At 40.5% G+C, this 72,089-nt stretch overlaps 1 protein-coding gene across 1 annotated transcript; it reads left to right on the plus strand.

Annotated features, from left to right (window-relative positions):
- Positions 1 to 12,546: 12,546 nt before the first annotated feature.
- On the plus strand, positions 12,547 to 52,852 carry LOC120539755 (aspartate aminotransferase, cytoplasmic-like). Its single transcript, XM_039770135.1, has 9 exons — positions 12,547 to 12,732; positions 17,620 to 17,801; positions 23,171 to 23,294; positions 31,364 to 31,476; positions 31,565 to 31,669; positions 33,847 to 33,997; positions 34,671 to 34,836; positions 48,903 to 49,045; positions 52,637 to 52,852. Exons 1-9 carry the CDS (start codon positions 12,615 to 12,617, stop codon positions 52,804 to 52,806), a joined length of 1,272 nt encoding a protein of 423 aa, XP_039626069.1. The 5' UTR covers positions 12,547 to 12,614; the 3' UTR covers positions 52,807 to 52,852.
- Positions 52,853 to 72,089: the final 19,237 nt, after the last annotated feature.

Here is a 72,089-nt window from a genome sequence, read left to right on the forward strand (position 1 = left end):
ATTTATGCAGCACAATAATGAAACCAAAGGAGAGAAGTAGAAATCAAAAAAGAAAAGTGAGCACTGTTAAATAATAAAAAGAAGTTGTATATGAAGGGATCATATTTCATAAACAGGTTATTTATATGAGTGCGAGATTTATTAAATGTACAGGCCACAGTGTTGCGCTGAATATTATTAATCTTCACTGCTGCCAACATTTAGTTATGAGGACACCAGACTAGGGGCCTCATGTATAAGTGGTGCATATACACAAAAATGTTGTATACGCCCATATCCATGCACACTTTCACTAAGCTAGGGGTAAAGCCATGCACATTTTCACGACGGCCTCAGACCATGCATAAACAAGTTTCTGCTTGGTTTTACAAATGGGTGGCACCTAACATCAAAGCAGTGATATTGTTTCTGTGTTTTGTCCCCTTCTTTTTTAGATTTGCATCCATGATGCAGGACTTATCAAATAAACCAAAATAAATTAATTGTGTATCGTTTTACAAATTTCATTCTTTTGATTGTAATCATTCTGCAACTATATAATGGTGCACAGAATTGCCAAACTATCCCAACTACCGTAGCTGTTTTAGCATTGTTAGAAGACATCGCAAATGGAAGAATTATGCATAGATGAGAGCACGTATTTGTAGACAATGATGACTGGCTTCTAAGTCTGTTTCGATTTCAGTGAGCTATCCTCTTGGAGCTGTATGCTGAACTTGTGCCGGCTTTACAAAGGCAGACTTTTCAGAAATTGTGCTCTACCTAAACCTATACATAAGTTCTGTACAGCCTTATTTTTTTTTAGTAGAGAATATAAAGGGAATATAAAGAAATACTGCATTATTTTAATTCTCTTGCAGACCAGGCTTGTAGATATTCATCAATTTGTGTCAATGTCCAGGGGCCACGTGTATAAACAGTGCGTACACACAAAAATGTTGCATACGCCCATTTCCATGCTCACATCACAATGTATAAAAACAACTTGGCGTAAAACCACACACATTCTCACCCCCAGCTCAAATCATTGCGTACGCAAATTTTCAGCTCGGTATTGCAAACTTGTGGCACCCAGCTTCAAAGTAGTGCTACTGTTCCTGTGTGGTTTCTCTTTATTTTTTAGATTCACGTCCCTGACACGGCTTTGTCAAATACACTGAAATTAACCGCATATCATTTATTAGTTTAAGGCATCTGATTATAATCAACCTGTAGCCATATAATGGTGCATGAAATAGCCAAATTGTTCTAAATACCATAGCTGCTTTAGCATTGTTACCTGCAGTGCACCTCTCAGAGTATTTTAACCCACCGTATCTGAGTGTAGAATCACAGCTATACAGCAGCTGATCGGAAAGCTCTACAGCAGATTGTGTCAAGAGTGGAGAGAATTATTGGGATACAGCTTCTACCTCAAGCTGCACAGCCATGGGCACAGTCTATTTGAACTTCCCTCATTTGGCAAACGTTTCAGAGCCTTTCCTGTACGGACCTCATGGTTCAGAAATAGTTTCATCCCATGCGCTATAAATGCACTCAATCAGTCCATCAAGTGCTCCCAGTAGAACTGTTTGTACTTATAAGTACAATTACCTCACTGTAAACTTGCACAACAGTTGTAATATTGAGCCACTTATGCTTTCATATTGTACATTTTTCATTGTTTTTATTTTCTTCTTATTATTGTTATTTTATCATTTTATAGGAAAATAGGTTTATGGAGGATTTGCATGTTGAATCTCATTGTACCGTGCAATAACAATAAAGAAATTTAATTCAATAGACAAGAGTGCATATTTATAGATGATGACAACTGGCTTCCAAGTTGATTTAGATTTTCAAGCGCTATCTTCTTGGAGCTCTTGATATAATTTTTAAGATGAAATGCAGTAATGTATGTTTATTACATTATATAAATAATTGTTTTTAAACTTCATTTAAATAACATATACTGTTAATAATTAAACTTGTGGGCACGGTAGCACAGCGGTAGCGATGAGCTAACGCCCCATTCAGGAATTGTTCCTGCCTCGTGCGTGCTGCACCATGCACAACCCTCAATTAAATAATTTATTACAGCAATATTTTCTCTTTCAAATATACTAACCACCAATTTCTGTCCTTTTTCCAAGTAAGTAGTCGCTACCACTGCGTCACCATGCCCCCATGTTTTATGCATGCTTTAATTCCTGTCATCATGAAAATGATATCAACATCGTAGTATTTAAATTGTTCAGAGAGCTGTAATATCATGAATAATGTATTCTGTGTCCTGTTGGCGTAAGAGAAAGTCCGTTTAAGAAGCACTTAGTGATTCACACACATAGAGTACATAGAAGAACACATAAAATATGAAGCATTTAATGTGCTACTTTAGTTACGATGGGATTTGAGAAACTAGAAAATTAAACAATTTAAGATTAAGTTTATGACAAAATAAACTGTGATTAAAGTGGAAATTTCGAAATTAAAGTTGACATTTCAACCTTTTTTTCCCCACTGTGTCCCTATTTTTTTTTTTTTTTTCTGTACCCTAATATGCTTCCATATGACACTCAGATGGTGGGCTACGACTAGCCTTTTCACTGCGACTTTGATATCTGGCCACATCTTTTTTTATTTTGGTCATTGTGTGACTTTCTGAACTTGAACTTTCGAGTTTCTCCACCACTCTATGTCGCTCGATCAACTTCCTTTTGTTGCTTATACCCCTGCTTAAACCAACAAATAGTACGTTTTTCCTTGCCTCTTCTTGGTACTTGCTGAAAGTTTTCTTTTTTCCCTGTGCTTTTGCCATTGTCTTTTCACAGAACGCTGAACTTAAAGGGACATTTATATTGATTTGCTTATTCAAAGAGGCTAATTCTGGGAGGAGTCAAGGTGGGGGCGACAGGCTTCTGCGTTATATTTCACTTTGACCGGGATTTATATAGGGGAAGAATGTAGAAGTTGCCGTACACACAGATTTATGCATCTGGATTTTTTTGTGCGTACATCATGTTTTTACTGTAAATTCTACGCACACCATTATACATGAGGCCCCAGGTCTTTGTAGCTTGCATATTTGCCACCCAGTATTAAAATTGAAAGTTGGGTAGTGCCATGCCCCCTTCTGCTTTAGGTCATTGTGGAGTCGCCCATTGGATTTGTGGATGTTTTGAATTTGAACATACAGCTGCTTTTGCAATCGCTTTTTAGACATATTGTGGCAAGGTGTCCTGGAAAATTAATGGATGTTCTTCTGGATGAGCTTTCTTTATTCTTTATTTTAGCAGTACTGTCTCTGTCAGGCGTACCAGCACCCAATTCCTGTCCTTCCCTTTTCTTTCTCCACATAACCAATAACCACACAATAAACTTCTTAATATTTGCTACCGCTGTGCCACAGTACCCCCAGATGTTTAATACATGTATTTAATGCATTTCATCATGAAAATTATATCAAGTGTACATCATGGTATTCTAAAATGTTCAGAGAGATGTAATATCATGAATGCAATGTATAGTGTGTGGCAATCACTGCCTGCGCTCTCCTGTCAGCTTGTTGTGGTATGCATTCACCATATCCCCTCATGTTTAATTAACAGTATACATTATTAAAATGAAGTTAACAATTCACCTGTAAAATGTAATATACATACTTTAATGCATTTCATCATAAAAATGATATCAAGTATACAAGTATTCTAACCACACATAGTTCCAAGAGGATAGCTCTTGGAAATCTAAATCAACTTAGAAGCCAGGAATCATCATCTGTAAATATGCGTTCTATTCTGTTGAATTGAATTCCTTTATTGTCATTGTATGATACAATGAGATTCAATATGCAACTCCACCATAAACTAATTTCCTATAAAACGATAAAGATTAATAATAATAGGATAAAAACAATGAAAAATAATACAATATGAAAGCACAAGTACAATATACATGTACATATAGTGCAGATAGTGCAAATGGTTCATAAAGTGGCTCATGTGTACAATATTACAGTTGTAGTGCAAGTTTACAGTGCGGTAATTATAATTAGAAGTACAAATAGTTCTACCAGGAGCACTTGGTGGACTGATTGAGTGTGTTTATAGCTCTTGGGATGAAACTGTTTCTGAGCCATGAGGCCATGCAGGAAAGTCTTTGAAGTGTTTGCAGGATGGGAGAAAGTTCAGATAGACAGTCACATGGAAATCCACATAGATGCTGGTTGCTTTCCTGAGGCAGTGAATGCTATAAATGTCTTCCAGGACTGGAAGCTGTACCCCGCTAATCCTCAGTGTTCTCAGTACAACCCGCTGTAGAATTTTCCAAATAGATACTGATACCAGTACTACACTCAGATACAGTGGGTAAAAATACTACAGTTTTAAAGCAGCTCTGGTAGTTGGAATAGTCTGGCCATTCTGTGCATCATTATATTGTTACTGAATAATTAAAATAAAGTGTCTTAAATTTGTAAACGATATGCAATTCATTTTTGTGTACTTGATATGGCCCACGTCATGGATGTAAATCTAAAAAAGACAAGAAATATTAGCACTGCTTCTGGTGTGGCACCTGCTGAGCCCAGGGGCCTCAAACCATGGTAAAGTTGGCACAGAATACTAGACTTGCATCTGGGACATATGTAACATTTATTTCCTGAGAAAGGCAAACAGTATTCTTAAATATCTTGGCCTATAACATCAGAAGGTTTACCAGATTATCAGCGTCAAGCTGGCCCACCGCCACTTGCATAGATGCACAAATATTAAAAGCTAAAAAAATAACAAAATGTAGAGTATAGTGTTTAACTATCTCTTGTGCATTATAAAGGACTGCGAATCCCAAGAATTCTTCACAAATGTTAATGGAACTTGCCTAACTTTATGCTAAGTAAACCTTATTTGCAAGATGAATTGCTCTAAAGCTGCTGAAAATATTTCCAAAATATCAATAAATCAACTCATGCCTAAGGCTTTTTTGTTGTTGTTCTAAAAGCAAAGTGTTAAAAAACAACCTAATGTTGAGGAGGACCTGCACACCTTTTAAAATGTCTGCTGTGTGCACTTGGAGTTGGTGACCCTAGGCCAATGAAATTTGTTTGCTCTGTTTAAATGTCGATTTTAGTTAATGTGACATTCAACAACATTATGTCAGTTGTATTGGAAATGAGTATGTAAAGCCAACAAAAATATTAAGTCAACCCACGTTTGCTGTGTCAAGGCAACATAAGCCAAGAATAATTTAAAAGCTTTATAGCACATTCATTTTGAGTGAAGTCAAACTAACATTTACCCCCAAATCTCTTCTTAGAACAGTGTTGATATAGAAAGCAGTGATATCAGTCTGTATTGTTTCCACATAAAATAAACGTCTTAATGTGAAGCCTAAGAATTGCAGGGCCTTCAGACTCACCTTGTTCACATTTTACTATGTTGCAGCCTTATGCTAAAATCATTTAAATTATTTTTTCCCTCATTAAGCACCACACTCAATACTGGCAGGCTGACAAACTGAAAACAGGATTTGGGATTTTTTGCAAATATATTAAAAATAAAAAACATAAATATCTTGATGACACAAATATTCAGATTCTTTGCTATGACATTTGAAATCTGGCTCGGATGCCCCCCGTCGTACTGATCACTGTTGAGATGTTTCTACAGCTTGTTTGGAGTCAACCTGTGGTCAGTGCAATTGATTGGACGTGATTAGAAAGACACAGAGCTGTCTATAGAAGGTCCTACAGTTGACACTATCAGAGAAAGAACTAAACCATGATGTAGAAGAAACTGCTTACAGCTTAGAGTCAGGATTATTTTGAGGCAAATATCTGGAGAAGGCTCCAGAACATTGTAGGGTACCTCAGGGGTCTGTTTTAGGTCCAGTCCTTTTCTCTTTATATATGTTACCATTCTGCTCTATACAAAACAAGTATAACATCCTGTATCATTGTTATGCTGATGATACCCAAATTTACTTCCCGTTGCAATCGAGTGAAACAGAGCCTGTGACAAAGCTTTTTAACTGCTTAGATCAAGGGTGTCAAACTCTGTTACTGATGGGCTGCAGTGGCTGCAGGTTTTAATTCTAACCATCTTCATTAGTGACCAGTTTTTGCTGCTAATTAACTTCTTTTGCCTTACTTTTAATTAACTTGACTCAGGCCCCTTAGTTGTCTCTTTTTCCTTCATTAGTAGCAAAATAATAATGAGACACAAAACAAGCCACCACGTGACCAGGGGCCTCATGTATAATGCTGTGCGTAGAACTCACACTATAACATGGTGTAAGCACAAATGCCAAAATGTGCTTACGCACAGAAAAATCCAGATGCAGGAATCTGTGTGTACCCCAACTTCCACGTTCTTCCGCTACATAAATCCCGATCAGTGTGAAAAGTAACGCTCGTGCATGCGCTTTATGTTACGCCCCAATTCCTACCAGAATTACGCCTCTTTGAATATGCAAATCAACATAAATCGCCCTTAAGCTCAGCCTTCTGTGAAAAGACAATGGGAAAAGCATGGGGAAAAATATAAGAATTTCAGTGAATACCAATTGGAGGCAAAGGAAAAACATACTATTTGTTTAATTAAACCATGGTATAATCAACAAAAGGAAGTTGATCGAGTGACATAGCGTGTTGGAGAAACTTGTAAGCTCACGTTCACAAAATTGCACAGTGCCGGAAATAAAAAAGAAGTCACATATCAAAGTCGCCGTGAAAAGGCGAGTTGTAGCCCACTGTCTGAGTGTCATATGAAAGCTTATTAGGGTACAGAGAAAAAAAAAGGCACACAGTGAGGAAAAAGCACGAAACTTCAATCTCGAAATTTTCACTTTAATCATGTAGTGTATTTTGTCATTAAAGTTGAACATCATAAACTTCATCTTAAAATCGTTTAATTAACCTGTTTCTCAAATTACATCGTAATTAAAGTAGCACGTTAAATGCTTTGTTTTGTACGTAATCTTCTATGTGCTCTATGTATGTGAATCACTACTTGCTTCTTAAACCGGCTCTCTTCCTCCAACTGGACACAGAATCCATTACATTCGTGATATTACTGCTTTCTGAATAACTAAAATACTGAGATGCATACGTGATATTTTCATGATGACAGGATTAAAAGCACGTCATTAAACATGGGTTTCACGGCGCAGTGATCGATGAAATTATTTATTGCAGCAGTACTCATTGGCGACTCTAAACTTGTAGCGGCCCTGCGCAGAGAAAGAATCAGTGGCTCCTTCGCCCGCCAATGTCAATATGATATCTCATGCACGGTGGATGGCCACGTCCGTTGCGGACACTGCATAGCCGCCTCGTGCTCATGACACAAGCATTTAACTTTTGCCGAAATTTGTCGCTGCGTTTTTAGCTGTGTTATTATTTTCTCTTTCTGTTTTATATTCAATATATATTGGCGTGGCCGCCCCAGCAGTCCTTGCTTTTCTTTCTCCAAGTAACCGATCGCCACACAATCAGCTCTGTAATAGACGTTAAGCCATCTGTAAGCTTAGAGCGCCAATTCTTCAAAACGTTTAAGGAACATTGAAATATCTTCGTAGTACATGTTCAATTATTGTATCCTTCACGACAGTCCCAGTGAAGAATATAGATTATTTAAATGAAGTTAAAGTTTTATCTGTATAATATAATAAACATATTTTGCTGCATTTCATCTTAAAAATGATATCATCATCATATGTAAATACGCGCTTTATAAAGTGTCTCAGGTTGTGCGATATTATTACTGTAGTGCAAGTTTACAGTGAGGTGATTGTACTTATAAGTACAAACAGTTCTACAAGGAGCACTTGTTTGACTGTTTAAAGTTCTTGGGATGAAACTGTTTCTGAACCGTGAGGTTCGTACAGGAAAGGCTTTGAAACGTTTTGCCGTGGGTGAGGTAGTGTGTGCCTGATGCTGTATACCGATGATTCCCTTTCCGATCAGCTGCTGCTGTGATTCACACTCAGATACAGTGATATAAATACTCCAAGTGGTGCAGTGAGTAATATGGAAAAAGATGATCCGCTGTGGCAACTCCTAACGGGAGCAGCTGAAAGAAGAAGAAGGTGCAGTGAGAGTAACAACGCTAAAGCAGTTATGGTATTTGGAATACTATGGCTATTCCCTGGACCATTATATTGTTACAAGTTAATTACAATCAGATGCATTACACTAATAAACAATATGCGGTTAGTTTCAGTGTATTTATAAAGCCGCATCAGGAAAATAAAAGAGTAACCACACAGGAACAGTAGCAGTGCTTTGACTCTTGGTGCCGCCAGTCTGCAAAACCGAGCGGAGAACTTGCATATGACAAAGTATGAGGTACCGTGGAAAAATGTGTGGCTTTTCGCCAAGTGTAGGTTTTATACATCGCGATTTGAACGTGGAAAAGTTCTTATGCAACATTTCTGTGCGTACGCACAGTTTATACATCAGGCCCAAGCTCACCTGTGCCCATCACACAATAACTGAAAATAAAGATAGGTGAAGGTCTCATTAAGGTTGATCTCAGGTCACCAAAACATTTTGTCGGTGTTCTTAGAAAAAACAGAAAATCAACAGTTTTGGAAATGCCTGCTGTGAAAGAATGAGAGCAGCAACACGTCATGGGATTAAATAATGGGTTTAATTAACAGCAGGAATCAGCTTCTCATTAAGAGATTGGTTGGAGTTTGAAGCCCCAGTTTAGCTGGTCATCTTTTGGCTCATTTCATGTCTCATTTTTGTTTGGCTGCCATTTAGTGAAGAAAGGAATCAATTCAGAGGGCTGAATCCTTAAAAACAGGGCTATGAAAATGAAGGGAAAAATAAGTGAATTAGCAGTGAAAACTGGGCACTGATTAGGAAAAGGGTTAGAATGAAAACATGCGGCTCACCTGGACCGGAGTTGGACACCCCTGGCTTAGATGATATAAAACACAGGATAGCACTTAACTTCCTGAAGTTAAATGAATCAAAAACTGAAGTCATTCTATTTCATCAACCTACTGTTACCCGAAACGTTAGCACATTGGGTCCACTTCTCCAGCACCTCAAGCCATGTGCTAAAAATCGTGGGGTGATCTTGGATTCAAATTTGACAAACAGATAAATGCTGTGGTAAAGAGCTGTTTTTTTTTCTACCTCAGGGCGATCTATAAAGCCAAGCCGTTTTTGTCACTCAACGACCTACAAAAGCTCATTCATGCTTTTGTTATGCCTCGTTTGGATTACTGTAATGCCCTGTATGTTGGCTTATCCCGTATGCCACTGTCTCGCCTGTAAATGGTGCAGAATGCAGCTGCTAGAGTTTTAACCAGCAGAAAAAAAAAAACAGAGCACATCTGTCCGGTGTTGGCCTCTCTTAGTTGGCTCCCTGTTAGTTACAGGGTTAATTGTAAGATTTTACCGTTTGTTTTTAAAGCCCTTCATGGGTTGGCTCTGAGGTCTTCAGATGAGCTGTTGCTAACTGTCCCACGCATGCGGTTGAAGCTGAGGGGCAATTGTGGTGGCCGGTCTTAAATTGTGGAACAGTCTGCCCCTCGTAATAAGATCGGCTCCCACACTTCCATAGTTTTAAGGGTTTTCTAAAAATAGCATGTTTATTCACTTGCGTTTTAGCTTCAGTGGTTAAATCTTTCTTTTTATGTTCATCTTATGTATGTATTTTAATTTTGCATAACTTTATATTGCTATTTATGTTTGTATGTTGGTATATGTGTGTTCATGTATGTATAATGTTTCCTTTTGTTTTTCTTGTTAATAATTCCTTATCTGGTTTTTATTTTGTACTGTTACCTTTTTATTCTATGTAAAGCACTTTTGTCAACTTCTGGTGGTTTTAAATGTGCTATATAAATAAATAAAACCTATAAAATCTTGTAGCATAGGTTCCCAAGACCACAGTGTCCTCCGTAATCATTAAATGGATTACGTTGGGACACTTCCTCGAGCTGGCTACTTGGTCAAACTGAGCAATTGGGGTAGAAGGGCCTTGGTAAGTGAGTTGAATAAGAACCCATTCTTCATTGGCTGAACGCCAGAGAACCTGTGTGGAAATGGGAGAAACTTCCAAAAAGGACAACCACCACTACAATACTCCACTGAGTGGCTAGAAGACACACAAAATACTCCCATGTGTTTGCAAAAAGACACCTAAAGGACTCTCAGACTGATTCTCTGGTCTGACAAAACTGAGATGGATCTGTTTGGCCTCAGTCTTAAGCATCATCCAGTACCTGTGAAGCATGGTGGGTGGCAGCATTATACCTTGGGGTTGTTCTTCAGCAGCAAAGACTGGGAGACTAGTCAAAGTTGTGGGAAAGATGAATGGAGCAAAGTACAAAGATATCCTTAATGAAGACCTTCAGAGGGCTCTGGACCTCAGAATGGGCTGAAGGTTCTCCTTCCACCAGGACAATGGCCCTAAACGCAAAGCAAAGACAACACATGAGTAGTTAAGGGTAAACTATGGGAATGTCTTTGAAGTTGTCCAGCCAGAGCCAAGACTTGAACCCAAAGGAACATCTCTAGAGAGACATGAAAATTGCTGTCCACCAACAGTCTCCATCCCACCTGATAGAGCTTAGGATCTGCAGATAGAAATAGCAGAAGATCTCCAAGTGCAGGTGTGTGACGCTTGAGATGTATTAACCAAGGAGACTCCAGTCTGTACTCGCTGCCAAAGGACTTCAGCTAAGTGCTATTTAAAGGGTTTTAGTTCAGTTTTTATTTTTGTTTATTCTTTTATTTACAACATTTTCTACAATCCTAATTTTACTTTATCATCCTGGAATATTATGTATTGCTTTGATGAGAGGCTACAACATAGCAAAAAAGTGAAGGGGGTCTGAATACTTTCTAAAGGCACTACTATGTTTCCCTGAAAATAAGACAGAGTCTTATATTAATTTTTGCTCCAAAAATGCACTAGGGCTTATTTTGGGGGGATATCTTATATTTGTTCATGTACAACAATATACATTCATCCAAATACAGTCATGCCATCTTCTTCTGGAATATCACCATAACTCTCCACATTCAAACCCTGAATTTCTTGCTACTACAGCCGTGCTTCTGGTGCTTCCTCCTGACCTGACAGCAGCATCGCCACACAGAACACATTAAATTTATGATATTCTTGCTCTCTGCACATTTAGAATTCTTAGATTTATACTTGATATCACTTTCATGATGAAACAGTATGTATGTTACATTTAACAGATAAAATGTTAACTTTGTTTAAATAATGAATACTGTTAATAGTTACACATATTGGGTGGCACGTTGGCAGAGCGGTAGCACTGCTGTCTCGCAGGGAGTCATGTCCCTTGTGATCCCTGCCTGGAGTTTGCATGTTTTCCTGATGGGTTTCCACAGTGTGCTCAGTTTTCCATCCAATGACATGAAGGTTTAGGGATTTTGTGAAACTACAATGACGCCAGTGTATGTGTGTGTGCTTGTATTCAACTTGTGACCCCGTCCAGAGATTTTGTTTCTGTCTTGCGCCGATGCTGCTGGAATGGGCGCATCCCCGAATTGATGGATGTAATCATTGAACATTCTATTCAGAGTAATTTTGGCAAGGTATCCTCGGAATTTAATGGATGTTTCCGTCGCATCGCGTGAAGTATAAACCTGGCCTTAGGCACCGTACTTTTCAGGTGACGATCTTGACTAGGGCTTATTTTCGGGAAACATATGCTGCACAGAAGATATGGAATTTACTTCCCTTACAGATCAGCTTTATAGACTCAATGGTATTACTGAAAAAACAACTTAATTTTGTCGTTTCTCAATGTGAAAAGCTTTTTTTAGTTATTTTAATAGTTCTATTCTATTTTAGCTTAATTAACAGTGTTTTAACATTCGGTGCCTTAATATGTGACCATCAGTGTTTTAACGTGTAATTAAATAAAACTTATTATTTAAAAAAAAACTTAAAATGGCAAGGTCCAATTTGTACAGAAATGAACTAAAAACAACGATCATTTTACGGGCTGCACGCTTGAACTGGATTATGTGGGCTGGAAAATGGAAAATGAAAGGAGAGATGGATGGCTGGGAATCAGTGGATCTGCTGTAGCTGAATTCAAAACAGTTCATCCTGATTGCCGTAGAGGTGCCACCCTCTTGGGATTCTTACCCTTGTTTTAAAGTGTTAATCAATCGATTGTGTTTTTTTGTTTTCCGTTGTAGTTTTTTAAGCAGTTTTAGATGCTACACGTTTGCAGCAATTTGTTCACTCCCAGTATTAAGCATTTCAACTCACGCTGAATGATGCGAACACGAGATCACGTGAACAATGCTCCCGTGGTTAGAAGTTTATATAAATCAACTGGTTACTCTGTCGTGATGTGCCCTACGTTTACACCAGACCTGTAACACTCGAAGTGGTCCAGTTATCGGGTCATTTTGTGTGCTGTTCGTCGGCCTTTTCCGACAGCCTCTGCCTGCTTCCCGATCAGCTTACTCGCGCGCTGCCTACCTGGTAGCTGTTGCCAAGCAACTACGGTTGTAAACAGAGAGCGCGGGGAGGCTTCTTCTGGTGTCAGACTTAATACTGATACAGAACGGCTAAGTCATAAGGTCATAGATTATGCGGATATAAACATCAAGCATCCAGCAGAAGACAATGTCGGCTCTTTCGGTGTTTCTGGACACCCCCACTGCAATTCCCGGCGAAAATGGCAAACTTCGTGCTGCTTTTGGGATGGACAGACAGCCCGGAAAGGTGTTCCTCTGGGGCGACGGTAAAACGAATCTCCATCGAACTTTGTTGCGTTATTTCTTTCTTTGTACGAGTTTTCAAAAATAAATAAAAGCGGGAACCCGAAATGCTGCCATAAACAGTAGTAATTACGGTTATTTGCAAAACAGCTCAAATTTTTAACAAAAACGCGAAAGCATTACTCAACAAATGGATGGGCAGTCCATCCGCCTCCACAAAACTCAACCAAACAATTGAAATTAGCCCGGTTAGAGTAAGTCTCGGTAGTCGCCCATTAGTAAACTACAGTCCTACGCCGAATCCTGCCTTGCGCCCGATGCTGCCAGTATGTGCTCAGCTTTCTTCGAGTCAGGGCTGGTAAAGGTGGTAAGGTAAATGGATGTACCGCACGGCACAAGTGACGTGGCTCAGTGCTTGAATGTGCTTGGCTATAAACGGGTGTTCTGAGTATGGGAAAGGCGCTATATAAACAAAATGCATTATTATTATTCTTGACTTTAACAACTACTATTTGGATAGCTTTTGGCCCCAAGACCATATCCTGGGTTAAGCAACTCCTCAAAATATATGGGCGGATGAAGTAAAACGATCAAAGTAGTGCAAATATTTTTTGAACGCTTGCCCTCCACCTTAAAAACATATTGTATACATTATCTTTGCTACTATTAAGTCAATTAAGAAATGCAAGTAAGAAATTCTTGTGCAGTAATTAACAAAGATATTTGCATGGAAATAGTCTAATTAGAAGAAAATGATTGTAACTTTGTGCAGTGGGCTGGCGCCCAGCCTGGGGTTTGTTTCCTGCCTTGTGCCCTGTGTTGGCTGGTATTGGCTCCAGCAAACCCCCGTAACCCTGTGGTTAGGATATAGCGGGTTGGATAATGGATGGATGATAACTTTATTTATTTAATTTTCATGTTTAATGATCATGTATATTTTTTAACATTTTCATCCATGCATTTCCTTACCCATTTGAACTGAGGAACTGGAGCCAATCCCATTAGGCGCAGGGAAGGAACAAGTTTTGCATGGGGTGCCAGTTATACTCACATTCAAACCTGATGGGCCACTTTAGAGTCACCAATTAATCAAATGGGAAAATGAAATCCCAGGAGAAAACTCCATTTAAACACCACAAGAACATGCAGACTACACACAGACAGCATATGGTTACTGGTTTTGACTTGACTTTATTAAGTGAATAATGTATTATTTAACATCTTGGGTTGAATTTATTGTCATACTTTGCCTTTACTCTGCTTTTCATGTACATATATGGTGCTCAGTAAGAAAGACGCTTGTTCTTATTATTTGCAGACCATATTTCAAAGAGTCATTATGAAATATCTATACCAATTAAGTATAATGACCCTGTCTTACGCTGTATTTATAATAGTATTTCACCTTCATTACTTTCCAAAGACAGTAATATATTCAACAGACAAAGAAAGGAATGCATTAAACTAACAAAGAGTACGATAACATCAATAACAGTTACATAAAAAATATTAAAAAAAATATTTAAAAAATTAATCAGCTACATTTTGGTTAAGACGCTTGTAATATCCTAACATTCATTTACAGAAGCTTGCTAGTACTCAGATTGTGAGACATTTTATGTAATCTATCTACAGTGCCTCAGTGTTTGTCCTGTTTTGTCGCATTACAACCTGGAACTAAAGTCAATACTTTGTTCAGCCACCATTTGCTGCAATTCCAGCTGCGAGTCTCTGGGGGACTATTAGCTTAATACATCCAGCTATTGGGATTTTTCACCCATTCCTCAAGGTAAAACCGCTCCAGATCCTTCAAGTTAGATGGGTTGTGTTGATATACAGCAATCTTCAAGTCAAGCCACAGATGACCAGTTGGATTGAGGTCTGCCCTTTGACTACGCCGTTTCAAGACGTTTAAATGTTTTCCTTTATAAACCATTCCAGTGTGGCTTTAGCAGTATGTTTAGGGTCATTGACCTGCTGGAAGGTGATCCTTCATCCCAGTTATAAATCTCTGGCAGACTGAATGAAACAGGTTTTCCTCAAGAATTTCTCTGTATTTAGTGCCATCCAGCTTTCCTTCAGTCCTGAACAGATTTCATGTCCCTGCTGATGGAAAACATCCTCACAGCATGATGCTGCCGCCTCCATGCTTCAATGTGGAAATGGTGTTCTCTGGGTAATGAGTGTGCATCACACATGGCATTTCTGATGATGGCCAAAAAGCACAGTTTTAATCTCATCTGACCAGAGAACCTCCTTCCATGCTTTTGGGGAGTCCGACACATGCTTCTTGGCAAACATTTTTTTCTTATTTTTCTTTTTTTCTTTAAGAATTGGCTTTTTTCTGATCACTCTTCCATAAAGCCCCACACTGTGGAGTGTACGGCTTAAAGTGGTTCTACAGTATGGACAGATACTCCTGTCTCCGCTGTGGATCTTTGCAGGTCCTTCAATGTTATCCTTGGTATCTTTCTTTCATCTCTTATTAATGCCCTACTTGGCCGGTTTATAAGTTTTGATGGGTGTTCTACTCTTGTAAGGTTTGTAGTGGTGCAGTAATCTTTCCATTTTGTTATAATAGATGTATTGGTGCTCTAAGAGACATTCAAAGGTTGAATAGTTTTTCATAACATTTCCCTGATGTATACTTCTCCAAAATGTTGTCCGACCTGTCTTCATGTTGCTTGCTTAGTGGTGTTGCAGAATCTGGAGCCTTTCAGAACAGGTCTATTTATACAGACGTCATGTGACACTTTGATTGCACACAGGTGAACCCTCATCAATTAATTATGCAAATTCTGAAGCAAATTTGTTGGGCCAGATCTTATTTAGGGGTTTCATAGCAAAGGTGATGAATGTATATGCACTACTGGTAACATGAGGCATTGCCTGCAGCCAATTCAGGTTGACCAGGTAGTCCAGCTTATCCAAATGTGCCATCACATTAAGGTCTGCTGTGTTTCCCAGCACAGTGTCAAGAGCATGGAAGAGGTACCAGGAGACAGGGCCATAGAAGGGCATCTACCCAGTGGCAGGACCAATTGTCTGCTCCACTGTGTGAAGAGGAACAGGGGGAGCACTGCCAGAGCCCTACAAAAAGACCTCCAACTGGCTATTGGTATGCATGTTTCTGACCAAACTGTCAAAAATAGACACCATGAGGGTGACATAAGGGCCTTATGTCATCTAGTGAGACCTTTGCTCACTGCCCATTACTGAACAGCTTGATTGGAAGTCGCCAGAGAATATCACAATTGGCAGCTCCGCTATTGTCACTCAGCTCTCTTCACAGATGAGATCACAAGTGACAGACATGACAGAGTCTGGGGACATTGCGGTGAACGTCATGTAGCCTGTAACATCATCCAGCTTGACTGGTTTGGTGGTGGGTCAGTGATGGTCTGGGGAGGTATATCCTTGGAGGGTCACACAGACCTCCACATGCTAGGCACTGGTACCCTGATTGTTGTTTGGTGCTGTTAGATGAAATCCTCAGAGCCACAGTCAGACCTCACACTGGTGCAGTAGGCCCTGGGTTTCTACTGGTGCAAGACAATGCGTCCAGAGTGTGTAGGCAGCTCCTGGATGACAAAGGCATTGATGCCATTGACTGGCCCACATGTTCACGGACCTGAATCCTATTTTCAACCTCAGGTGTGTTATGCATCGGTGCATCCGACTCCACCAAGTAGTGCCGCAGACTGTCCAGGAGCTCACTGATGCACTCATCCAAGTCTGGGAGGAGATTCCCCAGGACACCATCTGCCGTCACAGGAGCGTCCCCAGATGTTTTCGGGAGTGTATACAGGCACATGGGGGCAATATTCACTACTGAGTCACGTTAATTGTTAGCTTGTGAGATCAGCCTGTGATTTTAATTTTTGACTTTGATTTTCAGTATGATGTTGAATTCAGCCCACAGTGGGTGAGTGATTTTGGTTTCCATTGACCGTTGATACATCATTTTGTTTTCAGCAAATTGCACAGTATTACTCAGTAAAGATTTTCCACTTGAATATTTAATTCATTGAGATCTGATGTGTGATTTTAGTGTTCCCTTAATTTTTTTGAGCAGTATGTATAACAGTATACAATTATGTACAGTATGCAGTGGACAAATATACCTTATGTTACTATAATTTGCTCTTTGTCCGGCACATGTTTCCACTTGGCATGGTCAAGAGCATCCTCTGGGACAATTCCGATGTGCTTCATATTGTCCTTAATTCAGTCCATCCACTGGCTCTCCAGTCAGCCATGTGGTCATGTGGGTTGGGATAAAGTGTGGTTTCCACTAATGAGTCATTGGCACTATGGATGGCATGACCATACCGCCGGAGCCAAGCCCCAGACATCTTCCCAGGAATGGGTGCAACGCCCATCATCTGTCAGACTCCCTCATTCATGACACAGTCAAGTCATGTGAGCCCTACTGACCATTGGAGCATCTTCATTTTCAGGTGTGGAGGAGCTTCTTGTGTTTCACGTTCGCTGGCCAGCATTCACATCCGTAAAGGGCGACTGGGCGAATGACTGCTTTATAGGTTTTTACGTTAAAGTAAATGGGCGTCTTGCAGTCTCCTCCCTTTCAGCGAGGCCATATTGGCACGTATTGTCATCCAAGGAAAGTATCAAGCAAAGGTATCGAAATTGCATAGTCTTCTAAATGTTGTGGCCATCTGTCCGTTTGAAACATAAAATGACACCAGAAATGACATCATCTGCAAAACAGGAAACGGTTACAGAAAATGATATATGTAAAAAATCACAACTCTGATATCTATGGTCACAGAGTCACCACTTTCTGTAAATGTCCCATAAAAGAAGGAATTCCAACCTGTGACTCATCAAAATAATTCTGTTTTTTAGTACATTATTTTAAATATTTTCTCTTAATCTCTTATTTTCAGAGTACCTGGGAGAAGATGGGGAGTGTTTTGTGCACCCTGTGATTAGAAAAGTCATTCTGCAGGTGGTGAACGATCCTACCATGACAACAAGATATTTGCCCCCTTTGGGGCTTTCAGAATTCACAAGGAGTGCAACAGAGTTGGCGCTGGGCAAGGGTAGTCCGGCTATTGTGCAAAATCGGGTAATGTCTCTTATAGGACCTGCTTCCCTACTGTCACTTTAATATTTTTTTGTTTTGTTTGTGTTATTTCAATGGAACATTTAAATACTCCTTTTATTGCAATCAGTATGGTTACTGTTTGTGTTGAAAGGGGCAGAAAGTGAAGCCACGTTTGGTTCCTTTAGAATGTGAAAATGAGACAACTGAATATCTTTGTAATGTCATTCAACTGGTAAATGCAGAATGAATGTAGCAAAACCGAATTATTTTGTTGCTGTATATCACAACAAATTATTTAGTCACACTTGCCTTCAGTAAAGCAGATAAATATATAGCACTGTTTAAAGTCCCTAAGGACACTTGAAAATGACTTTTAATGCTAATTATCTGGTCAGGTATTGTTTATTTGCTTATGACCAAAACTATATATAGCATTAGGACAAACACAAACAGGTAACAAGAAGGTTTTTTTAAAAAACAAAAAAAACAAATTGTATTTTATTTATCACTTACAATTATACACAGCACAATATGTAGTGTAAATGCTTAGCTGCTGAATTACAACACAGTACTTTAGAGGAATATAAAAAGATAATAAATAGTAAATGAACTGTATAAATCAATAAATATTAGTATGTACAATGACAGCATTATATTAATGCTATAAAACATATAAATAAATAAATAATATAACAGTATTAACAATAGAGCATGATGTAACCCAGGGTTCTCAAATTCCGGTCCTGGAGGGCCACAGTGGCTGCAGGGTTTTCATTCTAACCCTTTTCTTAATTAGTGATCTGTTTTTGCTGCTAATTTGAATGAATTTTGAATTCATTTTAATTGACTTGTTCTTGTAAAGTCAGGCCCCTTAATTGTTTCCTTTTTTCTTAATTAGCTGCCAAACAATATTGAGATACAAAATGAGCCAAAACATCACCAGCATACCGTGTCCATCATAGAATATCTGAAAATAAAGAAAGATGAAGGTTTCAGGAATGTTGATCTGCTCTGGTCCTCAAAACATTTTAGCAGTGCTCTTAGAAAAGAGAAAATCCACAATTTCAGAAATGTATGCTGTTGCACAATGAGAGAAACAACAAGTCATAGAATTGAAGAACGGGTTTAATTAATAACAAGAATCGACATCTAATTAAGCAACTGGTTGGACTGAAATTGCTTGGAGTTTGAGGCCCTGACTTAGTTGGTCTTCTGTTGGCTCACTCACTTCACCTTTCATTTCTGTTTGGGTGCCATTGAATTAAAGAAATGAAGCAATTCAGAGGAACAATGAAGAAATTCAGCGGGACAAACCTTAAAACCAAGTCAATTAAAATTAATCCAAAAGAAGTCACTAATTAAGAAAAGGGTTAGAATGAAAACATGCAGCCACTGCAGTCCTCCAGGACTGGAGTTTGAGAATGCTGATGTAGCCCTAGGCACTGTCCTCGTTTAGGGATGCGGATTGACTGGACAGAAGCTCCTCATCAGTCTCTCTGAACTGGTCTTCCGGCAGTGGACTGTGTTTCCCTGAATGCAGCATGGAGATGAGGCCATTGTTGGGTATGGCTGATATCTCAGATCAGTTTCTTTGCCCTGGTCACTTTGCATAGATGTCCTGGAAGTTAGAGAGTGCACACCCACAGATGTGTTCTGCTGACCACACCACTCTCTGCAGAACCTGGCAGTCCTGCAGTGTGCAGTTTCCAAACCAGACAATAAAACATCACGTCTGGATGTATAGAGATTCTGTAGTATGAGGGTGGGCAGCCTAAAATCTCATACACGTTTGAAGTGGGAAAGATGTTATCATGCCTCCTTCACCAAGGTGTCAGTGTGCTTGCACCAGGTTGGATCCTCTGTGATATGGACACTGAGGTATTAGCATTTGCATCAGAATGCAAAACTGAAGCAATTCATCTACAGCTGGTACACTGGTGTATAATGTTCGAAAAGTTGTTCTGTGGTAGATTCTTCCAGGCATCTTGCATGATTTCTTATACATAAGTCAGTTTTTCACTTCGGCTGCTTTTTTGTTCTTTTCCCTACCCAAGTGATCCGGAAAGGCTTCAGTTATGTTGAGGTCAGGGCTCTGAGCCCTGTTCGTGTTCCATTTGCAGAATACCTCTCCAAGTAGATCTTCATTTTGTTTACAGTGCATGTGGGTTGTTATTGTGTTAAAAATTATATTGCTCCAGTAAGTGTCTGCATGATGAATCAAAATCTGTTTATTTTTCACAGTAATCAGTTTTTAATTGATTTTGACCAAATCCCCTACACTGTTGGATGAACTGCATCCCCAGACCATGAAACAGTCTCCACCGTAGTGCACAGGAGACTGCAAACAGTTATTAATATCCATCCATTATCTAACCTGCTATATCCTAACTACAGGGTCACGGGGGTCTGCTGGAGCCAATACCAGACAACACAGGGTGCAAGGCAGGAAACAAACCCTGGGCAGGGCACCAGTCCACCGCAGAGCGCGCACACACACATACCAAGCACACACTAGGAACAATTTAGAATCGCCAATCCACCTAACCTGCATGTCTTTGGATTGTGGGAGGAAACCAGAGCATCCAGAGGAAACCCAGGCAGACACGGGGAGAACATGCAAACTCCACACAGGGAGGACCCAGGAAGCGAACCCCACTGTGCCACCGTGCCATTCTCGCCAACTCTACTTTTGATGTGTTGGACTTCTTTGTGAACCAAAAATTCAAAAACTGAACTCCCTGCTCCCTATGATTTTCTACCACTCATTGTTTCTCATTGTTTTATGATCTTTCACATACTCCAATCTCTTCTGCTTGTTGCCTCTTAGCTGCAGCTTGTCCTTTAAGACTTTCTCATATGGCTGGAGCTTGTGCCGGATTTTTAGCACCTTAAGGAAGTGACTTTTAAATTACCATTCAGCAGATTTAGACCCCTTCTGGGTCTTTGGCTGCAGTGTCCATTACTAAACTTGCTCAGTTCCTTTAAATTTCTTTATGACTGCAGGGGATGCATCAATTATTTGCCTCTATTTGTGTCATGTTGTTTTTTTTCCTTCATCCTTTATGCTTGTCCTTTTAACTTTTTTTTTTTTTTGTATTTTTAGTTTTTCCACCATTTTATATGGTCAATATCATTCTGATTGTGTAGGAGCAGGGGACACCATTTCATTTAGTCCTGTCAGGTGCTGCAGTCATGTGAGAGGACTACGAACGTCTTTAGCTAGCCACAGCTTTTTGCAGTGGCATTAGTAAGTTATTAGCTGCCTCTCTAATGCCATTTTCTAGAAAATTTTAAATGTATTTGGCCCATTTGGGAATTTTTGTTGAGTACATTTTATGTCTCTTTTTGTGCACTTTTACTTTAGAATCTTTGATTTTTAAAATTATTATTTGGGATATGATTTTGTATTTTGGATAGTATTTTTGACTTGATAAATATAATCATACTTTCCTATCTCAGAGTCTCAAACCACCTTTTCTGGTGAGGGTCACGGTTTCAGTTCATTATTCTTTGTTCATTTCTTGTTCCAGAAGTTTAGACAGAGATGCTGAAGACAAAGGATGCACTCCAAGGAAAACTTTGATATCTCAGTCAAACATATTTATAATTAAACTAATTTAAAAAATGCAACCTCAAAATTCATGATAAACCAAGTTATTAGCTGTGCCTTTAGAAAGCTTACTGGCTTCTCTTTTAGGGGGCAATGCACTGGCTTTAACATTTCTAGAAGTGGCCCATGCCCACGGTCCTCTCACCTCTCATTAGAACACTCTAGACGAGAACAGGCCATTCAGCCCAACAAAGCTTGCCAGTCATATCCACTTATTTCTTCCAAAAAAACATCAAGTCAAGCCATTTTAGACGATCTCTTGGTCTCTTGAACGTAGTCTTTTCCAGACCTCTCCTCAAAGCACCCCAATATTTATGATTACTATCGAATATACCCATTCATTTGTTAAATGACACCAGTAACACGCCTTGTTCAAAACATGGAATGGCTGCAGTGCCTCCAGGAGAGGTTTGGAAAGCTACCCTGAGATGCTCTAGTCATCTTTGCTCACAAAATATTAATAGATTATTGGGCAACAAAAGAAATTCTAATTACTGTACTTTGTTATTAAATGAATGCTTATTTTACTTTGTTCTAATGTTGTATGGTCTTTTCATAAGCAGATAAACAATTACTATCTGGTTACCTAACTGAAAGATTAGTTTTCTTCAGTAGCTTTTGCACCATAATATATGGTAATGTGCATAAAATATATTTCACAACAAAAGTGTCACATAAATGACAGAACACCATGATTTTTAAAATACATGTTAATCAGCAGTCCTTCACTACTGACCTTGATATTGACATTAAGGGAAGGTGCCGTATGACGTTACTTAACGGATTTTGAATTTCTGTGCCTTATTCCCCACATGCCTGCGCCACAGCACTGCTTCCCCTTGATGCCTATTGAGTCATGTTACGTCTATTCCTTTTCGCAAGTCACCCACTTGACCTTCTCATCACAGATCTTTAAAGCTTTTTTTCATACCTTTGTCAGCCGTCTCTCACTCTGATATACCATACTGCTTCTCACACTTCAATGCCATTGACTCTCCTTCAAGTTAAAATGAAAGACAGCTCAAGAGTCGTTCTGTACTTCTCTCGTCTTTGATACCATTGTTGATTCTGAGCCTTCACTTAAACTCAAAATGATGGTGTCGCAAATCTTCAAGTTTAGTTATTGTATTTTTAGCACCTCCATCTACCCATGGTGTGATCCTTCTTATTCCAGTGGTTAGTAACAGGGTGCACTGGAGGAAACACAATTGTCTCAGTTGTGATGACTAAAGCCACTTGTGCAGCCTCTCCCTCCGGACATTTTGCTCTTTCATCCACGCACTCTGAATTCCACAACTGCATTCACCAAAGAAATCTGAGGTGGAGAGGCCATGTGTCCGCGACTGTTGAACACTAAGGGTCCCAGTTACTCTCATGTCCATCCATGGGTAGGCACAGTATGTTGGTAAAGTAACTGCAGTGCGCATGTGCCACAGGCACAATACCAAACAGAGAAGTAGAATAGAATATTAGACAAAGACAACCCTTACTGTAACATGTTCCAAATATTCTCCTATGTTTATAACTTTGATTAGATCATCTTTGAAATTTTAAATCAGGCTTTGATGTTTTAAAAATTGCCTTTGAATGCGGCCTATTAAACTTTCTTGTGTACAGTATATACTGCACAGTACTATACATTACCATTTTTATCTTTTCTCAAACTTGCTTTACTTCATTTTTCTATGTTATCATCCTGTGTTTGTTTATTCTGGTAAAATAAGAAAAACGTTTCTGCTATCACACCATGTTGGTGACAATGTCTGTTTTCTTTCCAAAGACAGGGGGAGTGCAAACTCTTGGTGGGATTGGTGCCGTTCGTGTAGGGGCCGAACTGTTAAAGCATTGGTACAATGAAGGTGGCTCCCGGCCTTGGGTTGTCTATGTTCCTGCTCAGTGTGATGGTAAGTTAACTTCATACACCAGAAGAGATTTTTTTTTTATCTGAGGTAGAGTGGTTTGTTGTTTTTTTTTTTTTTCTATTCTACATTTATCTACAAATATTTCACTAACATAGCAATGAGAAGTTGTGTGGTTTAATGAAAGTCCAAAATCATAAAGCTTCCTGATGAAGCTGAGACCTTAATTGTCATTTGGTCTCCATTCACTTAATAGCTTTTTCTTGATGTGTCTTTTGTCCTGAAAACAGGGCGTTTAGTTTGCATTTGTTCCAATTGTGTATTAAACTTTTGGTTTGATCTATGGATAGCTCCATGTTTTATTCCAATGGATTTTGGGGCCAATACATTTAAACCAACTCCTTATTTCATTAGGTGGCTTTTTCTGATTTTCCTGAATAGTCAGGAAGAACACCGCAATGTGTCATTTAGTTTGCTTGTTAGTTAGCAGTTTTATTAATTCAAAGAATTCAAATAAAAATGACATTTTAACAACTGGAATCAGAAAAATGGTGCATAAAATGAAAGATATTAATAAAAGGTAAATAAGCTGTTTTATATTTGACTAGAAACTGACACTGTGGAATAACAGTTTAATTGTGATAGACGTCAATTCTTGAACTAAAGGACATGTCCTACTGTGACTGGCTAAGAGAGTTAAAGTTCTTTAGACAGAATACAGGAAGCACTTCTTCATGTAAGGTGTTGTGGGTATTCATGTGGTAGAAAGGGATACTCTGATAGCCCTTAATAAGCACTTGTGAAGAGTGCTATGCAAACCTAAGTTGTATTTTATTATATTGTAATAAATACTTGGAAGATATTAGGAAATCTAACAAACTGAATATGGGTGGCACTTAATACGGTTGTATCTTAGAGATTCAAGGCTGGTGGGCTGTCAAGAGGCAGCGTCTGTTAAAACCCATTGTGGCACTTCTTGTGTGATTTTGGGCTATACAAAAATAAATTGTATTGTTTTGTATTGTTCTGTATTGTATCACTGCTGCCACACAGTAAGGAGTCCAGAATTCACGTCCCGTCCCCCTCTGCATGGAGTTTGCATATTCTCCCTTTGTCTATGTGGATTTCTGCCCACTGTCCAAAGATATGCAGGTCAGGTGAACTGGCGACACTAAACTGGCCCTGGTGGGTGTGCGTGTGTGGCGAGGGGAGTATGTGTATGTACTCGCCCCGTGATGGACTTGTGTCCTGTCCAAGGTTTGTTCCTGCCTTGTGCCCTATGCTTGCTGGGATAGGCTTCAGCCCCCAACACTCACAACTGATGACTATGGTCTGGTTAGAAAACTACTAGACCTGACAAACTGAAAGGACAGAATGGCCTCCATAATGTCTTATGTTCTTACTTAAAAGCAGTTGTTGGTTGAAAAGAAAACCTACAGTCTTCGACATTTCTTAGAATTATAGCACTTTTATTCATTTGTATTTATCGTGCCATGCTCCAAAATTTATCAGAAATGCTTTGTGCCTTGAAGCCTTCAATGGCAGATTTAATGAAATGTTAATTGCTACATCATATCCATCATGTATTTACTTCTACATTGAATTATTCACATGTGGATTTGTTTGTTCTTTAAGCGTCAGACACTTAGTTCTGTAAGTAAATCCAAACTTTGCACCATTATACATTTTCATCAACTGTAAGTACTTTTTAAAACATACATGTAAAGTCTTCACCGAGATATCCCAATCAGTACAACTGCATAACTAACACTGCAGCCCCACTGATGGGCATACTTACCATTACTTTTCACGTCTCTTTCCTTCTGCTTGTCTGAGCAGGTATCATGGCTATTTCTCAAAAGATGAGGAAGGTTCATTCACCTCAAATGTTACATTTTTGTTGACCCAAAGGCGTTAAGTTTAATTTGTAAGGTATGCTTGTGCCTACATGTCCTCTCCTTTACTGTCCTCTGCTCTCTTCTGTTCCCCACTTTTCATAGTCTGCTTGCACCCAGCAGAACGAGACTCCATTTAAATATGAAAGCTCAAGTACAAGGCATTTTTTTCAACATGGCGTAAACATTTTTTCATTACAAGCTGTTTTGATTTCTGTCAGTGTGATTGCAATTAATTAAAGCCGCATCTCCAGGGCATCCTTGACACAGTTTCTTTGGTTCACAAAATTTCGTTCCTATCTGCTGGTCTAGTAGTCCTGCCAACTGCTTCCTAGGAAACAGTTCTTTTAATTATATCCAAAACTAATATTCAACACTTTTCTCTTCTTTTTATTTTTATTAATATACACTCTTAGAACCCCTTCTTGTGTCTGTCTTTTACATGCTCAGGTTTAAGTGTGTTGTATTCTGTGGTTAGCACTGCTGTCGTATACTTCAAGTGTCTTTGAGTGCATTTGAATCTCAGCCCCGGTTACTGACTTTGTTGTTTTTGCATATTCTCCTTGTGTCTCTGCTTTTTTTGCCAAGTTCTCTGATTTTCCTCCCTTATTCTATGTGATAGTAAATCGGCCCATTCTGAGTGAGTGGGAGTGTTTGTCTGAATCTGCCCTGCAATGGACTGAATTATTGAATGTGTAGATCAGGGGTCCCCACTGCTGTCCTGGAGGGCCGCAGTGGCTGCAGGTTTTCATTCTAACCCTTTTCTTAATTAGTGACATGTTTTTGCTGCTAATTAACTTCTTTTTGAATTAATTTGATTTAACTTGTTCTTGAAGACTCCGATCCCTCAATTGTTTTTTTTTTTTATTTAATTAGCTATCAAATAATAATGGGATACAAAATGAGCCAAAGCATGACCAGCATTCTATGGCCATCATACAATATCTGAAAATAAAGAAAGATGAAGGTCTCAGGAATGTTGATCTGCTCAGGTCCCCAAAACATTTTAGCAATGCTCCTAGAAAAGAGAAAATCAACAATTTCAGAAATTTCTGCTATTGCCCAATGAAAGCAGTAACAAGCCATAGAATTGAAGAGTGGGTTTAATTAATAACAAGAATCGACATCTAATTAAGCAACTGGTTGGAGTGAAATTAATTGGAGTTTAAGATGCTGACTTAGTTGGTCTTCTGTTGGCTCACTCACTTTAAGTTTAATTTCTGTTCGGGTGCCATTTAAGAAAAGACATGAAGAAACTCAGGGGAAGAGATCTTAAAAAATAAGTCAATTAAAATTAATTCAAAAGAAGTTAATTAGCTGCAAAAACAGGCCACTAATTAAGAAAATGGTTAGAATGAAAACCTGCAGCCACTGCGGCCCTCTAGAAATGGAGATGGTGACCCCTGGTGTAGATGGATCAAGAGTCTGCCTGTTTATTCAATTTATTATAATCTGGCTTGAAATGCTTGTTACAATAGTGACTAGTTTTAACAGAGTGTAACAGTAGGTGGAAGTCTATTAGCAACCCCCACCTTATCTATAATGAGGTCAAAGCATTGTGATCAGCATTATGGATCCCAGGGAGCCCATTTTTGCACATTTTTCATAAGTATTACTTGTTTTGGACTCATTACAAATTTTTATGAATGTGCTGATGTGCCATTTTGTGTTTTTAGGTGGTTTGTAACCATTTCTGTATTGTTGTGGTCACATAGTTTATGGTCTTACATCCACTGCTGGTCACATGACATACAGTGCATCCAGAAAGTATTCACAGTGCATCACTTTTTCCATATTTTGTTATGTTACAGCCTTATTCCAAAATTGATTAAATTCATTTTTTTCCTCAGAATTCTACACACAACACCCCATAATGACAACGTGAAAAAAGTTTACTTGAGGTTTTTGCAAATTTATTAAAAATAAAAAAACTGAGAAATCACATGTACATACAATAAGTATTCACAGCCTTTGTTCAATACTTTGTCGATGTACCTTTGGCAGCAATTACAGCCTCAAGTCTTTTTGAATATGATGCCACAAGCTTGGCACACCTATCCTTGGGCAGTTTCGCCCATTCCTCTTTGCAGCACCTCTCAAGCTCCATCAGGTTGGATGGGAAGCGTCAGTGCACAGCCATTTTAAGATCTCTCCAGAGATGTTTAATCGGATTCAAGTCTGAGCTCTGGCTGGGCCACTCAAGGACATTCACAGAGTTGTCCTGAAGCCACTCCTTTGATATCTTTGCTGTGTGCTTAGGGTCGTTGTCCTGCTGAAAGATGAATCGTCGCCCCAGTCTGAGGTCAAAAGTGCTCTGGAGCAGGTTTTCATCCAGGATGTCTCTGTACATTGCTGCAGTCATCTTTCCCTTTATCCTGACTAGTCTCCCAGTTCCTGCCGCTGAAAAACATCCCCACGGCATTATGCTGCCACCACCATGCTTCACTGTAGGGATGGTATTGGCTTGGTTATGAGCGGTGCCTGGTTTCCTCCAAACGTGACGCCTGCCATTCACACCAAAGAGTTCAATCTTTGTCACATCAGACCAGAGAATTTTGTTTCTCATGGTCTGAGAGTCTTTCTGGTGCCTTTTGGCAAACTCCAGGTGGGCTGCCATGTGCCTTTTACTAAGGAGTGTCAACCGTCTGGCCACTCTACCATACAGGCCTGATTAGTGGGTTGCTGCAGAGATGGTTGTCCTTCTGGAAGGTTCTCCTCTCTCCACAGAGGACCTCTGGAGCTCTGACAGAGTGACCATTGGGTTCTTGGTCACCTCCCTGACTGAGGCAATTCTCTCCCGATCGCTCAGTTTAGATGGCCGGCCAGCTCTAGGAAGAATCCTGGTGGTTTCAAACTTCTTCCACTTATGGATGATGGAGGCCACTGTGTCCATTGGGACCTTCAAAGCAGCAGAAATCTTTCTGTAATCTTCCCCAGATTTGCGCCTCGAGACAATCTTGTCTCGGAGGTCTACAGACAATTCCTTTGACTTCATGCTTGGTTTGTGCTCTGACATGAACTGTCAACTGTGGGACCTTCTATAGACAGGTGTGTGCCTTTCCAAATCATGTCCAATCAACTGAGTTTACCACAGGTGGACTCCAATTAAGCTGCAGAAACATCTCAAGGATGATCAGCGGAAAAAGGATACACCTGAGCTCAATTTTGAGCTTCATGGCAAAGGCTGTGAATACTTATGTACATGTGTTTTCTCAATTTTTTTTATTTTTAATAAATTTGCAAAAATCTGAAGTAGACTTTTTTCACGTTGTCATTATGGGGTGCTGTGTGGCGAATTCTGAGGAAAAAATGAATTTAATCCATTTTGGAATAAGGCTGTAACATAACAAAACGTGGAAAAAGTGATGCGCTGTGAATACTTTCCGGATGCACTGTATTTAGTCATAAACCCTGTCAGGGATGCCAGGGGCGATGACTTGAGGGACCGGAAGAGGGCGTGCGCCCACCTTGGATCACGTGGGGGCCGCCACCCTGGTTGCTTTGGAGGCCATGGGTTGAGGACATGGAAGCCCAACCCTGTAGGGACCCGTGGTCACCGCCAGGGGGTGCCCCAATGCCTTGGGAACCTTGGACCTCAGCGCTTCCACCACACCAGGAAGTGCTGGGGGGAAGAGAAGCAGAGACATCCAGAGTGCTTTTGGGAGTACAGCCGGCACTTCCGCCATGCAGGGGCGTGTCGGCGGATGATTGCCGGGGAGCACCTGGAGGCATATCCGGGTGAAGAAAATAGGGGCTGTCTCCCTTCATTCGGGGAAATAATTGGGAGTGGAGTGGACTGAGCTAGAGGAGAGGGAAGGAGGCGGTCTGAAGAAGGCATTGTGTGGCCAGGACTTTGGGAACTTTGGGGGTTTTGTGGTGCACTTTGTGACTTATTATTGTAAATAAACGTATTTGTGGGTGACATGAACGTGTCTGCCTGTCTGTGCCCGGGCTCCATTCACAACCCCTAACCCCCCCAACATGAGACAGCGGCAGGTATTGGAATTCCAAGAAAATAAAATCTAAATTCTATAGTAGTATTGGTTAGGGGAAAATAAACTCAAGTTAGTTTCAACTTTTATGTTGATCTTGTGCTTTGTATTACATTGTCAACACTAATCAATTTTCATGCTGTCATGAACTGGGACAGCCCCAGTAAGTTCTGAAAGTACTTCCAGAATCATTATAAACATAAAAAGGTTTATTTCTACAAAATGCTCAGAGGCACAAGAAAAAGGCACCATGGAATACAAAAGGCAAAAGGCAATGGCCTGTAATAGAAAGTCAATCCAAAGCAAACAAGTCTCAATAGAGATATTTAGAGGATAACTCAAAAAATCTGGAGGAAAAGACACCAGTCCTCACCAACTCCAGAGTGCATTCACAATGAAACAATGAATCATATGGTGAAATTTCAGTAAGTGAGTGCAGACTTGATACTCACTGTTTGCCTGTAATGCGTAGACAGCACTGATTTATTCATTACTAAATATTCATTTTTTTGCACCTTGCAACAGCCCTTAAATCTCAAAAACTCTTCTTCTCTCTTCTTAACCGTACTGTAGACCATTATTGTTAGTGCAATGGGCTCTTTCAGTTTGTCTTGCCTTTGTAATCAGTAAAGCTCAAGGACTGTCACACATTAACTTAAAACACTCCTTTTTTATTTTAATACTGAAGGTAACTTTATATTGGATGGCCTAGAATAGGAAATGTAACAGTTTTATATGTTTATGAAATGACCTTCAACTTAAAACAAAAAAATATCCACTTTGCTAATTTGTTGTTAAAAGCCAATCAAATGAATAATTTTCCAAGTTTATTCTATTCAGTTTGACTCTCCTTTGGATATAGTGTTTCTGGGGTATTGCAGGAGAACCCTGTGATATAGCGGGTCCGCGGCTCTGAAGGAATGGCCAGTTTTAAATAATCGCCGCACTCGAGGCTTAGAGGGGGTGTTGTAATATAGCCAGAACAGTTCCCAGGAAAGATGCGGGCATGGGCGTTTCCACACTGAAGTGCACGGGTATTGGATCGCCTGTGTCCGTTATTGATGCCGGGAGCTGGTAATTGCCACACCTGTGCCACTTCCCCATTATAAATAGGAGAAAGGCGAGTGCAGAGAGGAGATCTAAAAAAAGAGAAGGATGGAGGTTATGGGAGAAGAAGGCTGGAGAAGGAGAGCCAGTGCAAGCAAGTGAGAGCAGGCTCCCTAAAGGTTGCATGCAGCTGGTAGGAGAGCCCCTAAGGAGGAGTGTTAGGCCGACACTTGGGGGGCAGAATGAAGCGGTCACTCCAGCTGAGCAGTTTGGAGGAGCTGGTGTGACCATCAGAGTGGAAGGTCTCGCGCTGGAAGGCAGCAGCAGTCAGAGAGGCTTGGGAGAGTTGAGCCCCAGTGTGAGCGTCCCAGCCACTGGGGAACCCAATTCTCGGTCCGGCTGGAGCCCTATGCAGCTGGGGAATGGAAGGCAATTGGACCAGAGAAGAAGGCAGCTGCACCTGCAGATAGGGCAACTCCCCTGTTGCAGGGCCCGTATGGGAAAACCAGGGGAGCCACCAGGTAGAAACAAGAAAGCACCAGGTTTTTAAAGAAGGGACTGCTTCCAGCCAGTATTTTAACCTCATTTTTAAATGGAATTATTTATTAAGATTTTATTCTCCACTTGTTGTTTTAATGGATTATTTATTTATGGGAATTTTGGAAACTGCACTGCACTATTTTGATCACTGTTTGGTTTTGACTGTTTTAAATAAAAACACTTTTGCACTTTGCACCTTTCCCTTGTATTATTTGGTCCTCATTGTCCAGCTCATCTGGTTACATTACCAATGGTGTCAGGTTCAAGAGGCTTTCAAAGGAAAGATAGGAGCATGGAGCAACACCAGCATCATCACAAACCCATGTAGTTTGTTTTTTCTTTCTGGCTTGGCCATTAACTTGATGAGGATTTTATGTTTCTAGGTTTTAATTTAAAAAATAACATTGACAAGGTCTGTAATTTTTGTTTGAGTTGGTATGTTTTGTGCGATTGTTATGACATTACCATTGAATTTCCATGGCCATGTGCTGGTGGAGGCAAATTTTATGGTAGATCTTTGAGCTCTTACCAGCCTAACTGAAATCTCCATTGTGAGGTGGTAATACTTAGCTAGAATACACAGTCCAGCAAGACAGATTAACTGATTACTCTGCTGGCTTTGTGTTATTCATTTTTCCAGAAGCTGTGGTGAGCACACTACAAGAGACAAAGATAAAGGATATTCATTCCTACCCTTACTGGGACCCAGAGAAGCGGTGTCTGGCACTTGAGGAGATGTTGCATTTCTTGGAGGTACTTAAGAGATGTCATTGCATGTCACAAGGCTGATCTTTCCTTATTCATTTTAATGTTATTTTTCTATCTTGGTCTCTTGTTGTAGTCAGTACCAGAACAATCCATAATTGTGTTGTACACCTCTGCGCACTGCCCCACTGGAGCCGATCCTACACTGGATCAGTGGAAACAGATTGCTGATGTCATGATGGTGAGTTAATGGAATGGTTGATTTTCAAATGCAGTCAGTATTACTCCTTTACCCACTTTACATGACACCTATTTCTACAACGTTTTAGCCAGGTTTATGGATATGTTACTGCTCATTTAAATAGGTATATGTGCTTACATATGTAAATGATTGATGGTTACACACTTTTCTGTTTCTATAATGTATGCCTATATCAAGGGGTGGAGTGGAACTGTCTCTCAGCCCATGATACAGACCAACCCACCCCCAGTCTGGGGGAGAGGGGTAGTATTGTTACTAGGCCATTATGATAACTAACAACAAAAGAAACAAGACATGCAACTCCTAAATTAGTTGTCTCTTTTCTGTCATATTGCATGCACTTGAGAGTAGGTAATCCACCTGAAGCTTAGCATGTTCAGGCCCGGCCAGTACTTGGATGGGAGACCATCTACGAAAAGCTTAGGTTGCTGCTGGAAGAGCTGTTGCTGAAGTCTGCATTAAGCCCTGTGGTCTTAATGTGGATCACAAAGCCCCAATGCAATAAAGGAGATACTGTGCTGTTAAAATGACGGATAATACATAAAATTGAGGCTCTGACTCTCTGTGGTCTTAAAAGATCCCAGGCCATCTGTTGTAAAGAGTAGAGTGGTATCCCGATGTCCAGGCTTAATTGCCAACCACGGCCTAATCATTCTGGCCCCCTAATCATCCCCTGTCCCTTATTGGCTATCTCTCTCTCACCACTTCACCACCTAATAGATAATGTATGGTGCAAAAATGGCTGCCATCGCATCATAAGGTGGATGCTACACATTAGTGGAGGTTGAAGTGGCCGACTATATGAAAAGCACTTTGAGTAGTGAGAAAAGCTCTATATAAATATAATGAATTATTATTAATATTATTCTTTTCAATGCACTTATGTAGATATAGAAACAATAAATTGCCATGGTCAAGAAGATTGCGTTGTAGAACAAAGGAAACCTGAGCTTTGTACCCTTGATTGATAATTCTAATCTCTTTTAGCACGTCAGCAACACACTCTGTCTTGGGGATTGTTAGGGGTGAGAGCAGAAAAACAGATCAAGATCTTTGGACTATGGTTGTAGCTTCCTTCTCTATATTTGGTTCTTTGTATATGAAGTTGGTTGTTTGTGCTTTAAAAAAGCTTCCTAATATGTAGAAGAAATCTGAACTCTGTAATGTTTGGTTGGCTACCTAGCAGGACACTAACAGTTTAAGAAAACCTGAACTTAGCCTGTGTTATTGTATACAGCGCCAGTTGTTTTAAATCATCAGCTGTTGGTATTTTACAAATCTGTTACAATCTAGCCATGGCTATTTACTGTACTGCTATGGATCTAAATAAATAAAGGTTCTTTCTGGAACCTTCATGTGGATGGGTCTTTTGGGAACCAAAAATGGTTTCCCTATAGTATCGCTTTGAAGAACCACTCTGACACATTTATTTTTAAGAATGTAGTGCTGCTGAAGTCATGAACTAATGCTATGCTGTAAAGTTAACAAATGATACCTTTTCTCACCTGTTCTAAATAAAGCTGATATTTCCATAAATTACGATGCATCCTCCTCCAGAGCCATTTTTTTATTCAATTTTTGCTTTCTTAGCACCGCCTTTCTTTTTTACTTGACCTTTAGTTTCCATTGTGAAATGGTAAAATGCGGGGAGTGGGTTAAAAAAATGGATGAAAGGATGGATGGTTAGTTTTTGTTTCACTCTCATGGAATTGTACCATTTGGGGAGGGACTATCTCTTTATGGGTTTGTATGTGTATTTTTATGAGAATTAGGGAATTTAAGGTTGTGCATGGAAGCTCGACCAGCCTGGAAACATTGCTTCAGGAAATCTCCAGGTGCTCCCAATGACCACTCTGCCCCTACCTACATCTGCTTAACTCCTCTAAGTGTATCATTAATGAAGTGTTGTACAGAAAAACTTGGATTAGCACTCTGGGTCTAAAAGTGGAAATGGATGTTATAAGAATGAGCTAAACTGAATTGTGCATACAAGCTTTTAAAATGTCTAAAACTTACTATTAGTTTTATCAATAAAGATCTCACTGACACACTCAGTTTGAACAGTCAAGACATGATGCAAATAGAGATGAAATCATTTTCAATTGAAATGATGAGGTCAGCATGTTCATTTATTTATTTTTCTCTCTTTCTCTCAGAGGCACAGGCTATTCCCTTTCTTTCTCCTGCCGTCTCAAGGTCTTTGCTCAGGAGACCCCAATGAAGATGCAGCCTCACTGCGCTACTTTGTTTCTGTCGGTTTCGAGCTTATCTGTGCGCAATCTTTCTCTCAGAATTTTGGACTTTATAGTAAGTAACTGCAATAGAACACTGTAAGTGTCCACATTATAAGAAGTAGTGAATGTGAAGGCCTGAGTTTTGCAAGGCTTCATTACTCAAATACACACACATATGTTAAACTCAAATTGGTTAATAATTTTCATTGTTAAAGGAATACACCACCCAAAAATTACAGTATATTTTTAAGGTGTTATGTAACCCATATAGTTTCTAGTGGTGGCAAAGAAAATGTTAATTTCATGTTTTCATGCAGAATGGAGAGAAGAAAATGAATGATATTCATGTTGCATAATCCACATGTCAGTTATCCATCTGTATGCTCAAAATGTACAAATCAATATTGCAAATTTAATATTGTTTAATAGTTATTTCGAGAGTAACCTGCATACAACATAAACAAGAAACCAAATCCTCAGTGGAGCCACCTTTTGAACTGATGACCTGCCTTTCTGTCATATTCATTGGTCAGGAGTCCTGTCTTCATTTTTGGCTGGAGTATTCCTTTAAGCTGTCTTTTTATTTTGTTGTGTGAGAATACATAAATACAGAAGATAAACATACAGTAGGAAACATCCAATAGTACTTGTTTGTTTATAATAGAAATATTTCTGTCAGTTTTTTCTCTAATGTAATTGTATTCTCATATGTTGGGCCTCATTGTTTGTTCTCTCTCTTTCTTTAGATGAACGGGTTGGAAATCTTATTTTGGTGCTCAAGGACAGTCCCACCTTTTTGTCTGTTCAATCCCAGGCTGAGAAGGTTGTCCAAACATTGTGGTTTCGTCCCCCATGTTGGGGGGCAAGGCTGGTCACTATCATACTTAATAATCCTGCCCTTGTGGTAGAATGGTAAGTAATCAATGCACTTTTCTCTCTGAAAAGATAAATACATAGTTTTGAATTTGTTTTAATTTATTGTATTTTGTTCAGTTCTTTACCAGAAAAAGTTAATGTTTGTGACTGTAGTAACCATTTGATTAAGTCAAGAGTGAGTGAATGTATTCAGCCTGAAGGCTGGAAGAGGAGCAGGTTGTTCAATGTAGAAATGGTACTCACACACAAAAATGTTGCATACACCTGTTTCCACACACACTTCAAGATGTATAAAAACTAAACTTAACATAAAGCCTTGCACAAATTACCGCAGCCTCAGACCGTGCATACACTAGTATCTGCTCGATTTTACAATTGGGTGGCACTCAGCATCAAAACAATGCTACTATTTCTGTTTTTTAGATTTGCATCCATGACACAGGCTTTATCAAATGCTCCAAAATTAATTGTATATCTTTTACAAATTTAAAGCCCTTGATTGTAATCGTTCTGTAACAATATAATGATGCATGGATTGGCCAAACTGTTCCAACTGCCATAGTTGCTTTAACGTTGTTAGAAGACATCACCAATGGAAGAATTAGAAGCTACAAATTAGTATCTACAGATGATGATGAGTGGCTTCTAAGACGATTTTGATTTCTAAAAGCTATCCTATTGGTTCTGTGTACTGAACTGGCACCAGCTTTACAAAGGAGGAATTGTGCTCTACCTGCTCCTTTGCAAGTTTTGTCTACCCTCGTGTTTTTAGCCAACTGGGTGTTTCACACACATCACTAAGTCACACCATGCCAGCAGTATAGGACAGTATTGTCCGCTTATCATCCAGATATATAAGATTTTCATACACTGTGGTTGAACTGTGGAACATCAAAGTGCAATTCGTGGAGTGGTCAGTTAGACAAATTTCATCAGCCAGGAATGAGTCACCAAAAGAATGACCTGGCATTCCATCATCTTTAGCAGGAGAGCGTATAAAAATGATATCTCCACACAGTCACAGGTGCTTTTTCCAACTAGTGTGTCAAAAGGCAAGCAGGCCTTTTAAGCATAGCGAGTCAACTCATAGAGCCATGTAAAGAGCAGAGAATCCATCTGTTGTGGCACTTAGCACCAATGCTACACTATAAAGGCACCTTCAGAGAAAGAGTTTTCTTGTGTAAATAGAAAGCATTTTCATTCTATTAATGTGCTGCTCTATAGTCCACAGAAAGTTTGTTGTATTGTTCAAGCATGTAGCCTGGTGCATAATGTGGCACACAATTGTTTCTTGCCCATACCTGAAGAGATGCAGTATGATGAACAGGACCCTGACTCACCAAATGATGAGCCAATTCGGACAGTGTTGAAACTTTGCTTGAATATAATTAGCAGAATGTAAAAACAGATAAACAGCATTTATTTTTTAACCCAGCGTTTCTCAACCTTTAAGTATTTGCGATCCAAGTTTTCATAACAGTTTTAATCTGGCCCCCCTAACGTTTTTTTGAAACCCTGATTAAATTTATTCCTATTTTTTTTGCTGCCGATACACCGCTACAAGTTTTATTATACCTACTTAACGTTTATCCACATTTATCTAACTCTGTATTTATTTTTCTAGTATCAGAATGTAGGATAAGTTAATTTGTTTTGTTTCAATAGATGTATTTTTCATATTTTCGATTCTTGTTTTCTTTTTTTCACATCTTCGCACTAGGGGGGCGTGCCCCACAGGTTGAGAACCGCCGTTTTAACCAATTCATTTAATTTTATCACATAGTACAACCCTTATACTGTATTCATTAGTTCATTGGACACATCTCTTACAGCATCCATTATTGCATTTTGTGACTCTAGAACAGTCCATCAGCACACAGCCAGATGGTCGCCCCAGTGGTTTCTGAGGCAGAGGTGTGTGCGCAGTCACCGCATTAAGTTATGCTAGGCTCAGCAGCACCTAGATTTGTGTCCTCGGCATGGGATGTCAGCTTTTGTAATATTGTCTGAAACAGAATAAACAGACGGTGGGCTGTGACTCACCTTTACACGGCGACTTTGATATCTGACCACGTCTTTTTTATTTTGGCACTATGTGACTTTCTGAACTTAAACTTTCGAGTGTCTCCGCTAAATTGTTTCACATTTCATCAATTTCTTTTTGTTGTTTATACCACTGCTTAAGCCAACAACTAGTATATTTTTCCTTGCCTCCACTTCACATTCGGTGAAATTCTTATTTTTTCCATGAGCTTTTGCCATTGTCTTTTAATAAAACACTGAACAGAAGGGGCTGTTTATATTGATTTGCTTATTCAACTATGCTAAATTCTGGAAGGAATCGGGGTGAGGCTGTAGGCATGTGCACGTGTGTTAAATTTCACGTACGTTGAGATTTATAAAGGGGAAGTGTGTGTGCATACGCACATTTCCTCATTTTAGTGTGAATTCTACGCACAGCGTTATACAACAGGCCGTAGGAGATGAAACATAGTCAGAACCAGAATCCTATTGAAGATGAAACCTGTTGCATTAAACCCTAGTCGTTAGTCAGAAATCAAAGTCAGAGGGAAAAGCTGAAAGTTCAAAAACCAGAAATTTGACACAGAAAAATCAAGCTACATTTTTACATGAGTTTTTTACCCAAGTCAAAGAGTATCAGTATTTAAGGGATCACACATGCAGCGCCGTCCAAAATCACATAATAAAATGGCAGCATCTATGTGCCAAAACAAACGATGTTGTGACAACATGAAATAAATAATTGCTATGATTTAGACTCATTATACTGCAAAAGTTACTGTGCAGAAAAGTTCAAAACATTAATATATTTTTATATATACGTTTGCTTAGAAAAATGTATTCATGTATGCCTTTGCATGTCTTTGGATTGTGGGTAAAAAACTGGAACACCCAAAAGAAAATCCTGTCAGACATGGAGTGAAGGTGCTTGTGAGGTCTATTAGGGCTCGTTTATACTTCACGCTCAGAACGCGGACGCGCACGCATCATGACTGCCACGAATTCCCAGTGATCATTTGATGCGTCCTCTGAGCAGGTCCTCAGAAATTAACGTGACACGTGTGCAAGTTGCAGTACCAGCAAAAAGTCGGGGGGCACAATGTGATAAAAGTTGGAATGTGATGTTAGAGTCTCTGTTTACTATCTAAATATGACAGAAAGCCTCCATGCGGATCCTACAGGATCGATGTGCGCGCTTCAATGTTTGATGAATGGATCGATGTGGTGAAGCAAAATGCCAACATACAGATGCATTTGTGGTGCTTTTATATTCAAGCGTCGCATATTCCCGATCGTAATGACACGATACATTTTAAAAGTCTCACATACCATCTTTTGTGCTGTTTTTTTTTCTGGGGCTTCCTCCTGAACCGACAGCAGTGGCAAACAGCAATAGATCACCACACAGAACACATTAAATGTGTGATATTCCAACTCTCTGCACATTCAGAATCCTTAGATTTATACTTGATATCACTTTCATGATGAGATTCATTAAAGTATGTATGTTACATTTTACAGATAAGTCGTTAATTTCATTTAAATAATGAATACTGTTGATAATTACACACATGGGGGTGACACGGTGGCAGAGCGGTAGCACTGCTGTCTTGCAGGGAATCACGTCGCTGGTATTTTCTGCCTGGAGTTTACATGATTTCCTACTGGGTTTCCTCAGTGTGCTCCGGTTTCTTCCAAAGATATGTAGATTTGGTGAGACTAAAATGACGCTAGTGTATGTGAGTGCTTGTATTCACCTTGTGATGAGCTGAGGCCCCGTCCAGGGATTGTTTCTGCCTCGTGCCCAATGTTAGCTGGAATGGACACATCCCTGGACTGATGGATTTAATCATTAAACATCCTTTTCAGAGATATTGCGGTAAGGTGTCATTGGAATTTAATGGGTGTTCCAGGCAATTCACAACACAGCGAAGCTGAACCTGTTCTCACCGTGATACTATCTCTTCTTCCAGATTTATGTAAAGTATGCGCGCAAGTATAAACAGTAAAATGCTTGCGTAGCAGGGGTGTCTGCTGGAGCACACATCACGTTGTGTGAAGTATAAACCTGGCCAGAAGTATGAATTGGCCCTGTATTACTTGTATTAGTGACTACATGAGTGTGCCATGCATTAAGCTGGTACCCTGTTCGCTGTTGCCTTCAGGCTTGTGTCCAATGATACTAAGATAGGCTCTCATTGATGCAGAGCAGTTCTATGCTCCATTCTGTGTTGCCACAGCTTAGTGGATATGATTTAAAACACTCCGGAATCAGAGCTGAAACATTTTCAAAGTCTATAAGACTGGTAGGTCAGCTGGAAAGTGGCAATCACACTGGTAGTAACTCCGTAAATAAATACTATTCTACTGTGCATATAAAAAGTTTTCTCCCCCTTGGAAGTTTTCACATTTTATTGCTATACAACATTAAGACAAACATTAGGAAGTTTTTCTTTACAGAAAGAACGATAGACATGTGGAATAAGCTACCAAGTAGTGTGGTAGACAGTAAAACATTAGGGAGTTTCAAAACTCGACTTGATGTTTTTTTGGAAGAAATAAGTGGATAGGACTGGCGAGCTTTGTTGGGGGTAATGGCCTGTTCTCGTCTAGAGTGTTCTAATGTTCTAATTAAATCACAGTGGACTTAACTTGGCTTTTTTGGCACTGATCAACAGAAAAAGACTCTTTAATGTCAAAATGCTCTATATTAATTTCAGAAATTTAGCACAAAATAATTGTGTGTTCACCCAAGTCCGTATTTAGTAAATGGCAGTCATGACAGCCTCGAGTCATTGTGCACAAGCCTTTATCAACTTTGCACTCCTGCACACTACAGTTTTTTCAATTTTTCTTTGCAAAACTGCTCAAACTTAAGTATGCAACTATGAACTGTCCTCAGACTGCTGTATTGTTTTCCAGTTAAATTAATGAAAATAGATAAAGAAGCACAAGAGATGCACAAAGGAGTTAGCACGTGTAACTTGTGGTTAAGGTTGCTGTGTTGTCAGGAACAGCAATGCTAGTGAGTTAGCTATACCATATTAATGTTTGCTCATTACAGATGGGACAAAAAGCTGGCATGTTCTTAATCAACTCTTAACTTAATAAATATCTGAGGAAACTTTGGGTAGGTTATGTAAAGGCTGCTAAGTGCCATTTACACAATAATACAAAGCATAAAAGCCTAACAGTAATTTTTAGTAATCAAGGTCAAGATTAACAATTTTAATCCCTGAAAGGTATAACAAGTCTGTATTTTATATAGCTCATTCTGTAGGATGTACCTAATGAGAGCTTTGTGGTTTGTCATCACATTTTATACTTCACAAACTTTTCAATACCTGTTGCTGATTGTAGTCTGTGATTATTAAGTCACGTCTCTCCACATAAAAGGCCATATGAACCTTAAAATGCCATTACAAAGCATTTCAAATGTGGCCTGCTTTGTGTGTTTTAATAGATGTGATGTGTGAAACCACTGTTTGTTTATTTATTTATTTAATTATCTTTTAATTCATCCAGTCTGATCTGGCTCAAGGCATCAGTACTCTGCCCCAGCTCTAAGCACGCATATCCAGTTGCAGTGTGTGAATTCCACATTAAGCGCTTATGTTTATTTTGTCAGTGTTGTTCAGACTCATTAATGGCAACCAGAATATTTATGGAAGTATACTGCTGTCACATTATAAGTGAGGCGCCTGGAGTTCCAGGTGTATTTGTGTCATCTTCTATACCAAGAATATGACTGCGGCACAAGATGGATTTTCTTCATTGATGCCGTGCTTAAAACCAACCTGAAAAATCCAACCCAACCAACTGTTACTTTGCACACAAAGAGAAAATTGTTACGTGTTGTGGCGAGCGGCTGGGGGCGGTACCCAGCCGGGACGCCTGGAAGGACCGGAAGAGGGACTACGCCTCCTCCGGATCATGAGAGAGCAGCATCCCTTGTTGCTATGGGGACCATGAGAACAGAGCATGGAAGCTCAACCCTATAGGGGCCTGTGGTCACTGCTAGGAGGCTCCGAGATGCCTGAAAAGTCCTAGACGTCAGCACTTCCGCCACACCAGGAAGTGCCGGCAGAAGTTCATCAAGAGGCACCTGGCGCATGTCCGGGTGGTCATAAAAGGGGTCGCCTCCCTCCACTTGATAGCTGGAGTCGGGTGGAAGTGGACAGAGCTTGGAGGAGAGGAGTGGAGGTGGTGAAGAGAAGCATTGTTGAGAGGCCTGGACTGAGGGTGTGTGGTGCTGGGGCACCGGGTTGTGTGTACTTGTAAATAATGTACAATAATCATGTGTGTGGTTTTGAACCTTCAGTGTCTGCCTATCTGCGTCTGGGCTGTTTCCCACAATGGTATCCCAGATGGGACTCTCTGCCTGGTTCAAGGGAGGGACCCGTCTACAAAGATAATTTTGTGGACAGCCCGGTGCAGCAGGAGAATCCACAGACGTACCACAGTAGTGGTACGCGCACAACCCCGCGAGAGCGACTCACTCAAGGAACTGCCAACAGTTTGTGGAAGCGCCATCCCCACCTAATGCGGGAAGACAACATCCAGCGTAGCAGGAGTGTAGCAGACTCCTATGAGCGGGCCGCCACTGAAGACGCCCAGGGCGGCATCGCCTCTAGCAAGGCCATGCCGAGGAAATCCCCTCAGACAGGCGGGATCCGGGAGGTAACTTCCCTGCCCAACGGCAGTCGGCCCTGGGGAGCCGGACTTTGTGTGTTGCAGGCAGGGACTTGTCGGTGGCAGACATTTGCCGACCCACGGGGCTTCGTCAGCACGGCGGCACCAGAAGGAGCTGTGGAGGAGGAACCACTACAGCTTGGAAAGCCACGGCAGCTGCTGAGCTGCCCGGAGGCTCGCCACTGCATCAGGGGCTGGAAGGGGAAGATGGCCGAGAACCGGAAGTCTCTCCCTAAGGCAGGTGAGGGATTGGACGGTGTGTGTTGCGGACCAACGAATGTCCGTCCTGAGCCAGGTAGGGACCCGACTGGGCCAAGGAGAAGGCCCCCCAGCACGCAGCCGGCTGACATACTGTGCTTGTTGGCGGCGCTGCGCGAGCTGTAGGATTGCCTTCAGCCCGCAGAGTCGCTGTTTCAGGTAATACGTGCCCTCCGGGACGTATTGAAGGAGCTGGAGGGGAAGGCGGCTGTGTCAGTGAAGACATTGAGACAGTGGCCGGTACGGCGCGACACTGGATTCTCCGGCCAGAGCGGAGAGGCGGTGCAGGTGAGTGGAACTGGCACCATACAAGAAAAGGGAGACTGCAGCGAAAACATGATATGGCTGATCGGATTCAAGTAGCGGAGGCTCCAATAGTGGATGCAGCGGTGAGGGCTGATCGCTTGGTGAGGGCAGAGAGAGCGCAAGGGCAGTCAAGACACTGGCTGATGTATGCCAGGTGTCCAAGGGCCCTATGCCCCTAGCCAGCGTTGGTCTCATGTCGCTCTGCAAGGTCGCAGACGGCACGGGGTCTCTTCCTTTCCCATAGGGAGACCCAAGCTGTCATGGCATCCCAGAGAAAGAGGAGGACCCGGAGGAAGAGTGCCGGCTCCTCCAATAAAGAAGGACATGAGGCAGGGAGCTCATGTCTGGAGATGGGCGCCTTCTGCAGAGGCAGAGGGAAGCCCCGAAGTTGGCTGAGGAGAAGGGGTGCAAGCGGTCCCGTCAGATGTTCCAACCCGGGGGCACAGAGGTCTCGGAGAGGGGCCAAAGTGGCAAGTGCTGAGGTACCGGTCAGAGGGAGGAGCGTTGCCTCTGTATGAGACAGCGAGAGGCCGAGTGGTGGCATCAAGGCAACGTCTCTGCCCCTTGTTCCAGCTTGTGTTTTGCAGGACCAGGCCCTGGACAGGAAAGTGTCGGCTCCCCGCCGTGGGAGACCTGCTCTCGTGGGACAGGCCGCTGGCCCCTATGGGTCTCAGCTGGTGGTGGGGCAGTGTGGTGAGTGGCTGGGAGCGTAAATGTATACATTTTTTAATTATTTGTAATGTTATAATCTGTTAATGTAATCATCTGTGGGTGTACATTTCTAAAAATTAGTTTTCGAAACGCTTCATTGTGTTCACAGCTTGATTTTATAGACCATATCCGAAGCTGACTGGATTGATTTCATCATTAAGGTTCTGGCTAAAATTTTACAGCCAGATGCCCTTCCTGACACTAACCCCCTCTATTTATCCAGGCTTGGGACCAGCACCAGGTTCGGCTGGTTTGCCAACTTTATGACTAGATTATTTTACAGACCATATACAGTAGGATAAAAAGCTGGATTGCAAAATGAATGAATGACTATTGGCTTTGGAGTTCCTTGTGGGATTAATACAGTTTATCTAATCTAATCTAATCGAAGCCTATAGAATCTTTGTAAAATATTGAAGAACTATTTGACCAGAATGAAGATTACAGGTTCATCTCACCCACAGCCTGAAACAAATATGATATTTGAGTTTTGGGTAAACAATTCCTGTTATGAATAATACATTTTAGCTGTAATGGTCAACCAAATGTTTCCCTGCACTGATGTTCCACTCTAAAAGACTAAGGAGATCAAACCTCTGCAGTCCTGAACAAAGAGGGCATCCTCAGGACTGAATTGAGGGCTTCAGAAATCTTAAAAGGATTGAAGGACTGAAGAACTCACAAACAATTAAAGGTGAACTTCTTTAGTTGAAGCATTCAATGGAATCAACAGGCTTAGCTAAGATTATCTAAATTAATCAGATGATTGTAAATTGCTAAAAAATTCATGCAGAGGCTTCACTTGACAATACCAGGAGAAAATTAGAACAATAATACAAAGAGAGCAGGCTTTTTAATCCTATTCATCTAACTTCTCCAAAGTAACATAAAATCTCATATAGAAGGGCATAATGTCCTACTAACTACCACATTACTAAGCAATTTTTTCCATGTGTGTATGGTTCTTTGTGGAAAGAAAAAATTTCTAACGTTGGTGCAAAATTTAAACTTCAAAAGTGCTGTGTCCAATTGTTCTTGCTGAAAAACTGACTTGCATTTGTAAATACAGTACAGTAACAGCTGTAATCCACTGCAGTAATTCATTTTATAATTTTAAAAAGTATCACTCGTGTCTCTTCTTAATCTCTGTTAGCGCACACATCATGGCTGCCACGTGTTCCCAGCATTCTTTTGACGTGTCCTCTGAGCACGTTCTCTTAGAATGAGGGCTCTCTCTAGTGCTGCCACATGTTTTTGTATTATGGAGAGTAAAACTACATGCAGTGCCCCAGGTGAGGCATCACTAATATGTTATACAGCTTAAGCATAACCTCCCATGACTTGTATTTTATACATTGTGGAATGTAACCTAACATCCCATCAGCCTTCTTAATCGCCTCTGTTCACTGCCTGGATAAGGACAGTAGAAAGTCCACTCCAACATGCAGTACTGTCCAATAAAGGGCACTTTCAAATTTCAGGCCTCAAATTGTGTGTTCAAATTTAATATTAATTTTCATATATAATACTCCACATTTATTTACTTTAAATTTCACCTGCTATGAGTCTACCCAGGTCTGAATTTTGTCTAGGCTCATCTGTGATGATATGACTGGTATTAAGTTGTCTGCCATTTTGCATAATTTCGTATCATTTGAAAAATAAACCAACTTTTTATTCACATTCTTATCAAGATCATTCACTTATAATAAAAAAACAGCACTTCTAATAACACCTACTTCTGACAAAGTCCCTCTCCCCAAATCCCCTTTGCTTCCTCTATTTAAGCTTATACCATGAACTCCAGCATCTTTAAGTTTGATCAGTAGCCTCTCTTGCGGTACCTTATCAAAGGCATTCTGAAAATACAGATAAATAATACATGCACCTCTCTGATTGTATGCTTTTGTTGCTTAAGGGAAAGTACATTTAAAATGGAATCCAGCAAGTGCTTCTTCATCCAAGAACTAATGAAATCGGGAATGATCTAATGAATCATGTAGTTCAAACTAAGGCTCTGAAATCTTTTCAGTGGTATCTGGGAGAGCTATTGGGATATCTTGGTTATTAGCTTAACCAGACAAGCATGGTAGGCTGAATGAGCTTCTTTCTGTTGGTTTTTAAATCTGGGGGCAGTTTGATGGATAATTCATACTCACTTTCTTTGCTTTGCCTACTGTATGTCATTTGTGCATTAGCCTCTTTCAATGTGTCACCTCAGCTTTTGTGTTTCAACAAACTGTTCCAAATTAATCAGGACTGAGTGAAATGTTTAGTATGCTTTTTGAGAGAATGTCCTTCTCCTCTTGAATTGTACCTGATGCTGCAGGGATGCAGGGAAAGGCTCCAGAACTGGAATAGCTGTGCCAGAAAATCAAAGGAGAGATGGATGTTTTTGATACATAATACAACTGACCACACAGTGTAGGCAGGCAACTACAGTACAATATCATCCGCGGTGTGAAGAAACTTCATTTAAAAATGCAGTTAGGTTCAGAAACGTGTGAGCCACTCTCTGATGTGCTTGTCTTCTGTTAGCAACCACTAGCTACAGAATAGATAGATAGATAGATAGATAGATAGATAGATAGATAGATAGATAGATAGATAGATAGATAGATAGATAGATAGATAGATAGATAGATAGATAGATAGATAGATAACACTTTATTTGTCCCAAAGGAGAAATCTGGCTTTTTACAGAAGCTCTTTAAATAAATAAAACCATAAATTAGATAAGCAAATAAATAAATATACACACACTTATATCTGAACACACACCAGAATATCTATAAAATAAGAAAAATAAAAAGAAACTAAACTTCTAGCTTGGGTGTCATAGTCACTTTTGGTCCTCCGGTGACCATCACAAGGAATTCCAAAAGAAAAGCCTAGTCTGCTCTCTTTTTCTATGCTAATTCACCACAAACTGTAAAGTAAATAGACATAGAATATCTATTAGTTTTATAAATCCCCTTTTTCTGCTGTGGTGGGATTTTTTTCTTTAGGTTTGCAAAGACTTCTGTGTCTCTGTGGCTTTTCTTGTGGGTACTTCAGGTTACAAAACCAAACTTAAATGGAGATAATGAAAAAGAAAGGAATGCAAGATTCACCAAAGTCAATCAGGCATTTGCTTCACTGTGACCTGTATGGAAAAATAAAAGCCTGTACTGTAACACCAATACATTTAAGTCAAACGAGCTCTTATTATAGCTTAGAATGCTGGAAGAAAACAAGGACCGAAAACTAGATGTTTTTCAGACAAAATGTCTCAGACGCATCAAAGGAGTATTCTAGCCAAATACAATCAGAAATGAAGACCGACTTCAGTCAGCCAATGAAGAGCCACTTCCAGCGGTTATCCAGAAGAGTAATAGATGGAGATGCTTGGGCCACATCGTGTTTATGCAACCTGATGCTTTACCTAAGGTTATTATTATACTGGACACCACAAGAGGCAGCCCCAGAGAGACATGGCACTGATCTGTGGAGAAAGGTCAGAAAGGATGTGGCCTGACATGGGCAACAGCCAGAAAAAAAGGCAACAGACTCCCCTGTTGTGGAAAACTCTTGTGAAAGCCTCATGTACCAGTGACTGACTAACATGTTTCAAAATGTATTTTCATGGACCCACCACTGTTTTGATTTGGAGACTTTAAGTGGTTTTGAAGGATTAATTTGGCCCATATATCACTTCTTGCTGCCAAATACACAGTCACTCTTATTCTTATCGTATGTATCTTTTATTTTGTTAAGATCCTGGTTGTTAGTTGAACCTTTTGCCCCAATTCCGCTCCCACCTACAGGCTCAATGCTAACTCTTGACATGAAGGTTGTTAAAGGTGGTGCCCTTGTCCTGGACATCCTTCTACTCTATAATATACTAAGCTGACTTCACCTGAAGTACTGTGTGGGGGATTGTTATAACACAACAAACCAGACATGGCAAAGAGGAACAACCAGGAGTCCTTAAGCCAAGGGAATTAGCCTGGTTAGCCTAGAGCAGAAAAGGCTGTGTGGGGACCTAATCCAGGTCTTCAGCGTTCTCAAATGTAACAATAAAACTGATCCAGAAAAGTTCTTTTAATTAACTCTTTCAGGGCTGATGTTGACTTTTGTCAAAATTCAGGGGTAGAGGACAGTAATCAGCTGTAAACTGCAACAAAACTCGCCCTTACGTTTTAGTTCGACTCTCTTTACTAGAAAGAAAGTTGCATATCTTTGTTGATTGAACCTTGATTCCCAATGCGTGCATGAGTAGTGAAGAGCAAACAACCTCTAAAATGGCATCAACATCTGGTGAGACACCAAAGCTAATGTGCAAAGCAAAAATACTCCATGGACATGTTTCGTAATTTCGTTGAATAGGACTCTGACTTGTCGAACTCCGAGTCTGATTCAAGTGAACTGGAGAATGAAATTGAGGTGCCAGCATCAGCTGATCGGTCCCCAGCTGATCGTGGTGCTGAACACTTTTGTGTAGCTGATGTGCCTACAGCAGCGTTCGCCTGGGATGACCACCACTTACGATGACAAGAGGTTACAAACCATATTGCGTCACACTGCGACCACCAGCGCCACCCACCTGCCAGTCAGCTGGCCCACTGTGCATTCCTGCTGACCATCAAAGTGCCCCTGTCCTTAGATGCCAAACATGCACCAACAGCAGACACAGATATTTTAGTAGCGACAGATATTTTAGGTTGATTTATGTGAGAAAGAGTTGCTTTGTGTGCTTTTCAGAAAACTACGTTTTTTGTAAAAAATATTCAGCCCTCAAAGAGTTAAATAGTCAGGTCAGGTCAGGTTGGGGAGTATGCACTTGTACATCGCGCTACCACACCCACCACACGACAAAACAGCTCAGGATCTTGGATGGCAACTCCCCAGGCAGACACGCAGTCCAGTCCCCCCACTGGAAATGATCCTCTATCTTTTATGTGGGCGTCTCCTTGGCTTGGTCCAGCCACTCGGGTCCTCAACAATGAGGATCCTGCGAGCTGGATCACCCTTGGGGAATTGCGCTACATGGCTATGGTGCTGTACCTGACGCTCCTTCACAATGCAGATAATGTGCCTCATTCGGGACTCCATGAGCAACCGTGCATTCGACACAAAGTCAAACCAGCGATACCCAAGGATTCTGCAAAGAGACACAGTACCAAAGGAATCCAGTCTTCATCTCAGGTTACTGGATAATGTCTATATCTCGCAACCGTATAGCAAGACAGAAAGCACAAGGACTCTAAAGACTTTGTTCTTTTGCAAAGATATTGGGAGCGCCACACACCCCTTTCCAGCGACCTCATGACCCCCACCATACTCTCCCAATCTGTCTACTGAGTTCATAGTAAGAGTCACCAGAGACATGAATGTGAATAGTGCACTACGTATTTGAAGGCAGCAGTAGAAAAACGTTGTGAGAATCAGGAACAAATTGCCAAGATAGACACTTAGCATTTGAGGTAATTCGGACACCTTAGCTATGACCAAATCATTTGATGGACAAGAAAAGGTTATATTTATGTAACTCCTTCCTTGATTTCAAATTCAGTGTTCCTTGGTAAGTTGTGGCTTTTACATGCCCTTAAGGGTGTCACTGATTTCCTGAGCAGGAGTCGGTCCTTTTGCAAGAGCATCCATACATGTCAAATGTTCTTTAAAGAGCTGAGCCCCCAAAGACCTGAGCAACCAAAGCATTTCCCATGTTGCCACTCTGTCCTATTAAAACTGCATAGCTCAACATATTAACAGTTATCCATCCATCCATCCATTTTCTAACCCACTGAATCCGAATACAGGGTCACGGGGGTCTGCTGGAGCCAATCCCAGCCAACACAGGGCACAAGGCAGGAACCAAACCTGGGCAGGGTGCCAACCCACCGCAGGACACACACAAACACACCCACACACCAAGCACACACTAGGGCCAATTTAGAATCGCCAATCCACCTAACCTGCATGTCTTTGGATTGTGGGAGGAAACCGGAGTGCCCGGAGGAAACCCACGCAGACACGGGGAGAACATGCAAACTCCACGCTTGGAGGTATGTTTAGATTAAATTTGTTTTTCTATATTAATCAAATTTTATCTTGATATATTTTATTTGCAGGAAAGAGGGGTTGCGAGCAATAGCAGAGCGGACAATGTTAATGCGTGAAATGTTGAAGGAGAAACTAAGGATGCTGAGCATTCCTGGCTCTTGGGACCACCTTTCCCAACAGTCTGGGCTGTATTGCTGCACAGGACTAAGGGGTGAGTAGTTCTTCATATATGTCGGTTGGCCGTAAAAACTCAAACCATATACAGTATAGCAACAGTGGCATCACTCTCGTTTCAATGAACATGAAGACATAACAGATACAGGATACTGTGCTTTTATTTAAAATAAGACAACAACAAGCTAGTGTTCAAAAGTGCAGGAATGACTTGAAAAAATCTCATGACCAAAGTCTCATCTCGTGGGACTTGAAAAAAATCTTCCAAAAAGTCTTGTCTCGTCACAGGATTTTTTTATATTAGAGAGAAAGATATTAATTAGATCTGACTTTCTATTGTCAGTCTTAAAGTATAATTATTTAAAGTAGAAAACCTTTTTTCTTTTAAGAGTGAAGGTTTGTTTTGCACTTTAGTGGTTAAATTCTGCTTAACAATACCTGGTTGACTTTGTTTTTAGTATGCTTACATTTATTAGACATTATCATAGTATTAATTAATGATAATAATCCAAGTAAATGTGGTATATCTTTGTTTTTGTTGATTAATCTGTGGAAAGCACCTTCAGTTGCATGTAAATGTATGATAAGGTGCTATATAAATAAACTTCTTCTTATTATTATTCTTATTATTATTTCCTCTCAGATGTCCGTGTCAACCACCTTAATTATTCACTTATCTACTTTCATGACTTCTTTGTGGATGTCATGGTCTTGTTTCATATTTCATTTTTCTCTGGCTTTATTTTAATTTCTTTTTGTTTTTTATTTTTTCCTCTTAAAGATGTTTTTTATCCACTGAGTTAATTTGTGTTTTTAGTATTTTGGGTTTCTGTTGTGTTAAGAGAGGTTGGGAGCATGTTTCTGTTTCACATGGATGCCACCATCTTTATTGTAGCAGTTGTTATGGCGTAGCTGTGGGCACATCCAAGGTTACAGTGCATGCGTCATTGGAGGGGGCAAAGGCATAAAAGTCAGCTCCATAGACCTCCTGGTACCCAAAGTTGTTGGAATGTGCCTTCTTGATTTTCTGGTTCAATAGAATCCTTGCTTTATTCTCTGACTTTGATCTTGTTTTTTTTGGTGAAAGATGATCTAGGCTTGGCTCTCAAAAAATATTTAATCTTCTTGTTGTGCATTCAAATCTTACTTGTCTCTGCACATGGGCTCTATTTTGAGGTGAGCTTCCAAGTCTTGTTTTTTGCGTACCACCCCAAATGTCTCAGAGGTGCCAATGAACTCTTATTGTTCTTAGGTCATCTGTTCTTGATAATGTGCATCTCCTAGTCTGTTTTTCCGCCTGCCAGTATCGTTCAGTGCCAGTGTCTTCTCCTCCAATACTCTTGTGATGGACACAGCATCCATAAATCACATGTGGACAAGTTCTCAATTACACTTCAGGGCCAAAGGAATTTTGGAATGAGGTACTTTGATATCATGATGCTAAAGATCTAACACCTCTCACAGATACAGACTCCTCAAAGCCAAGTATTCAACATGTCTGACACTGGAGGGTCCTCACTATTAAACATTTTTTGCACATTTGATATTTTTAATTAATTTAAATTAAAAAATGCTGAGCAACAAATTAAGCTTTTACATTTCTGCAGATTCTTCTGCACAGTAACTCAGCTTAAAGTGGCTTAAGCTTTTCAAAGCTTTACCACGAATGGCCAGTGTGATAAAAAATCAGGCAGCAGACAGAAAAAGGTTTGGGGATGGCCACCTCATATACTGAAAATCAGCAAATGAAAAGAAACATGTCTTTAAAGACGCGGAGTTCACAACTAACTGACTAACAGATTGAGACTGCTCTATAAATATGGTGGAGCAGGAACTGATGTGGCAGGAAAGGGAATTCTGGGTAGCAGAAATGATGTCAGGGTTGGCAGGAAGTGATGTCAACAGTGGGTGGATCAATGATAGTGTCATTAAGTATCATTATCTTTGGCTGGGCTGAAGACAAATAAGAGGAGAGACGATTGTAGTAATGTGCGACCCCGTGGGTGAGCGCTGTGAGGCACCGGTGTGTTTGGACACATGGAGTTGGTATAACGGCCAGTACGGGCTCCTCCGCACGTGTTCATTTTTACACGCCGGTGTCCGCACAGCCTGCCCAGTGCAGCCGGGTTAAGATGTGACATGCCTGAAAGAAAAAGCCGGCATTTGCCCATGTAAACTATTTTGAGTCAGAGATGGGGAACCCATATTGTTACTTACTGTTGGCTGTCCAGGGGGTGTTACACACGTGACCGACAGGGGTTCGAGTTTAAATACAAAATTGCTTGGGGCGTGTCGTGGCACATGGCGTGAACGTGCCAGCGTCTACCTGGATAGGTGTGTGGGGTAGACTGGGTGGCAGATTGGCTAGATAATCCTGCCGGTTATATTTAAGGAGTTGCCAGCCAACAGGGGTTGCCAGCGGACCTAAAGGTGAGGTAGGAGTAAGTACTGCTGAACAATTGGAGGAGCAATTGTGATTTTGGCGCCTTTGTAATATTCTTTTGTATATATAGTTCTATATCTCCTAGTGATCATTTTTGGTGGAGGTATATATACTTATCTGATGCTGGGATCATTTTGATTTTGGGTTTGATGTAATTGTTTTTGTATATACACACACTTGTTTTTGTTCTTGTGCATTTTTTTTTCTTTCCTGTTGGAGGAGCTTCTAGAGACAGAAATGGAAGTGTGTGTGTAGTTTTTGTAGGAGTGCACTGTTTCTGTAAATATTTTGTAAATAACACTATTTGAGCCTGTAAACTGCCACCTATGCACATGTGGGTGACTCCAGCTATGCTCTTCAATTGCAATATCTTCAAATTACTGCTGATTCAAGTTTTTCTCTCTGCCAAGCCAGTAACCCAATATCTGTGTTCTTCTAGCACAGATTCTTTCACTGTTAGTAAAAAAGTAAAACCTGGGAAAAGAAATTTGTTTTTGAAGGACTGGGATTTTTCTTCAAATCTACTAATAAAGTCTATAATTTGACAGTTACATTTCAGAATTGATTGTAACAGATAGGGGGTGCTGTCGTCCCCTTGAACCCTCAGAGCAGACGCCAGACACTAGATAAAAGTCCAATAATTTGACTTTTTATTATAATACAGTGCACAAAGCACCCTACACTCCACAATACTCATACAATAATTACTACAATAAATCAATAACCAATCCTCCTCTCCCAGACGCGTTGTCCCTCTGCAACCTGACTCAGTTTAACCCTGGGATCTCCCACAGTCCTTTTTATAGTTCTTGACCCGGAAGTGTTTCTCTCTCTGTCCATGTGACTGGTAACACTTCTGGGTCAGATACAAAAAAACTCCTTTTCTTCAACCCGGAAGTACGTCGTTTCTTCTGTCCCCGTGACTGTGATGTACTTGCGGGTTTTAATGAAAACAATCCTTGAGTCTCCCTACAGCGTCCTCTGGTGGCCCCCAGGGTATCCAGCAGGGTTGTGAAGGAAAACTCCAATATCCATGATTCCCTGCTGGCATTCGGGGCACCTCCAAGCTGCAGGGAGGGCTCCATCTGGCGGCCTGGGGGTATTGGCCGCGATGACTGGCTGGCCATATACCACATGATGTAGAAGTGATGCAAATTAATGTTTTTTGTTTTTTTTTACCATCAGATGATGAAGTGGAGTTCTTGGTGAGGAAGCAGCATGTCTACCTGCCATCCAGTGGGAATATAAACATCTCCACTCTCAACCATCAGATTGTGGACTATGTAGCAGAGACAATATATCTTGCTGTGACAAAGGAAGATCCGTTTCACAAACCATCAACTATTCACTTGTAAAGCTGCATTCAGTCACCAGGCCAGAAGAACACTCAGAACCTCACCACTGCAGATGAGATTTTTTTGTCTTAAGTAGAGTTTTTGAGCCTGCTCCATGTTACTTTTTGATATTTCTGGTACAAATAGATAGTAATGTAATGTGAAAGAAATAGATAATTGCTAATAGTTTATATAGTCTTCCATGTTGTTTTTTAAAGAAATCCGAATAATGGTTATTGTTAACTACATGAGCTGTTCTTGATAGACTTCCTTTTTAGCATGTCTGTGTGAATGAAGAAAGTGAGTGCAGTTTATCTTATTCTTCTGGAAAGATGTTTTACTGTGGTCCTATTTTAAAAATGTCCAACTAGTAAGTCCCCTACATGCAAACGAGTTCTGTTCCAAGAGCGCGTTCACAAGTCCAGTTTGTTTGTGAGTCCAACAAAGTTAGCTTAGGCACCCAATGAACACAATGCAGTCCCCAACCGTCAACTCCTATAGAAAACATGTACATGCACAGCTATTTGTACATAAGAAAGTGCTTTTAAAAGTTCATATTTGTATTTTTTGTTATAGATTTCTATTGCATTTTAACAGCAAACAGCTGAAAGTTATTTTTTATTCCCAATGTTTTCCATCATCTGATGTCAGTACAGTAAATTTGTTTACTGCTATTGATCAAGCCTGTGTTTGCTGACCTAGCATACCTCTCTCTCATCAGCTCTTCTCAAAAACATAATATTTGCACTGTATGTACAGTACAAATAACCTTTAAAGGTTAATATTTTTACTGTGTAATTTTTGAGACCCTGACAACCCCCCAACTGTGCTGTGCGGCAAAACTATGTTAACGCAGGCAAGGATTGCTTGTCCACCGCCAATGCACCTGCAATTTCAGAGGAACGCTGTGCAATGCATCGGTCGCCTGCTAGTTGATGTGGGGAACATTTAAAAGCAGCCGCTGACTTGGCCGTGTGTCCACTTGCTGTTTTCACACTTGTGCATGTAGTCTGTCTACTCCTTTAATTTGAGAAGGGAGCGACTGCAAGATGACGACGGTATCACTGCGTGTGTGCTGGGGTTCCTGAGGGTGCTGAAGAGACAGCCCCCACTTCGATAACTTTGAGATGACAATATAAACTGATCCTTTTTTTTAGAAATCTGGACTCACCTGTTGTGCAAGTCTGTGACCCACATATTATTTACATACAGTGTCTTTGTATTGATTTTGAGAGCATTTTAACAACAGATTATAATGTTTTCAGTCAGCTGATCTCAGTTGACTTCTTCTTCTTCTTTCGGCTGCTCCTGTTAGGGGTTGCCACAGCGGATCATTTTCTTCCATATCTTTCTGTCCTCTGCACCTTGTTCTGTTACACGCATCACCTGCATGTCCTCTCTCACCACATCCATAAACCTTCTCTTAGGCCTTCCTCTTTTCCTCTTTCCTGGCAGCTCTATCCTTAGCATCCTTCTCCCAATATACCCAGCATCTCTCCTCTGCACATGTCCAAACCAATGCAATCTCGCCTTTCTGACTTTGTCTCACAGCCGTCCAACCTGAGTTGACCCACACATAGGAAAAAGATATTCCATGATCCATGTTCCATGATCTTGTCCATGTTCTTCAGAATCATGCAGATGGTTAAACAGTTCAAATTATATGAAGAAGCGGTGTCGATCATCTTTTCGCCTCCCTCTACTCTCTCTATTATTTTCACTTTGGTTTCCATCGTTATTGCCTGGCACTTCTTAGTAGTACATAACAGCTGCTTTTATGCTTAATTCCAGACATCTCGGGCTTAAAATAGATAATTTTAACTCAACATATCAACATAAGCAGCGATACAGCCAAAAGCACAACCACTTGTAGAAGACTCACGCACATGACTGAGAATGTAAGCAATAATAGCGTGGGTTTTGTGCTCTGTCTAGTGGCAGGCACGTGACTTACCTTATGCACTGCCTTGAAATTTGAAGTTATGGTGCATTTTTTAATTTTTCACTTATTTAAATAATTTTTAATTTCTTGGACATGCACATTCACATCTTTGAAAGTTCTTAACTTGAAGGTTCATATGTAGGGGACTTACTGTACTGAAAAATGCTTAGTAATAATAGACAGGCAATGTACTGTAGTGTAGCGGTTAAGACTTCAAACACTAAGATTATGGGTTCAAATTCTGCTACTGCTTCTGTGTGACCATGAGCAAGTCACTTGAACTGCTGCTGCTCCAACTGGAAAACAAAAAAAAATGGTTAAAGGCGCCATCCAAATAAGTAAATGTAATGTTAGTAATTGGTATTGTCATGCATGCAGATTATGGCTAAATTCTTACTTACCATGATTAACAAGTTAAACAAAGTAGTTCAAAGCACATGATTTCTTTTTAATTGACAGAGAACACAAATCAGTTTATCTGGTATTTCCACTTGTTCTTTTATAGTCTCAGTATAGCTGTGTGTAGATAAGGATGTTGGAATTACTCAGTCACGTAACTTTAGCAAACATATTGATGGAAACTGGTATATCCATCTTCCCAATAATACTTAAACCATATTTGACTGGGTATCTGTGACAATCTGGATTAATATGTCTTTTGGCTGCCTGAACGTGGAACCGTTGATAATGAAACAAAGGACAAGTTGGGCAAATGAGAACCCACACAGTTAGCAAGGGTAGCAGTTAATGTGAATAAAAACTTTTATTTATAGACAGTCATAGGCTCAAAAACCCAAAGTTGCAAAAATGCACTGTAAGTCTATAAATAAATAATCCATCCATAAAACCAATGATCAGTGGAGGTTAAAAAGTCCACAATCAGACAATAAATAATGCATTAAAACTGAGGTTAAAATCAGAGTCACGGTGCTTCTCCTCTAAATATTAACATCTCTTCTGCTTAGCCCAAGTGGAACCAGGCAGCATGAGGAGACGTCTTCCTGACAGGCACAGTCAACCAGTAAATTCTAAATCAGGTCCCTTACCGCCAATCCTTCGGCGTTCTGCATGGCACCATGTTGAGCCTTGCTGCAACATCCACGGAAGCCTTCATGAGCACTTGGTCCATCCAGCTTTTCAAGGTGCTCTACCCCTCAAGCACTGGCCAAAACTCTATTTCTGGGGCCACTCCTGACTGCCTGCCTTTGCCTCTGCAGGACCGGCACCGCCACGATCCTAAACTTTTTTTTTATCGTTGTTCTACACTGCTCTCATGCTTCGACTTCCTTTTTAAACTACTGTGGGACACAGGTGTGGCAATCATGACTCCGGTCCTAACAAGAGAATAGGGCAGTCCCGCATGTGCTCACTTGAATGCAGGATCACCCATTCTCACATCTGTCCCCAGAGGCACTCCACCATGCTACTTATGCCTCACCCAAAAACCTGAGTGCGCTATTTATTTAAAAATGAACATGCCACAGTCCCACTATATCACAGTATCCTGTGGCAACTAAGGGCTGCTCTGTAAACTGACAGAGAGTACACCAAATAAATGTTACAGCTTGTTGTGATGGGGTCCTAAGGTGACCCTTTTCTCCCATTTATACTCTTTTTTACATAGACATAATAAAATACACCAGATCCCAGCTATATCTGTCATATTTTATACTATCTTTTATATCTATGACCTCAGGCAACAAGACAGAGCACCAAAACAGGGCAGGAGCAAAAGGTAAATATTTATTTATTATATATTATAGATAATATTTCCAAAATATAAGCAGGGTACAAATATGAGTGTTGGTTAAAATAATAAAACCTGCTAATAGTCTACCAGGTGGCTCTCTGTCTTATTATGTTGATTGGTTACTGTTCATAGTACCCCTTTGGCGTTTTAATGGAGTGTCCGAAACAGGCAGCATGGCCTGACTGAATACGTCTGCAGGGAGAGATAGACATATCAGGATGGAATATGGCACAGCAAGGGCCTTCAACATGCAGACCTCCTCTTATTGTGGTCTTGTTTCCTCAGTTCAGCCCTGCCAGCATTTTCTCCAGTTAAAATGGATGTAGACATGTAGTTCCACACAAATAAGAAAGAAAAAATATATAGGTAATTAAGTTGTAAACTACAACAACAACAACATTTATTTATATAGCACATTTTCATACAAACAGTAGCTCAAAGTGCTTTACATAATGAAGAATAGAAAAATAAAAGACACAATAAGAAAACAAAATCAATCAACATTAATTAACATCGAATAAGAGTAAGGTTCAATGGCCAGGGGGGACAGAAAAAAAAATAAAACTCCAGACGGCTGGAGAAAAAAAAAAAAATCTGTAGGGATTCCAGACCATGAGACCACCCAGTCCCCTCTGGGCATTCTACCTCACATAAATGAAACAGTCCTCTTTGGATTTAGGGTTCACATGGAAGGGGTTGATGAAGATGGTCACGTAGACTTCTGCCTTTTAATCCATCCATCATTGTTGGAGCATCATGAAGCTTTGAGTAGGTGGAGGTGGTGCAGGCCACCACCACAAAGAAACCGGAAAAAGAAACAGAAAAGAGAGTAGGGGTCAGTACGGAGACTAGGGGTCGGACTAGCCCACTTTAGTCAATTCTCTCCCTCCCCATCACACATGGTGCTCTCCTTATCAGTGAAACTTTATGAGAGGAAATTGCAGTAGCTTCCTTTCCTTTAAAATTTGATAATATTAGATATTAACATCCCTGTCTTTTTAAAAAGTTTAAAATATGATTTTATTAGACATTAATTTAAAAAAATACTATTAAATTAAGGGTTGTACTGTGGCACAGTGGTTGCGATGCTGCCTTGCAGTAAGGAGACCTGAGTTTGCTTCCCGGGTCCTTCCTACGTGGAGTTTGCATGTTCTCCCCGTGTCTGCGTGGGTTTCCTCCAGATGCTACGGTTTCCTCCCACAGTCCAAAGACATGCAGGTTAGGTACATTGGCAATCCTAAATTGTCCCTAGTGTGTGCTGGGTGTGTGTGTGTGAGTGCCCTGCGGTGGGCTGGCGACCTGCCTGGGGTTTGCTCCTGCCTTGCGCCCCGTGTTGGCTGGCATTGGCTATAGCAGACCCCCGTACCCTGTGTTAGGATATAGTGGGTTGGACAATGACTGACTGACTGACTACTAAATTATATTACTAGACATTATTCTCCATTACAGATGCTTATTTTTAACTTTGTTAGGCTTTGTGGTCTAATGATCCTAGCAAAATGTCTTCTTTTGCTTGAAGTCCTCACTTCAGACTTCGGGTAGGTCTTTTTATTGGAGTAGCTGGAGCAGCCTTTCAGACAGAGTGCTTCTTCATTTTGAAGTCAAAGTGATCTGTCACCAATTAGCTCTTTTTATGTCTCCCTCCCTGGGTTGTAATTAGAAGGGGAGGTCTTAATAGGCCAACTTGCATTTCTGCACTTCTCCTGACCCTTTTGAAACAACTTTTAGTTTCTGGAATTCCAGCTCCTCTCAGACAGACGTGCACTCTGAGACACGTAGAGTTCTTAATTCCCATCCCCTTTCACCTTCACTCTGCCCTCAGAGTATCTGTCAGGGATCAGCAAACTTAATTGTGACAGTACAAGTAATATATCCTCTTCTCTCAAGCTGGCACCAAGCAGTGTCACTTTGCTTTAGCTTATGACTAATGTAACTACCATACAGGATAGATGGGCATCCCAGCTAAGAGAGGGGAAGAATCCTTACCCAGACAGGAAGCCTCAAGCGCATGAATGGGACTCCTGTCCATGAGAGGAGCAGTTCCCTTGCCCGGACAGTAAGCCCCAGGTGGATGGACAGGCGTCCCAACCATTTATACAGTACCTACAATACCTTTCCTGTCTAGGATAGAAAGGAAGGACAGGAAAGGACTACAGCCCCACTGAGGTCTGGGGGTGCCACAAGAGGGTACTGCAGGGAGATACACTCCTTAATATTTGGGACTTCCTTATGATCTGGAAGTGCTTCCAACAGTGAAACCCTGGCACCAGAAGTACTCCCGGGTCCTCGATAAAATGGACTGCACTGCCTTGTGAGTCGGAGCTGGGAGGAAGGAAGGCAACACTTGACTCAAGGAGAGCAGTGCAGTGGTGGTGGAGAGGGGAGAGGAAGAGAAAGGAAGAAGAACCTTGTGTTTGCCTTTATGTTTACAAGGTATTTGTAATAAACACACCCTTTATTTGAACCCGGGACTGTCTGGTGTGTTCATGTGTGGGGTACGGGGCTTGCTGGTGCCCCCTAGCCTTCAAACTAAAAATACATCAGCAAATGTTTCTTGAGACAACTGAAATAAAAATTCTGAAATTACAAAAATTGTCATGGTTAGCAGCGGACAGTTGCTTACTTTGGTATTTCATCTACAAAAATGATGATGTAGTTATGTAGAAAGACAGGAACCACCCCAGCGGTTCACACTGCTGCCTCACAAGCTGTTCCAAGGATCGGAGTTTCCAAGTACAGATTGTGTGTGGAGTTTATCGATCATTCCTGTGCCATTGTGGATGACTTTAGCCCCTCATGACCCAGTAATGGAATACACAATTCAAGAAATGCAAAAATGAGTAAATAAATAAAGCGATTAATGATGAGCAGGCATGAGTGAAAATAACAGCATACTCTGCAGACAGGAATTGAATTTAAAGTCAATTACATCTGCGTGCTCTATTTCTGACTTGGCAAGATGCAAACAGAGACTGCATAACAACATGTTTAAGTAAATTGGGATCTTAATTGAGGACATAAATTACTTTTAGATTAAAACTGTTTGAAAAGAAATTCTGCAACAATTAATCAAGATGATTGTTACATTATGACTGTTTTATTCATTTTAAAATATAGCAAATATAACAAATAATAATAATGCATGCCAGGAACAACTGCTTCTATCTCAATCAACAAGACCTCCCGACAGTCTCAAGATGAGTTTTAAAGAAAGACAGGAGTCGCTCTCCTTCCAAACCATAAAGCACTCAGCTTAAATACTTAAAGGCAAGACGAAGTGTCTTTGACCATTCTTAAGCAGCAGGACTTGTCTGGAGTTTGCTCACTTCCTTGACTAACAGATCTGAGGAATAGCAATTTACACTACAGTTTCTTTTGAAGATTTATGTAATCTTTTCCCTCCCCACATGTATAGGGCATCCAGTGAAGAGTGCCACTTTGCCTTCTTTGGCACTCTCTGCATGTCCTCCTCATTATCTGTATTTGAGCCCCGCTCACAGATCACTTCTTGTTAAAAAATTGGCTGCTGCTAGACTTTTTCTTTCACATACAACTGTCAATCCTTTTTTATTAATTCTATTTCAAGAAAGTACAACAGAGATTATACAACAAATTACTTCAAAATCAATCTAGAAAAAAACAGAATTTAACAAAGAAAACAAGAAAAAAAAACAAAAATTCAACCCCCAGAGAAAGGAGGAAAGCCAATAGCAGAGGAAAAAGAATATGTCAAACATTTTTAATTGTCTTGCCATGTTTTAAAAATTTTTTAGAGTAATCCTCTAAGTGATAATTAAATTTTTACAATTTCATATAGGAAAGAACGTCAGCTGGGATTCTTCCAGTTAAGCAGATTAAGGGCTGGTTTATGCTTCACGCTCAGAACACATATGCCCACGCATTATGGCTGCTACACGTTCCCAGCATTCATTTAACGTGTCCCCTGAGCACGTCCTCAGAAATTAACGCAATGAGTGTGCGACTTGCAGTACCAGCAAAAAGTCGGGTGGCACAGTGTGATCAAGTCGGAATGTGACGTCAGAGTCTCTTGTTACTATCTACATGTGACAGAAAGCCGCTTTGAGGATCGTACAGGATCGATTTGTGTGTTTCAGTGTTTCATGAATGGCTCGATGTGGTGAAGCAAAAGGCCTACATACAAATGCATTCGTGGTACTTTTATATTCAAGCGTCGCATATTCCCCAATTTAATGACAAGATACATTTTAAAAGTCTCACATTTCATCTTATTTTATTTTTTGCACCTTCAAAACAGCATCAGAATGTACAACAGCGTATTTGAGCCACAGAGAAGAAAATTAAGGACTCACTGAAAAGGTCTATTTTGTGATTAAAGTGGAAATTTTTGCTTTAATCTCAAAATGTCCACTTTAATCTCATAGTTTATTTTATCATTAAAGTAGACGTCAAGTAGACTTAAAGTAGTCGTAAACGTCATCTTAAAACTGACTCAGTTGTTAATTGCTACGTGATTCTGGAGTTTAATTCCTGAACTGACAGCAGCGGCAAGCAGCGATTGCCACACAGAACTCATTAAATGTATGACATTCCAGTTCTCTGTACATTTAGAATCCTTAGATTTTTACTTGATATCACTTTCATGATGAAATGTATGTATGTAAGTATGTATGTTACGTTTTACATGTAATTTGTTAACTTCATTTAAATAAAAAATACCGTTAATAGTTACACATGTGGGGGTGGCACAGTTGCGGAGTGGTAGCATTGCTGCATCGCAAGAAGTCACATCCTTGGTGTTCTCTGCCTCGCGTTTGCACATTTTCCTGGTGGGTTTCCTCAGTGTGCTCCAGTTTCCTTCCAAAGAGATTAAGGTTTGGGAATTTGGGGATGCTAAAATGATGCTAGTGCGTGTGTGTGCTTGTATTCACTTTGCGATGAACTGATGCCCCGTCCAGGGATTTTTTCTGCCTCATGCCCGATGCTCGCTGGAATGGGCGCATCCCTGGGTTGATGGATGTAATTATTAAACATAATGGATGTTTCAGGGAAGTTGAACGTTTTCACACCGTGATGATACCTGGTGGAATCTTCCAGATTTACGTACACACACACAAGTATAAACAGTACATCACTTGCGTAGCAGTATTGACCGCTGGAGCACACGTTGTGTCTCGTGAAGTATGAAGCCAGCCTTAGTCTACGTGCTAGTAGTGTGGTGTTGGCTATTGTAATCAGGTTCTGCTTCTCCACTTTAAGCCCATCGGGGAGTCCACCAAACACAGCTGTCAATGGGTTTCAAGTGATTGTGACACCAAGTGTGTCTGGTAGGTGTTCTAGGAATGTTGTCCATAATGATGTTCATTTGCTGCCCTGCCAAAACATGTGGCTCAGGGATGCTGGAACGCAATTGCATAGTTTGCAGGATGGATCTTGCTTTGGCTGCATTCTGGACGATTTTGAACAAACGGGAAAGTGTGATTGTTGAAAGGTTTGAATATGGAGCTAGAGTGCATTCTATGCATGACTGCCTTCCACTACTTTTCTGAGATGTTAATCGAAAAGTCCTTCTCCCACCATTACCTAGGATCATTGACAGAAAGGTTCTTTGAGATGGTCTGAAAAATTGAATAGGTTGCTTGTAACAAAATGTCTTATTTGAAAATAGTGGAAAATTGTATTGCTAGAAACTTCACAATTGTCAATCCTGATCCACTTAAGTGCCTAAGTGCAAAATCCTATCGCATTTTACCCTCTATTCCCTTTTCAACTCAACTTCTGAATATACTCTGGTCTGCAGAATAGATTCTCAGGCCAAGATGGCTTTATTACTAGAACACATTTTATACATACCTGTATTTTTCTGCACATATTGATGTTTTGAAATGTTACATATCCCTTGGTGGATGAAATAACTTTAAAATAATCTTTAGCATTAGTCAACTTGTTTCCTAAGTAGGCCCCAGTGATCGGATTTTGTTTTTGATTTCTACTTTTGCTTTATCTTTGGCTCTTGAGTATTGTCTTGTCCTTTATGTTCAACAATTTTGACCCTTGTTTTGCCTGACCGTGTCTTTTTTGTCTTTGTTCTTGTTCTCATCTCCTGGTATTTTTCTGTGCTCACAATAATCACTGGGCACTTCAATGTGTCCATCACAGATGTACCTTGTGTTAATTGTTTTATTCTAATGGACAATTTTTTTCTCCCCTCAGGAATTAATATAGATTCTTTTCATTCCTCCTTCACTATATTCAAAACCATGTCCTTTTCAGGTCATCTAAAGCTGATGTCACATAGCATGACTTCTAGTTGTGGGGTATGTCAGAACTGCCAGCCACAGATGCCGCACCATGTCAATTGAAATGAAAATCTCTGGGCATGTCTAGTTTACTGACCGAACGTCAATGACAGTCATGCTTGCCCCTTTTTGTGCTGTATGAAGGGTTAACGGCTGCGGTAAGTTCAGCAGCCTTCTTTTTCTTTTTTCCATTCTCTCATGGTATGTAAAACATGAGACATCAGACAAATGAGCCTCTCTTCTTTTTGTGAGGTTCAAAATGCTCGCATTCCTTATTCCTCGCCACTGCATTCTATGCATTGTACTTCCAGATGAGCTGTCTGACAGAGCCAGCGCTGTATGAAGTGTGAACAGGTTAACAGGTACAGCGAGTTCAGCCACAGTCTTGATGGTTTTTCTCTTTGTTTATTCTGTTTTTGTAAGTGAAACACAAGACATCAGAAAGATGAGCTTCTCTTCTGTTTGTGAGGTTCATAATATGCATGATCTATGATACCTCATGTGGTCTCGTGAGAAATGACAAGTCCAACGGGTAAATGTTGGAGTGCCATCCTGGCCATCCCTGTTTAATAAAAAGCAAAAGAAAATCCAAATAAAGCGGTGATTTTAAGCTTAAGAAGTTCTCTTTTTTCCTAAGTCATAAGATAGGAGCTCCATCCTGCAGTATTCTCTGTTCTGAGAGTGATGCCTCCTTTCGGCGACCTTCTGCTTTATAGGCAGGGCACCAGAAGGGGCGGAGTCTGCTGCCCTCACTGGATGTCTTCTCTGCACTGTGGAGGGAACATAAGAGGATATGGTTAGCACCAGCACCCCCTCCCCACCCAGAGTGGTACTACATACCTCAGATGAGCCCTAAGGGTGATTGTGACTCTTGTCACTGTATTATTTACATTGTACATTCTACTAAGTAAAGGCAAAATTAAATCTGTTTCATCATGTTGCAGTCAGTTGCTGGCTAGTTGGATTGAGTCACTGGTTATGTCACATTACAGGTGCCTGTCTCCACGGTAATAATAATAATAATAATAATAATAATACACTTTATTTATTCCTAGGTGCCTTTCTAAATACTCAAGGACACCAAACAATAGACAAAACACAGAATATAAACAAAACTAAAATGCAAAATTTTAAATCAGATAGATTCAAAGAGAAAAAGCAGTCTTAAACAGATGAGTTTTAAGTTTGGATTTGAAAAGTGAAAATGATTCAATATTTCTAAGCTCAGATGGTAGTGAGTACCAGAGCTGGGGAGCAAAGCAACTGAATGCTCTTCTCCCCATAATGGTAAGACAGACGAAGGGGACAGTCAATCGGATGGAGGAAGGGGATCTGAGGTTGCAGGAGGGAATGGCAACATGGAGGAGGTCAGACAGATATGGAGGGGAAAGGTTGTGGATAGCCTTAAATGTTAACAGAAGAATTTTAAATTGAATGCGGAACTTAACTGGAAGCCAGTGAAGCTGCTGCAAGCCGAGAGTGATGTGGTGAATGGAGGGGGTTCTAGTAATGATGCAGGCAGCTGAATTCTGGACCAGTTGAAGCTTATAAATTTGAGATTTGTGAGAAAGACCAGAAAAAGGGAATTACAATAATCCAGACGAGAAGTGACAATGCTATGAATGAGGATAGTAGTGGTGTGGGGAGTGAGGGAGGGGCGAATATGATTAATGTTACGCAAGTGGAAATCTGCAGACTGGGAGATGTTATTGATGTGGGACTGAAAAGATAAAGTACTGTCAAGGATAACACTCAGACTGTTAACCTGTGGGAAAGGGGAGACAGAGGAATTGTCAATAACAAAGGAAAAATGATCAGTTTTGCATAATGTTGATTTTGTACCAATGAGGAGAACCTCAGTTTTGTCACTATTTAATTTAAGAAAATTTGAAGAAAACCAGGATTTGATTTCTGCTATGCAATCAATAAGCGAGGAGGGTGGAAAGGAAAACGTAGTTTTGCTAGTGTGATAGAGCTGGATGTCATCAGCATAACAGTGGAAGCTAATGTTATATTTATGAAAGATATTACCAAGGAGGTAAATAATGAAAAGGAGGGGCCCAGGACAGAGCCCTGGCTGGGGCACACCTGAAGTAACAGCGGTGGCTTGGGATGTGAAAGTTTTAACCTGAACAAACTGAGTGCGGCCTGAGAGGTATGATCTGAACCAATCTAGTGGAGTGTGGGTAATGCCAATCGAAGATAATCTATTGAGAAGAGTAGTGTGACAAATAGTGTCAAAGGCGCACTCAGATCAAGGAGGATGAGAATAGTAATTACACCAGAATCAGCTGCCATAAGGAGGTCGTTAGTAACTTTGATAAATGCCGTTTCTGTACTATGGAGGGGGCGAAAAACAAACTGGAACGGTTCATACAGATTATTTTGAGATAAATGAAAGTGAAGCTGAAAAGCCGCTATTTTTTCAAGAATTTTGGAAATGAAATTAGTCGGATCGGCACCACATTTTTTCAGTATTGGGGTTATTGCAGCAGTTTAAAAAGATGAAGGAACAGTACCAATAGTGAGAGAAGAGTGGATTATAGCAGAAATAAGAGGGACCAGAGAGGGGAGGCAGGCTTTGACCAGAACTGTAGGGAGGAGGTCCAGTTGACAGGTGGATGGCTTAGACTTACAGACAAGATCTGAGATTTCTGAGAAAGTAGGAAGCTGAAAAGAGGAAAATGAGTGAGTTGGTAGGTGAAATTCAAATGAAGTACTGGAGGAATCCATACCGAGAGTCTGGTGTATCTTCTGGATTTTTTCATTAAAAAAGGACATAAGGGAATTGCAAAAATCAGTTGAATAAAGGTGAGAAGGTAAAGAATCCGGGGGTTGTGTGATAAGTAGTGAAAACAATGACTTGGTGTTGCCTTCATTGGAAGAAATAATGAGAGTATAATAGTTAGATTTAGTTTGGGCAATACAGTCCTTGTAATAAAGCATATGATTTTGTGAACAAAGAGTCCAGTTTTTTTATAGATCTGTTCAGTGTATAATGTAGTATATGTAGTGCCGCCACCAACTGCCTCTGACTCACTAAGATTGTGTAAATGACGGCTATGACTGACAGTTGCTAGAAATGTTGTCAGTTGTGATACGGCCTTTAGTTATGCCTTGTATGTCATGCTAACTGTTATTCATTTGTATTACTTCCTCTGCTGCCCTCCATGTTTTCTTAACTACACAGTGATTAGTGAAATTAACGCAATGGCTGCAGCTCCTGGATTGAGAGTATAGGGCATAATTACCTTTTTCTATTAATATTTTGTCTTCCAATTTTGAATATTTCTGATCATTTAATTTTCTTGAATTCCTGGAACCGATTAGACCTTTTATTCCTTTCAATCACCATTTTCAAGTTAAAATTTCTAGAAATAAAACTTAAATTCTTTATAGTATATTCAGCAACTAACAATAACTAACAATAAATAAAAAAACAGTAATTAAAAATAGGACAATAGGGATGAATGGTATAAAAATTTAAATGTGATATTTTATTAATTCTTGTTTTTCAATAAAAAGTGTAGCTTATAATGTTTTTTTTTTGCTTTGCAACAAACATCAGATTCAATTAAATAATAGTGTAACTAAGAATGCAGCAACATTAAATATACTACAATATCCTGCCACAGACAAAAAAGGTGGTAACAAATGAAATAATTAAAATGTTTATTTTCAGTGGATATTTTAGGTTATAATCAGTAGTGTAGTCCAGTGTATACGCAAGTATACGGCGTATACCCACTTCTTATTAGGCCGTCACAGTGTGTACCCACTTCTAAATCCCCCTGTTACGAGTATACGCTGCAGTGTAATACAGGGTATATGCAGGTATACGCCGCTTTTCAGTCCACATCCACACTGACACGCTCATATGCATTTATGTGTTGCAGGCACGTCAATTTTTCCTGCCATTGTTGTCTGTTTTGGTTGCGTTTTGAGAGAACTAACGATTGGTTAGGGCAAACGGATTACGCAAATCAGAGGCAAAGTAGGGCGGGACATGCTGTTCCTTTGCTAAACCGGGAAAAATTTCCTTTGCCGCTACCTTCGTGTCGATCCATTGTTACACACCAAAATATGTCCTCACATGAAAAGTTAATATAACCAAGTTAATAGTGAAAATGAAGCGAACCATACAAACGAAAATTAGCTTTTAAAACAAACGACCTCGTGAAGCTACATTATTGCTACTATCCAGCCGGACAGGTAGCCACAGCCCAACGCCCACAGCCTCTCAGTCTCCAACCCCAGCGCTAAATCTTCGATCGACGTTGCAAATTCAATGGAAGAACACGTCAACCATGGTGAGTACTTTATAATAGCAAGATTTGTAAATTATATTAATACAGCGTTTCTACAGCATTAACTAGCAGCTTTTTTATTTAGTTTTGTTTATTTTTTGTTGTTCCAATTTGCTCATGCTGTGGCTAGTGTTAAGTTAGATTCCTTGACTTTCATTAGCATCAATGCTGCTAGCTGTCAACAAATTCCGGTTGGTTGCATTTTAAAACGCAAATATTTCAACCTGACTTTCACATCAGTGCTTATTTTTGAGTATAGACAGATTAACAGGTGTTGGGGAGAGTTTATAACGTTACACTTACACCGTTTTCCCCGAGCATTAGCCGGTGTCCAAATGGCCCGGACATTAAAACACTTCTAGCTAGGTATAGGTACGCTATTCTTCCTGAGAAATGTTGATTTTAAACTTGAAACTATGTTAGTGTGTTGGTTCCATTTTCACGGCAATAAGTTAATGAATATTCAGAATGGTCAAATCCAAGTATTTTATTTTGAAAATCAGGTGTTTAATTTTTGTATCTCTGACTGAAAAGGTGTTGGCTTCATGTTAAATGTATCTACTAGTAATGAAATGGACCTCTGTACCACCAGTAATTTTCTCATACTGCCACTGACAAATCACTTTAATTGTGTCACTCTCTGGCCTTCACTTTCTGTTGCAGATTAGATATTCTAAGACACTGTTTACAAAAGAATCTACTTTCTCCATGGACTAAGAAAATGTATGCATTATGCAGTTGAATCACTCTCTAATCGATGAACCAGACAGATCTGCAAAATCTGCATCTCTGGTTTGTTGATCTCATAGTGATCCTTGAAGTGAATGAAGTCAGGCAGCAGATGTAAATAGTACTGTCCCTTTCTAGTGGGAACTAAATATGTAAGACTGTCACTGTTAATAACGGGGCACTTTTTTCATTTGCTGTGTAGGCCGCTAAAAAATTTGGGGACTAAATTTACAGTATACCCATTTCTCCAGACACCACTACACCACTGGTCATAATGCTTTACCATTTTGTAATGAGCATGTATGATTGTTTTAAATAAGAATTCAACAACATTAAATATGCTAAAGATAGATATGCCAGGACCTTTCTCCGAGGCTTTGTTTCACCAGGTGCAGGAATTTCATGTCCTCTCAATCCACAACACTCCACAAAGCGTCATCTTTATCCTGGTACGGAGCAGGCTAAGATATGTCTATTAGCTCCCTTTGTTACCAAACACAAACTGCCCAAATCTTTTTTGGTGGAACTAAAACTGGCTCAGATAAGCCCAACGTCTCGATTTAGGCAAGGCCCACTTGTTAACCACATTTCATGGGATAGCCCCCTAGTTTTTCCCTGGATGTATTTTTAAAGCCTACCACCTCTTTTCACCATTTTGAGTGCTGCAAATCCCAACACTTGCACACCTGCCCTTTATTTGCCGTGAACTTGGGAGAACCTTAAAATAAAAGTCCTGGCAAACTGTAGCAACGAGCTCCCACAAGAGGCAGGATTCATCAACTATCGTCTTGTATGCATAAAGGGCAGACAAAGATATTTATGAATAAAATATTCACTTTGTGCCTTGCAGTTAGGAGACCCGGGTTTGCTTCCCGGGTCCACTCTGCATGGAGTTTGCATGTTCTCCCCGTGTCTGCGTGGGTTTCCTCCAGGTGCTCTGGTTTCCTCCCACAGTTCAAAGACATGCAGGTTATGTGCATTGGTGATGCTAAATTGTCCCTAGTGTGTGCTTGGTGTGTTGGCGTGTGTGTGTGTGCACGCCCTGCGGTGGGTTGGCGCCCCACCCGGGGTTTGTTTCCTGCCTTGCACCCTATGTTGGCTGGGATTGGCTCCAGCAGATCCCCGTGACCCTGTAGTTAGGATATAGCGGGTTGGATAATGGATGGATGGATGGGGATATTCATTTTGCAAAAAAATGCTCCATGGAGCAAAAAAACAGGCATACTGTAGTAGGGGTTGCCTGAAGGGATATCTGAAAGAAAACAAGTCCCAAAAAACACAAATCCAACAAGAATTGTCAAAAATACGGAGCATAAAGGTCACAAATCCAGGAAATCACAAAATAATCACTAGAACACGCATTCTAATAAACCTCCAGAGACTGCTTGTTGTCCCAGCCTTTATGTGGGCAGCCTCTTGACGGTGATGGGCTGGAGGCCCCATCTCTTAGAGAACCACTGTGGCGCATTACCAAATTTAAGTTAAAGAAAACTTAAACGAGCAGCGTTATTTCTAAGGTTAATAGTAATGGCAGCGTAAAGGATGTGCGCTTACCGTTTACGTGTTGAAAGTGCCGCAGGAACGCAGGGCCGTCTAGCAGGGATGAGTTTCATGAGGTACATTCTGTTTGAAACACTAAATGGTAATAAGATTTATTACTTTTATTATAATGTAACGGTTCAGGAGAAAGCATAATGAACAACCATTCAAAATAGTAAAAAAATATTATATTGGCAAAGTGCTCAGAATGGTTGAATAGTGTAAGTATGAGACTGAAAGTCTTTTATGTTTATCCAGATAGAAACTGTTGTAATTTGTACAACTGCAGCATACTGTGCAACGAGCGTGTCAATACTGCCTCGCAGAGGGCATGATGCGAGTGATGTTTGGAAAGGACGTTATGATAATCGTGTCATTACATGAGGTGCGCTGTCAAGGGCGTTCCATGACTAATGCTATGGGCGTTCCGTGGCATGGAGGGTGTTCCTGTCTGACGTCAGAGGCATTACGTTCTGTGGCTTCACTCTGTTGAGAGAGGAGTTAGTGGGTGAGCACTGTGAGGCGCCAGTGTGTCTGGGCATATGTGCAGTCGGTATAATGGCCAGTATGGGCTCCTCCGCACATGTTTCGTTTTATACGCTGGTGTCCTCGCAGCCTGCCCAGCGCAGCCGGTTTAAGGTGCGGCGCTCCTGAAAGAAAAAAAGCGGCATTTGTTTGTGTAAACAGGGTTGAGTCAGAGATGGGGATCCCGTATTGTAAATAACTGAATTTACTAACTCGTGAGTCGGCATCTGGTGTGCTTGAGGTCAGCATAGCCATTGACCATCCAGGGGGGACTTACACGCGCACAACCGGCAGGGGTTTGAGTTTAAATACAAAGTTGCTCAGGGCGTGTTGCAGCACGTGCCGTGAACATGCCAACGTCTACCTGGTGGGACGTGGGGTAGACAAGGTGGCAGATCGAATGAACAATCTTGCCATTTATATTTAGGGAGTTGCCAGCCAGCAGGGGTTGTCAGTTGACCAAAATGCGAGGTAGGAGAAAGTACTGCTGAGCAATTGGAGGAGCAGTTGTGATTTTGGTGGCTTTGTAAATATTCTTCTTTATTCTTTTGTACATATAGTTATATATCTCCTAGAGATCATTTTTGGTGCAGGTATATATATTTATTTGGTGTTGGGATAGTTTTTGATTTTGGGATTGGTGCAATTGTTTTTTTTTTCTTTTTGTATACAGTGGAACCTCGGGTCACGACCGTAATTAGTTCCAAAACTCTGGTCGCACCCTTGAATTTTTGTCTATGTCTCACCTCTCTGCTGATCCTGTTCGGTTCATAAATTATCCGATGTCCAGACTGTAGGCTGGGGCCACTTCCCACTACACAGGGATATCACAACCACTCACAAAAAACAAGGGACAGAGCAGAAGATTCATAGACACATAGAAACTCAATGATTAACAATTTTAACATAAACAAAAGAACCAAAAATAACATAAAAGAAGAATTTGAACACCAGCCAGGGGAGGTACCCTGTCAGAAACGTGACATTATTAAGAGTTCCAGTGGTCTGTGTCCTGATGATCATTGTCTGGCTTGACCATTTATATCACAAAAGTAATCGTGGCTGTGGTCAGGCGAATTGCAGACCAAGTGCAGTGAGTGATTCAAGAAAGGCCAGGAAGTTGTGACCAAAGACAGAGTGCAGGCCAAATTCGGGCATATTTGATAAGCCAAGCAAGAGTCATCATGAGCAGAGTCTGTGCACAAGTTAAATTAAAGGGGTAGAGTGAAAGCCAAAAAGTCGAGAAAGGCATGACCGTGGGTGGAATAAGGACCAAACTACAGTAGCAGGTGTTTGGCTTGGATTCAGCAAGAGATTTCATACGGCTTCATCTACTGACACAATGAAATTGCAAACGGTCTTTGGTGAAATAACATGGAGGCTCCGAGGATGAATCGTAAGCTAAGATTGCAAGTAAAAAAATAAACATAAGAACATATAAACTTTAACAATTGAGACAAAACCATTCAATCCATCAAACCTGTTTGTTTAGCTTATAGCTATGCTGTCACAAAATATCATCCAGATTCTTCTTGAAAGTTGTCAAGGTTTCTTCTTTAAGTTCCAGAGTCCCCCAACTCTTTGTGTAAAGAAGTGCTTCCTGGCTTCAGCCCTGAAAGCGCTTTCCCTTAATTTTCTGTGATGTCATTGAGTAACATGATGGATTAGATCCCCGTGCAGGCTTCTCTGCTCGAGACTAAACAGGTTTAATTCTCTGAGTCTGTCCTGAAGTCCAGGGATATACTTGGTTGCTCTCTTCTGCACAGTTCCAAGCGCTGTTTTGTCTGTCTTGTAGTGTGGTGACCAGACATGTACACAATACTCCAGATGTGGTCTCACTGGTACATTATGTAGTCTAATCTTGACTTCCCTCGATTGATATTCAAAAGTTCAGGAGGAACAGATCGACAGAGGATGCCGTCTCAATAGAGTACTTCACACAGCCCTGACTCATCTGCAGTGCCCTAACACTTATGTTAGAATGCTACTCATCGATTTTAGTTCAGTGTTTAACACTGTAATCCCAGACAAGATGGTACAAAAGCTTCATAATCTGGGTCTGTCCACATTGTTGTGTCTCTGGATCAGGGACTTTCTCACCAACAGGCCTCAGGTGGTTAGAATTGGAGATTGTACATCAGCCACACTGATTCTGAACACAGGCACTCCGCAGGGTTGTGTGCTCAGCCCAGCACTCTTCACGTTATTTACGCACGATTGCTCTGCCATCCATG

The sequence above is a fragment of the Polypterus senegalus genome, chromosome 11 (assembly GCF_016835505.1).
Source record: "Polypterus senegalus isolate Bchr_013 chromosome 11, ASM1683550v1, whole genome shotgun sequence".
NCBI lineage: Eukaryota > Metazoa > Chordata > Cladistia > Polypteriformes > Polypteridae > Polypterus > Polypterus senegalus.

Bases quoted from the DNA above. Each gene is read 5' to 3' on its own strand.
- LOC120539755 (XM_039770135.1), top strand. From the start codon at position 12,615: ATGTCGGCTCTTTCGGTGTTTCTGGACACCCCCACTGCAATTCCCGGC. The intron at 17,802-23,170 runs GTAATGTCTCTT...TTCTTTCCAAAG, and splicing joins CGGCTATTGTGCAAAATCGG to ACAGGGGGAGTGCAAACTCT. The intron at 31,670-33,846 runs GTGAGTTAATGG...TCTTTCTCTCAG, and splicing joins AGATTGCTGATGTCATGATG to AGGCACAGGCTATTCCCTTT.